Source organism: Symsagittifera roscoffensis, chromosome 6 (genome assembly GCF_963678635.1).
Source record: "Symsagittifera roscoffensis chromosome 6, txSymRosc1.1, whole genome shotgun sequence".
Classification (NCBI taxonomy): domain Eukaryota; kingdom Metazoa; phylum Xenacoelomorpha; order Acoela; family Convolutidae; genus Symsagittifera; species Symsagittifera roscoffensis.
In genome coordinates this window covers 40331365-40403453 of record NC_087067.1, presented here as the reverse complement: position 1 = coordinate 40403453, position 72089 = coordinate 40331365, and the positions used below count along the sequence as shown (strand labels likewise).

At 34.3% G+C, this 72089-nt stretch overlaps 1 protein-coding gene across 1 annotated transcript; it reads right to left on the bottom strand.

Annotated features, from left to right (window-relative positions):
- Positions 1 to 11710: 11710 nt before the first annotated feature.
- Positions 11711 to 58419, bottom strand: LOC134847955 (tachykinin-like peptides receptor 86C). The gene is made up of 4 exons (XM_063865256.1): positions 57054 to 58419; positions 36211 to 36349; positions 27308 to 27510; positions 11711 to 12272 (listed from the first exon to the last, which is right to left on the bottom strand). The coding sequence occupies exons 1-4, from the start codon at positions 57680 to 57682 to the stop codon at positions 11921 to 11923; spliced, it is 1323 nt and encodes a 440-aa protein (XP_063721326.1). The 5' UTR covers positions 57683 to 58419; the 3' UTR covers positions 11711 to 11920.
- Between the last annotated feature and the right edge of the window lie 13670 nt (positions 58420 to 72089).

Below are 72089 nucleotides of genomic sequence, written 5' to 3'. Positions count from 1 at the left end.
TAAATACGTTTTCTTCTTATAATGGTTGAACAAAAATACTAGTGGGTAAGTACTGCTTTTTTCGGAATAGTTTTCCAGCTCAGGCAGGGGCGAATCTAGGTTTTTCTCGAGGGGGTGGATTTTCAAAAAAAGTTTCGAAAATTTTATCGACCTTTTTTAGGGGTCGACCAAATTGATTTTTCGAGCTCTTCCAAAGCACTAAAAAGTCCCTGTTTTGGCCAAATTTCACGTTTTTTCGGCGCGCGCTCCGCCCTCAAAATTATTATATATTGGCGCCAAAGGCGCCTTTAGAAAATTGTTAGGATTCGTCACCAAACATGGATAACTCAAAACAGTACAAAAAAGCCCCCCCCCCCCTAAATCCGCCCTGAACTCAGGATATTTATCGCATATTGAGTATCATGTCCTTAAAGAGTAATATTTGAATAGAGTTTGCAGTCTCATAAACGTTAAACAGAAAAATACAGCACGCGTTTGACGAAAATTAGATACGGGCTGCATTATTAAGGAGGTATGTTAAGAAATACAAAACATTGAACTGCTATTGAATATTTCATGCACGCCATAAGACTTTTGAAAATTTTAAAATGGAATTATACGGCTTAATGATTTTGCGCTACATTAAGAGTCTACTTCAAATGCCAATTCTCTAATCAATATGTCTAAGGGTCTTTGTACGCCAGGGACTTTGACGAACGATTCTTTCGATCCTGTCTTGAATTCGTCTTTTGTGAAATTGAATTTTACAAAAGAATTTGACTATTTGAACGGTAAAGTTCAGCTCCTCTGAAGCGTGAAAAAGAATTCAATGAGAAAATAGCAGAATAACGAGTTCCATAATACTTAAAAACTCTTCGTAATTAAAAAAGTGTTTACTTTGATCCCTTTTTGGTAACAGATCATGACACTTATTTTTCACCAACGACCTCTTTTCCTCTTTTTGCCGACTGCTTTTTCGCAAGGCTGCTAACTTATGTTGAATTGCACTTTGCTTCGCAAATGACTTTCATTTCACGAATGTAGATGCTACATTCGCAACCCAGGAACTTTTCCCCAATTTTCGAAAGACAAAAATAAAACGACTTCTATGGTAGGGATAAAGTATCATATTTCAATAGTGGCTTGACTCCCAAACGTTTTTAAATTATGATTTTTCAGTAAGGAGGAAAATGGTCTCATTTTGCTATTGAGAAACTTTGCTATTGATTCATAACATTCAGATTAAAACTTCATAGTTTGTCAATATTTCATCAACCAACACTTTTTCGAGACAAGTTTATGGACAGTCAAAATATTCAGGAAGTTGACCTGATACGAGCAGTGTTTTTTGCGACATTACGAGGCCAAACTGTGCATTTTGTGCATTGTAAGCGGATTCCGCAACAAAGGCGCTCCCTTTGTTCTTATTTTGTTCTTTAGTTTCCTTTGATCGTTCCGACAAAATTTTAACATGTTTAAAGACTTGTCTCTGGAATCCAGCAACATACAGGCAAAAACTCTGCGCCTATCCTGTGCACAGTTTGGCCTCGTAATGGAATTTTTAAAGAGATCACATAGCTCGCTTAATTGTAATTTGGAATGGTTTCTAAGACGGATTAAATCTCCGCTTACGCGTTATTTTCAGAAAATATATAGCGCGTTAATTGTCCCAAATTGGCCAAATTGGCAATGTTTTAACCACCATAATTTCACAAAGATTGATCACACGTGATTGTTCGTTCAATTTGAGCTCTGGACAACAATACTCTTCGAAAGATATTCAAAAATTTCCGTCTAGAGTTGCTTGTTAAAAAATCAAACGTTGTTTGGAGAAAATATTACTCCGAGCACACACATTTGGTCATTTTCTTCGAAAATGCTCGGAACAACAAGATTGCTGGTAGTAAGTCAAAACTTGAATGAAAAGGCATTCCATTCAAAAAAACTTTTTTTTCGTTACTTTTGTAGTCCCTCATATGCAATATACTGAACATTGTGACAATTTTGTGTCGGTAAACTTGTTGAAAAGCGTGTTGATTCAATTTGGAATGTTTTAGTTTGCCGGTTACGCGTCAATAGGAAGAAAATAGTTGCGTGTAAGTTATCCTAAATTAGCCAAATTTTGCAGTTTTTTAAGCGTTTTTTTATATGAGAAAAATGATCGCAAGCAAATCATGTTTTTTGGTTTGACCTCAAGACATTTCTAGTTTTCAGAAAAGAAATTATCAACTATGGCTAGTTGAAAAGACGAAAAAAAATATCGCGAATTGCAACTTTTTAAAAATTGGAGCAAAAAAGATTCAATATATTGATAGTTCTTTTACTGATGCACTGAAGAAGTTTTGAAATTAAAAAAACTGGAAAATAATTTCTTTTGATTTCTGTAATCTGAGTGTGACGTTATACCCTGCTGCTACTAAGTGCAATTGATTTTAGCAATAAACACTCGCAGAGGCGGATCTAGGATTTTCTCGAGGGGGCGTTGTAAGTCGACGAAATGGATTTTCCGAGCTCTCCCCAAGCACTAAAAGAGCATAAAAGACCCTGTTTTGGACAAAACTTCTGCGCCGCACGCAAAATTAAAAAAAAAATTAGGCAGAAAAAGGCACTTTTTCGGCACTTTTTGGAAAACTTTGACCAAAAAAATTGCGTTTTTTTTGGCGCGCGCTTCCCCCTCAAAATTAATATAAATTGGCGCCACAGGCGCCTTAAGAAAAATTTTAATGACAATTACCAAAAATAGACATCTAAAAATAGTACAAAGGGGGACCCTTTATGTCGGCAGGGGGTCGAAATCCTGAAGGAGGCGGCGTCCAAAGCCCCTCCTAAATCCGCCCCTGAACATTCCGTACTTTTTTGTAAATGAAAATATTATCTATCAGAAAATTATGAAGAATAAAAAAACAAAAAGACTGCTCTTAAATCAGGGCAGAGCAAGAAATCAAATAAATTGGTTAAAAAAATTCTGATAAACTAAAAAAAATTTGAACAGTTTTTTCGACCCTAAAAATCAAAACAGAATAGTTAAGTATGAAATTTTGAGCCATATAAACCTTGTTTTTTAAATTCTTTGGGATTTATCATCCGACCCCTTAGAATCAATGAAATTCGTACTTGATTCTGCCAGGGATTTCTTTTTTTAAGTTTTTTTTAAATTATAACCTACCGAAGACAAATCTCCTCCCCACTTTCAGTGGTCTTAACAAAAACATCAACGACCAAACCCCGACACAAATTCAGCCAGGTGTTTTTGATACAAAAATCCAGGTGCCACAAATAAAATCGAGCGGGATATTTCAAAATGACCCATAGATCTATCAGAATTACATTTGATAGATATTTTTGCATGGAATTGTAGGATAAATTATTTTCTGTTGATGTCAATTTTTCTTTTTTAAAAAAAGACTGCATTTAGACCTTAATAGTTCATCGGGGACCGTCACCTGCAATTTAGTGCATTTATTACTTCTGTTTGCTTGGTCCAAATATGGTCCGCTAGTTGACACTAAAGGAGGGACTATTTTGTCAATATCAAACTGTTCTTGAACGTCCGTCCTGCGTATTGCATGCAATGTTAGCACGTTCGCATTGAAAAATAATAATCATTTTTGAAAAAAGATCCCTTAAAATCATTGAGGTTGAGCGCCAAGGTAGTAAAATACTGATTTTACTCAACTAAATCAGCTATTTGTTACACCTTCAAAGGATTAAATTCATTTCGAAATCTTGGTTCTTGTTGTAGCCTTTCCCATAATCTGCCTCTTGTCCTGATTAAAATTATCTATCAGCTGAGAGAGAAATATGTTGTAAAAAGTATCGATTAGTAAAAAAAAGTGCTTTTATGTCATCCCCGCCTTCTCTTGAGTTTTCTTCATCGGGAATAATTCTTTCAAAACATAGTTCGATCAAAGTAATTATAACGCCGAAAACCTTTTTTGAATCCATTTTTGATGACAAATGTACAAAAAAAATAAAGTCTAGTCGGTAAATTTTACAAAGACTTGATGCGATGAAAGTTCAGTCAACATTTTAGATGGTCGATGGAAGTGTCGCTAATTTTTCAGGGGCACAATTGTTTGCTGCAAAGAGCTAAGCAATCCTATGTTAGTCTTTCTTCCTAAATGAATAAAAAAATTACACTATCAAAGTAATAAACGTTCACATTTTTCAGTTAATTCCAAAGTTCTCATGCATGCTTTTCGGATTATTTTCTTACGGCTTATCAACTCATCTACCAATTGAACATCACTCTGGCTTTTGTTTAGAAGGCAGAGAAGTGGCACTAATTTTATCCGGATTAAAGCTGGACTGTAAAAGAGAGAACCAAAGGATGAGTTTGATTGGTGAAAAAGTGTCCAGACAGATCGGAGCTTCCGGCTACATCGAATGCTCCGCATTATCGACTGAAAATGTTTACAGTATGCCTGAAGTGATCATAAGTTCCTGGAAAAAATTTCAGAAAATATCAAATAAAAACTACAAAAGGAATTTCATTAGCTGTTCAGTTTTATGAATCGCAGAATATGAATGAATTTAAAAATACTTGTTTTTCAATTCAAAATCTAATTTTTAAATATTCTTTTTTACGTTTACGTTTGTTTTTTTTTGCTCAAAAATTTTTTATTTTTGAACACTCGGTGATGGTTTTAGGTCGATGATACTGAATTCTAATTCATTTTAGGAATGAAATTTTTGAACTAGTAGCAAACTTGGCGAATTAGTAGCTAAAAAATTGGCTCCACTCCAAAAAAAACGTCCTTTCCCTTCTTTCTCTTACCCTGTAACAGACTATTCATTTATTTTACAGCATGCATCGGTGATTCATAATTTAAAGAAGCATTCGAACTGTCAAAAACACTCATTTGACCTCTGATGAATCTACAAAACCCGTCAAATGTACTCTAAATCAATCATTGCATAGCTCCAAACTTCAACCGAACCATTTCCAAACCAGTCAATTCCTTAAAATAGGGGCTAGAAATTGTCCTGCCTTATTATGTCAACCTTTCGCAGAAAATGGTTCACTAAATTTATTTACTGAATTCGCCTGTTGCTTCAGGTTTTTTACACATCACTGGACGTCGCCATTTAAATGGCGTTTTATTTTAGCTGCATTGCCTGAAATTGGTTGAAGGCGAGAGTTCATTGTCTAGAGAGCGATTAGCTATCGGTCAACCAATAAATTTCAATAGCTTAGTAAAAGCATTATCTCAATGGAACATTTGATAGCCGGGAAGAAGGAGGGTTTTAAGCAAAATTCATTCGCCACAGGGTATAGCACTGCATCGTAGATTCTATTTGCAAATGCTCCCAGGTGTTAAGAGACCTCAGGGTCGTATAAATGATAACTACAATTTAAACAAGTATAAATTGTTGCTGTATGAAAAGCACATAATTCCCGTACTTCTCCAATCCAACCCCTGCATGCCCCCCTCTCCCCCCCCCCCCCCCAACACCAAGGTACGTAATTGTGTGACTCTGGAATGACAATTGGATCCGTTTAATTATACCCCCTATAGTACCTTGTAACGAATCTCCTCATGTAGAGATCAAAAATCCAAATAAATTTTAAAAAAAAATTGAAAAATACATAATTTATACAATAGTTACCTTCAGCGGACAAAAAACTGCTGCAACTGTTACTTATCAACGAAAGAAAATAAGGAAAACTTTCTTCACGTTTTTTGTCTTTTTCTCTATATACTTCAAATTCATGGCTGCATTTGACGAATGAAATTATTTGAAAGAATCTAATTAAGAGCAAGGATGGCCGGTTACTGTGCAAGTAGCACAGAATGTTCCGACCATAGTCTTAAGAAACTACAATTTTTTTTTCACAAACTCGATTTTGCAATTCGTTTTTTCTGCGTGGTGTCACAAAAAAGTCTATACGAAGAAATAGAAGCAAAGCAAATTAGACAGTCATAGTCAAATAAGCCAATTAGAAAACAGTTTTGATTGAAAAATTGCTAGAAAAACGAAAAAAAATCCTAAAATCAATTTAAAAAACTTCAATTTTTTTTTCTATTTTTTTGCACTTTTTTTATTTTTTGAGATTTTTGATTTCAAAAGTGGTGCTAAAACACTCCAAAACCCAACTTTACTTGAGCAGTTTTAAGTTTCATGGCTTGATTTAAATTTAAATAAGCTCTTGTAAGTCTGTACACTCACCATATGAACTCGAAATTAGACCAAAAATCAAAAATTTCAAACTGGTTTGTCTCGACACTGAGCAATCTTTTTCGTTTTTAAAACAATCATTTGAATTACGACTGAAAAGGCTTAATATAATATATCATTGGACCCATTCTAATGATTTTGTGTGTTACCTGATTTTGCGTGGAAAACAAAAAAAAGAAAAAAAAACTAAAAACACCCGAATGCAAAGTTCCTCCCAATTTTTCAAATGGTCGTTTTAAAATTTTTTTTAAAAACCTTTCAAGGCTTTTTTAACCTATTGATCGATGCTAATCAGAAGAGTGTTTTCGTGAACAGCCGAAGGAGTTTCATTAATTATTTGTCGTTACAAAAAAAATACGAGGATTAAAATGAATTAACTAATCAGGCAATAACACGACTGTTTTTTTTTAATAGCTCGCCTAACCTATTGTACGACCCATATTTTTGTCCACAACTTTTGAGAGTGATGGGATATTTGTGCTCGATGTGAAGTTTTTTTCAAACAAAATTTTTAAATTGACTTTTTTTCTGACTAAAACTTTTTAAACTGTTTAAATCGACTTATCAACTGGACTGGCCAATTTGAATGGAATTTCTTCATCACCTAAAAAATGATGTCTTGAGTTAACATTTCAAAGATTTTTGACCTCAGATCATTTTTATTTGAAGATTGAGGGTTGATTAATTACTTCAGAATAACACACATTTGACAAGCAGGGTAAAATGTAACGTTCCAGCGTACGCTAAAAAATGCTTCGAAGAGAGATGCTTTGAAAAATTAACTCAAAACTTTTAAAGTTTGTGTAAATTTTGTACAGCTCTGATGAAGCAATTAGAACAAAATAAAAATACCTATCTTACAAATTGGCATTTGAATCTCTGAAAAGCAGCAAATTTTTTTAAATTAATAAATAATCATTAAGGTTTGCGTGAATACTTTTTATCAAGAAGTTCACCCCAATACACATAACTAACTATTCAATTTTTTGAGCATCACGCAGACAAAAAATACAAAAAACATCAAGAAAACACTGGATTTTTTTTCATTGTGCAAACTGAACCGAATATTTTTTGACAATTTGGTCCAAAAAATTTTGATCCGATTTTTTTCATAACTTTGAAAACTATCTTTATGATCCTTTATGATTTTTTAAAACCTAACTTTTAAATCCTTTACTTTGAATTGCAAAAGCGAGTCAACCTTTCATGTTTTCTTGCTAATACAGTTAAACCAGTACTCGTTCTCTGTTATACTACATTTATTTGATTAGTTTGATTTTGCTTAGCCCTATATCATGAAATTGCCTATAAAATTATCCCAAATCGGACAGACAGTCAATCTTTTAAATACATTGGCGAAAAATAATCACATGTGAAATATCATTATAACTCTGACCTCAGCGCATTGGTTTTTGTTTCTGATGGTAGAAAATTTTAAATCAATCGCTAGTATTTCAAAAGTTGAAAGTTGTCTGAATAAACACGCTGGAGAAGTTTTTTCTGTCAGATTCTCCTAAAATCAAAATAACTAAATTTGGTTCTTTTTTTTCCCCACTTGCGAATAATTTTTTGTTCCATATTTTTTCAAAATTTGACATGATGAATAATTTGGCTATGACAAACTTGGTATGCTGTTTATTTGGTCCTCATACTGAACGTGTAAAACCCCTCATTACAGCATAAAATTGATGCATATGTGAGGTAGGGTAAAAGAAAAAAAGATTCTCTAAATTTAATGTTTCTCAGTAACCAGGAGATTTTTGCAAAATTTTCTATTGCATTTGTTCAAAACAACGGAAAAGGCTCCAACAATGAATGTGACCTACATACACAGCCATAACTTGAACCTAGACTGCAAAATCTAGTTTAAAAAACGAGCAAGGAAGATTTGAGTCATCAGTTTTAGCTTTTCTAAAGGAATTAGTGTCTAATTATAAAAAAGTCTCCAAGAAAAATCGCGATCTTTCATATTTTGTATACCTTTGTCGAAAATAGTTTAGCGCATATCTTGTCTCATGACTAGAAGGGTTTCAATGGGCGCATCACTCGTTTACCTTGGACGACTATTTGAGGATTTAAAATTTCCATGAAAGAAAACTGAGAGAATGTAAAGTTTCTCCCCACTAACTTTTTCAGGTCCTCGCCTTTAAGTTTTGTCTGATTTCAAATACTACTTGAAATGGTAGCCGCCCACGGATCACGAACCAAAAGACAAGCAAAAAATTTGAATTAATTTAACTTATCCACCATGGTGGCATACTTGATTGCTAACAACACTATCTCCACCCCCCCCCCCCCCCCCCCCCCACACACACACACACACGCACACACTCTTAACCAGCCCCAGCCTTCAATTCAAGTAGTCAACTATTTCATCGCCCAAGAGACCAATTCTATTTGTTCTATCTTTATGGCGTCTAAGTTTGATCGGAACACGTTTTGTGATTCGCCTCTTCATAACACCACACGAACGCTGCTTAAGTTTGAATCCTTGGAAATAACGTTGAAACGTTTGCTCGCGAAATCGAAGCGTTTTTCTATTGAGGAAACCGTTTTCTCCTGGTAACAAGGAAGCAATTCATTTTTTATGCCAATATTTTTTTCCAAACGTTTCTTGCTTTTGTTTTAAGTGAAATTTTCGTTATGGTCTGAATAGTCACTTTAATAACTGTCTCCGCATTTGATTTACTTTCAGAAAATCGAATAGCGAGGGAAATAAAGGTGATGTTGCGTTTTTTGAAAGCATCAATTTATTGGCCTCAGACTTGGTGACAGAATTATGAGCCATCTAATTGCTCCGCCTGCAACCGCTCGTGGTGACAAATTACTTACTGCCCATAATAGAGAAGAACTCGCCTTTTTGTCATCATGGTGCCTTGAAAGGGACTTCTGAAAATGCCAATTAAAAATTTAAAAACTGAAAAAGAACAAAAGTTTCCAATTGTACTGCAGCCATTCATAGTAATGGAGCCAATCTTTTTCTATATTGGAGTTATATAAAAAAACCAATAATTAAATTTTTAAAATGAATGAGAATTTTATTTTGAAATTTCGAAAAAACAAAAAATACAAAAAAAACAAAAGTTTTTTTTGCGCTAGCTTAAGTTTTGTTTGGCATAATGTGCAAGATAATGGGTATATCAGCTTATTGTTTATTTTACAACAAAAGACAGCTTCGAACAAATTTTTTTGCTAACCAACGAAAATCAGAATGGCCTGAGCGGTTTGATGACAAACATTTTTTAGCGGCAGCACCATTGAAAAAATCAGGCACAAATTTTTTCAGGAATTTGACTACTTCACAAGCCAAAGGGTTTTCTGCTATTAGTTTATGTCATCCATTTTTGGCCGACTAACCCTAAAACTTTTCCAAAGGCGAATTTGGCGCCAATATATACCAATTTTGAAGGGATTGCGCGCCGAAAAAAAACGCGACTTCTAGTCAAAATTAGATAGAAAACACACTCAACCCTTGAAATTTCAAATAAATTGCAAAAAAATTTCAGATCTAAGACGAATAGGAAAAAACATTATTCTTAAAAATACCACTTTTTAAAAAAAATTGAAAAAATATATGAAATGTTCATTCGATATTTGCACAAATTGTAGATCAAAACTTGACAGTACTGCTGAATAAACTGTTTTGGCTAATTTTGACTTGATTTTGTGCAAAATACTTTTTGCGAATAGAAACGCCTAACGAACATGATTTGTTGAAATTTTTTCATCATTCGGTCGTTACATCAAGATAATACCCGGATTGAACTTGCAGAGAAAGCAGTACTGTTGCAGTACTGTTATAGTAAAAAAAACCAGTATTGTTACATTACTGTACCAGCATCTTTTTATCTCTGATCAGAGATAAATCAGCGACAAAAAACAGCACTGTTACAGAGATATATCAGCACTGTAACAGCACTGACATTTGCAAAAATAGCACTAAAAAAGCAAAAGAAATTCTTAAAAACCCCAAAAATAGCGCTAAAAAATTTACCTTTTTCGGCAAATTTAGTTACCAAAGTTTTCTGTTTATTAAAATTTAGTCATTTCTTATTTATTTTGCAAAAAAAAACTGCGTTTTCAGGCGGTTTTCAGCTGGTTTTAGCTGTGGGGAGTAAATTAAAATTTTGAAGAAAAATATTTTCCGTTTTTGTAACAAAACACTGCGCCAGTGTCATATTAACTCTGAGCAAATTTAGTTGCTCAAGCCTTCTGATTATCAAAACTTTATCATTTCTATATTATTTTGCAAAAAACTGCGTTTTCAGGTGGTTTTCATCTGATTTTAGTTGTGGCGGCGAATAAAGGCAGGTAACAAAACGTTAACAAAAATTTACAGAACTGTTTCAGAACAAAAACAGTGTTACAAAAACAACATCTGCGACAGTACTGCTTTTTGTTGTTTCACAAGGTTTTTCCTGGAACAGTACTGAAAAAAAGATATCACTAGTTTTACTCTGAAACAGTACTGATTATTACTGACAGATCAATTCGGGTAGCCTCTTGCTATTACCTGAAACAACTCTCCTCAAGTGACGTAAACTCATTATAACTTTGAGGAATATTTCGATGGATACACTGAGGGATATAACAATGAGAGTACAGTTCTTGCTGAAAAATGTGAGCAAAAACAATAATCAAACAAGACCCGTATCAGAAAAAGTTTTTCTTCTTTTTTTTGTAAATTAGTTGCGCGTTTTTGCTTGTGCGTCGTTTGACAATAGAATATAAAAATGCGTTAAAATGTAGTGAATAAAACATAGATGGCTACATTTTGCTTGCAAAAAAACAAATCAACAAACAATGAAAAAAATTTTCCCAAAAAATTTTTGAGATTTTTGTGAAAGTTATTTCCACTAAAAATTTAAAAAGTTTTTGTGGTTTTTTGTTGCGAGAGAGGCGCTAAGTGAAGCTTCCAAAACCAGTTTTACTTCTTGTGATATCAATTTTTTTCTAATTTTGATTGCTAATCTACATATATAACGAACGTTTCTTGATTGCTTCACTCGCTCGAAATTTGACTAAAACTGAAAAATCAGATTTTCTCGACCCATTTTTTGAAAAATTTTCAAGGTTTTTGTAATCACGATTGGAAGGGTTCTAATATGATATATCACTCAATCTAGTCCGATAATTTTTTTAAAGTGGAAAAAGAGGATAAATTGGTGGATAAATGGATACTGACTGACATTTTACGCTTGAAGTATCCTGTTTGCTCAACATTGCCGAAGTACAACAGTACCGAAATAAAAAAGTGTTCAACCCTGCCGAAAATTGATGGTTTTTGGAACATTTGAACTTCGCACTGTTGAACGCCCTCTAAGGGCAGTAAAACAGATCCAAAATCATCAATTTTCGGCACTGTTGAACACTTTTTTCGGCACTTTTGTTCTTTGGCTCTGTTGTTTTGCCCCGTTTGCTCGCTTACCCGATGGAAACGTTGATAAAAATTTATCTGCAAAAAACATTGAATTAAGTTAATATAATTACTCAAAATTGTCACATTATGTCAAAAATCACCAAATTGTCTACATCTAGAATACATCTCTACATCAATTTTTTTCTAGCAATATTGTTCTCAAAAATATTTTGAAATTGTATATACAATTTCAGCATATTAAGGGTTTTTGGTTTTATCTTTTGATTTTTTGTTTGCAAGTTAGCTAAATGACATAAAAATTTAACATAGAAGAATTGCAGTATTGATGGTTCGTCATAGTTTGTCTGGAATGTACCTTGAATATAACCTGTTATCTGTCAGTCAGACATCTGACAGCTTAGGCTGGTTTTGACCTTGAAAAGAAACTTGACCATCTTTTCGTCGACTAATCGGTTGACCTCGTGAATTATATGACATGATTATGCTTGATTTTGTCGCACTTCCGTTGCTTGAATTCTCGCGCCCAATTTCCTTGGAGCCCCTTTTTCCAGATCTTGCAGACGGAACTTCCAGGTTGCTGACTGCGGTTTTGCTGAATTTGACAGCCAGTGATGATGTTCGGTTTCTGGAACTGTTCCGCTGGTTGCGGGTAGAGGTCATTTGAGCCACTGCATTATCTTGTGGTTGGCTTGTAACGGTTAAGCAGACTGCTCTTTTGAACGCGTTGGTAAACCTAAAATAACCACAAACTTTCAGAAATTAAACAGGACTCCTCGTATATTAGGGCGAAGACCTGAATGTTCTGATCGCACTTCAATGCCAATTTTAAAAGATTTTTGGTGAAGAATTAACAATTTAATCGAAACGTTTTTTTTTCAAAATTTTTCTTCAATTATTCTCCCACGCGCTAATATGAATTACGCAGGGATGCATTTAGAGCCTGACAAAATGAAAACACCAAATGGTTCGCCTCAATTCACTTTGGAACGTATGTTTATATAACGCGTGTTATATCACGTAAAATATTTCGTGTAATTATCGCAATTTGATCAAGTTAATAGTTTTCAAACTCCCATAATTTTACGTAATATAATCACCAGTAACTTTTTTTGAGCTCCGGATACCAAAAACTAAAAAATGGGATCAAAATTTTTCCTGTAAATTGCTTGGTCATAATGTCGAAAATTTACTTATCAAAGAAACCGGCTCACAAATAAATATTCTGTTTTCTTCGAAATCGGAACAATAATAACCACCCGGGTCGACCAAAAAATGCTTGTCATACATTTTTCATAAATGGAGAAATGCTTGTCATACATTTTTGTACAATTGCAAAGGTACAAAAAAATGTAATAAAATAGACTACGACAAGCGGTTTTCCATGAACCAAAAATATATTCCGAAAACGTTTTCCATGAACCAAAAATTCATGAACGAAAATTCTTTTGTTTTTACTGAAATACATTGACTGAAAGGAAGAAATCTCACAGAAACTTGCATATGAGTAATATTTGTCTGTAACAATTTTTCATAGTTCCCTCAGAATTATGAATAAAAACCCAAAAGTATTTAGCTACAAAAATTTTGTCAAAAAAATCACGTGTCGAAAATTTTGGCCTAAGCTTTTTTGAATGTATTGAGGTATATCTTAAAAAAATTCATTTTTGCTTTCTGAAAGATGCTTGTTTGAGTATGAGAATAATATTGCGACCAAAAATTTAGAAAAAAAATAATTTTCCGAAACTTAGACTTTCAGTTTTTCAAGAATAATCAGGTTCCACAGATAATTATTGAAACAATATACTATATTAAAGCCTTTTCATTCGTGTTCGGAACGACATAAAAAATTTTCAAACAATTTCCCGAAATGAAGAGAAAACCTGTCGGAATTTTGAAGTTTTTAGTTTGAATTCGAGCTTGTGAAGCGAGTAATAAGATCTCATAGCTGGGTAACAGTCTTGTTCTTTATTTTTCAAGTTATTTTTAAAATATTTTTGTAATAATGTTTTCGAGATGTTTTATTTTTTCGACACAAACTGTTTTTGCATACATCTCAATTTTTTACATTCAAATCTGTCTAAAATTTACGAGTTTGCTTAGCTCTTTCATCAAACAACAAATAAAAACAAATATTACAAAATTTGAAGCAAAAATGTTCTTAATTTTTTTTTTTAATATTGTGGTCGGAAGTTTCTGTGCTACTCGGACCGCAGCAGCTCATCCTTGTTCAAATTATTTATAGTTTGAAATTACAAAATTAGTTCAATTAGTTCTGTGGTGGTTATGTGGGGTGTTTAAATGAGTGGGACAACAACTCGTCACAAGCGATAATTGGTAGCACGCGACAATTGGCAGCATTTTAAAAAGCGATAGTTCGACACAGAGCAATATAATAAAACACTGAAAAACTAGTCTGTAAATTGATTTGGCAGTACAAATTAACCAAACGACAATGTGCTTGTGCAAGTATGCCTGAGCAGTACTTCATTAACTTCAGTTAAGATGCAAAATGTAAAAGAATCAATTTGAATTCAATACGGTTACGCCAGCCACTGGCTATACGACCACTTAATGACCATTTTGACGTTGCCATTGACGGTGATAGGACGTTACTTAATGAAAACATACAATGATATAACCATATAATACATACATAATTTGACCTCTACACGGAACAGTTCCCTCTTCAGAACAGTTCATTGCCAGTAATACTATCTAATATATAATACATCGAACTGACCACAACAACTCTAAACTATTTCAGTTTGATAGCTTGACTGTTTAACCGTCGGTTATAACTCCTCCACTCTTTCCCTTCTGCGCTAAGTTACAAGTTTTCGAGCTCCTCCAGAACTTGGCGTAGACCATCCTCGGTCATGCTAATTGCAGAGAGTTTGTGCGCGATGTCTAGGTTTTCTGTCGCAAAGGGAACGCTTGAATAGCGGCTCATGTTGATGATATCAGCTGTGCCGTGCAAGGCTGTCACCGGCTCTCTCTCTCCTTCGTAATGGCCGCTTCCTCTAACACTGGCATACATCGCGTATGCTTCTCCTGTTGAGCTCCAGTATGCTCCGGGTGAGTCGGCCTGGGATCCACTGCTGCTTTCGGCGTCTCCAATTGAGGCAGCTCTCCTCGATCATCCGAATTGATTGGTGTGCTAACTTTAACACGTCGAGTCGTCGGGATTGTTGGACTACTGTCAACCCTTCCAATGCGTAGTAATAAGTGTCTATCCAACTGCTCTATCGCAATACGTGTCCGATGTCATCTAATTTGCCTAAGTTAGGATTCTTTCGTTTTTTGCGGATACGGGCATCCAGTCCGTGTTATAATGACTGCAGCCGAAAGCCATCTATGGCGTTTTCAGCCGAATCCGTGAGTGATGGATTTCCCGACGTATGTTCAACAATCCGTCGCAACTTGTGCAACACTTCAATAAAGTGTCCAGATACATTTTTGTCGACACCGGTCACGTCCCGAATATAGTCCTGCCCCCAGTAAAATTGGCACATCTCTCGGTCAAAATAGGCGTCTTCCGCAGATCGTTGTTTCGGACTCGGGATCTTCTTTGGAGAAAACTGTGTTACGGGCTTTTTCATCCTGTCCCCGCACCCTTTGAAAGGTTAATATTACCTCCTCCTCTGGACTTGTTCACAGTCCTCGGCCTAGCGCTTGATGAAGCCGTTCGTTTCTTTCCCAGTTCTTCATCAGATGTATTCTGCGCCGCACCCATAACATTCACATGAGTCGATCCGCTAGTAATCGCACTTGTAAATAATCTGTCCCCCGAAAACTTTAGCGGCCTTCTGTCCCTCAGTGGCCGGGTTTTGTGGCGTGTAACTGTAGCCCATTTGATCTCAGTATCTTGAGATGATCCCAAACTCTTCTGGAGTGGTGTCCCCACTCCTTCATCTTCAATCTACGTTAGCGTGGCCCTCGTCGACGACAATTCGCCCCCAGTAGAATGCGGCCCCTGAGTGTTCACTTATTGCGAGTCGTTCTTTTACTTCTCCTCCGCATCGTTTCCCCCTTCCTCGGCTGAAGACAACTCTATCGGGCTAGCAGGATTAACTTGTTTCTATCCTGAGTGCGCTTCACTACTCTCAACTTGAATATGGGACGATCCCGCCTTTAGACACCCTATGATCCAGCAACAACGTCTGAGGCTCGTTCTTCGTCTTGTCGAGGTATCTATTATCCGCCGCCCGTTCCGATACTAAGGGTGTTGGTATTATCTGCACGTCTGAAGTTCCAGACCAGGATTTCAAAAGACATGAGTCCCTCCGACGAGATATCTATCGTTATCGGGTTATCTGCGGCACCGTTGTCATTTTCTTTTTTGTCCATCTCGAAGTAACCCCTGAGTGGTTCTTTCTACAGTCGGCAATAGGTTTAATGGCAACCTTTTCCCCTTAAACTGAATTGCACGGAGTGGCTCATGAAAATATCTTCTAGACTCGCAATTTTTCAACCCTCTTTTTCGTTCGAATAATTCTATGAACGCTTTCAGTATACGCTTAATCTACTACGTTGAATTGGGGAATATTCCCCAATAGATGTCAGGGTGCTGTCGGTCCCCACCTCTTGCACGTACCCTGCAACTTTATTTTGCCGAACTTCAATGCCTAGGGCAGGCAGAAATTTTATCCCGATGAGATCCCTTTGGCCTCCCTCCGTTATATGAAATTCGGCTTTCATAGTCACCCAATCTTCTGATTCGATGTCCACAAAAACTCGCTCAAAAGTTCTAATGAGGTCGTCTGTCACACTATAGAATAACTTCTTGATCTCGTCTGGTACCGCTTTAACACCCAGGAATCAATCCCGAATCTTCAGCTCATGTAGTTTTGTCTGTGACATAGACGATACTGGACTGGCACAATTGATCTAAAACTCTGTCCGCCAACGGTTTTGGCCCATGTTGATCTCAACCAGTGTTCTATTTTCCTTGCCTCCCTTGTCCAAGATCGTTTTGATAAAAAAACTCAAATTCTTCGTCATCGTGTTCTTGGAACTTGATAAAAACGTTCGTCTCGAATTGCGTAAATTCATATGAACCATCCAATTGATTAATCGACGATTACTTGCAAAACCTCGCAAAATACCCTCGGCCACTGCAATTATGGCAGACGATGATTCTTGCTTTCTTTTGATCCTTGCCCATAACCTCCTTGACTGGTTCCCGTTCGATATAACTTCTCCCTTGGCCCGCATTACTTGACCCTGAAGTGTTTGAGCGATTACCGTTAAATTAGTTTTTCCCAAGTCGTGGTGTTTTGCCGCTGACCATCCTAATCATGAATTCGCCTCTCTCTCGAACAACTGCAAAAGAAAGTGCCTCCCCGGGCTCATTGTTTCCATACATAACTGTTTCTTGATTTCTTCATTTTTCATATTAAATATGAAAACGTCACGGTCAATCGATGCTTCTGGATCCCCGAAATCACTGGCGCGAGTAAGGTCACTCAACGCCCTACAGAACTGCGCCATACCTTCATTATCGCATTTCTTTCGACCAAAGAGTTTGAAACTCTTGTTTGTAACCTTTGGTTCTTTTTGAAACGTATCAGTCGACGTTTTCCACATTTCGACAAAACTCATTTCAACAATTTTACGATCTGGATATTTCTGATTGAAATATTGCTGTCCTTGTTTTTCCAAGGTTAAAATTAACTTTGATTTCAACCATTTATCCGCGTCTCCACGGGTCGATCCTTTGAATAGTCTAAGCTCATCCTCCGCCCGCCGGTTTTCTTCCTCCCGCCATGCTGTTATAACCGTCGGATTCCGTGACTCTCGATCTGTTCTTGCCTGCTTATCCTCTGTACCTCTGTACCAGTCGGCTCTTCCAGTATCGGATAACGATTTGGGGCAATCCTTTATCTCGCAATAAATCCTCGATGTCGATCTATTCTTTTGCGATGACTATCAGTTGGAAGTTTTGACTCCATTCCTCCCACCAGACCGGAGGCTCCTGTGATGGACCGGCCGGACCAGTAGACGTCTTACCCGCGGTAGGCCGAATCCCTGTTTGACTGCGCCATGTGCAAGTATGCATGAGCAGTACTTCATAAACTTCAGTTAAGATGCAAAACGTAAAAGAATCAACTTGAATTCAATACGGTTACGCCATCCATTGGCTGTACGACCACTTAACAATCACTATAACATTGACCTTGACGGTCATAGGACGTTATTTAACATAAACATACAATAATATAACTACAAAATACGTACATACTTTGACCTCTACACCACAGTAGAGTGCCTTAGCCATGTGGGAATTATAATGTTTTGCGGATTAACTAAGTACGGAATTCTGATTAAATTGATTTGAGATGAATTTTCGCTATTCATAATTGTGACAAGTTGTCGCCTGCCACGATTTGTCGCCTGTGACGAAATGTCGATATACCGTTTGTGTGCTTTGAAACTATTTGGTATCACTCAGTTCTAATTAGCAATTTACAGATTATAAACCAGTTTACACAAAAACAATCTCTGATTGAACACTAAATCAGCGTCAAATGTCAGAGGACGAGAGGCGGGAGGGAGATTGACTATCCGGATAAAACTGGAGTCAGATATCTGAATACTAAATCTCATTACATGGAGAGCAGACTTGATAAACCTAAAGATTTGAAGGATAATTATTTTAACTTCCATGGAAACCAAAGATTTGCAGCTGATCAGTTAGATTGAAAGTTTCATTGAAAAATGATAGTTTTAGCCTGTGATGTCTTTTCGGACTTTTTCTCTATTTTTTGCAACTATTTTCTCTACACTTTTTTGCAGGAAAACCTTTTAGTAGTTTCTTTTTGAGTCGCTGTTTCTGGAAGGAGAAGCGAAAGCTTTCAGTGAAATAATGAGAAGAAAAAACTCCTCTATGAAATCCTAGATCGCCATGTGGTCTCAAAATTTTTGATAAAAAATCTGATTTTAATTTATCAATCTGAACATAGTTGCGGACACAGTTTTACCAAAGAAGATAACTTGATTTTAAAATGTAAAAAAAAAATCAACGCACAATCAAGTCGATCAGAAGGTTTTTCAGCTGTTCATACGATTTTATAATTTAGTTCAACAAAACATTAAATTAGATTTGGATGTTCTCAACTGCAATAAATCATGTCAGCTTAAACGACTGAACATATTTTTTCAACGTATTTGCCGTGTATGCATTATTCGAACATTTTTTTTATTTTGGAGGAGCTGGGACAACTGACAAAGGGCCCCATCATCTAAAGAATGATTACTCGCCAAAAATTGCAATCTAGTGGTCTCAAAAAATTACGGATTTCACGAAAAAAGACATATTTTTCAAAACGAAATTTTCCCACAGAAGAACAATTTGTTCACCCACCTCACTCATCTCATCCTAGGCAGAAATTTGATAAGATGGGTACAAAGAAACCCCAGGCAGAAGTTATTATCTCTTTCTCACTCTGCCCGATTGTTTTTCGGTAACAAAAATCTTTAAAATTGGCAAAAATTACGTAAAAGCCAACGTAAACGCCATCTTGAAAACAATCCTTGAATTTTTTCTTACTATATGATAAGCTTGTTCTTTCCATGTACGGAAACACATTATTTTTCTTCTCTGATAGTCAACTTGGGCAGTAGCATGGCCAACAATTTTTAAATCCTATAAAAGAAAAAGAACCATAAAAAACATAATCAAAAGAACCATAAAAAACATAATCAAAAACATAATCAACGACTTAATTTGTGTTCGCGTAAAAATCAAACTAATCATAATCAGACTGCTGTTATTTTGGCATCGCTCTGAATGTTTCAACTGTCAATAAACTGGTCTCGAAGAGTTTTTGGTTAACGAAATATTGACAAACTTTGATTTTTCAGCTGATTGTTTAACAAAGTGTATAGAACTCATCAGACCAATTAGGCTGCCTCAGTCGAAACTGGAATGATTTTGTGTTGAGGTATAATTCAGCACGCGTAAATCTTTAATCATCAAAGTATCACAGCGCTCATATAGTCACGTTAGTCTAGTAGTGAGCGTTCACAGCACTGTGTGTGCCAGAAAAGTATAGAAGTGAGCAAGCCCCTTCTGGGATATCCAAGATCCATGGATCCATCCCAGAGGTAAATGTTTTTAAAGATTTGGTCTGAATAAAAAAACCACCCGGAGCATATAATTTCTTACTTTTTTCGAAAGTCGGAACAATAGCTGTCGTAATTATGATAATAATGGTTCATAGTAGTAAGTTGTTATGGGCGTATGCAACGACTTAATTTGTGTTCATAGTAGCTGATACTAGCCAAGGAAAAACAACGGCTGATAAAATTTTGCCAAGGAAAAAATGATAATTTAAATTAAACAATAAATGAAAATTTAATCGAAAACATAAAAAAAACAGAAACCTAAACCTTTTTCTTATGTCCACATCTTATCTAAATCAAAATAAACGAGACTGTTTGTATCAGGGCGAAACTTTGAAATTCCCACTGCCGACTGCCTGTTAAGGTCAACGGTGTAGTGCACACTCTACAAAATGGATAAAACGTTCAAAATGAAAAAAAAAACTTTCAAAATTAATTTCATTTTTTTTTTGAAAATCGTTCCCCCACACGCTATGTAAAATATATATTGATATATTTCCCTATAGTAAAGTTTTGAATATACCAAATAGAATTCCTCAAATCAATTCAAATCTTTTTCTAGGACAAATTAAATATCCGCTTACGCGTAAATAGCACAAAATATATCGCGCGTTAAATGTTCCTCATTGATAATTCTAAGACCACATAATTTTACGGAAAATGATCACAGAAGAAATCATATTGTTTAAACTGAGCTCAGGACATTAATAACTTTCTAATGATATTACAAAAAACTCGTCAAAAATTGCTTGTTGAAAGTCAAAATTTGTCTGGAGAAAAAACCAGCCGAGCACGAATACTCCGTCGAAACAACAAGCAATTGTAAATTTGGCTGTAATCTTTGTTTCAGCCACTCTTAATCCAGCTTTTCACACCAAATTTTTTTAGATCACCTTTTGTTTGCGCAGTGAAAGGAAGAAACTATGAATTACGCAATGTTTTTTCGGCTAAATTTTTCAGTGCTCCAGTGTGATATCAAGTTGATCATTAACTGTTTAAAGTCGTCATTCGGATTGCAAAAAAAAAAAACAATAGTAAAAATATCATATTAAATAGAGGATAATTATGAGGATAACTTCCTAACTGCAAATATAAAGTTAATTTAACTTTCATCAACTCTCATTTTTTGCCGTTTTTGTTTCCTCTCATTTAGTCGCTTTTTACTTTTTGGATTTTAAATCAGCATAGTTATATTTTTTGTGCTTTTTGTACAACAATCGTCTATCCTTGCTTACATTAAAAAATTGTCGAGCACTATGCGAGGGGCCGTAATCGTACGCTTAATTATTTCACTTGATTTAATTTTTTTGAGCATAACAAGGGGAGAGGGAGCTCAAAGAGAAATTAGATACATCATATTAGATGGTAAAAAATGCAAAGTATAAACAGAGTGAATCAGGTTCAAGTAAAAACTCTACCAAATCAGTTGGCAAAGACAATTGAAGTCAAAACTATTTGCTGTAATGACTTGTTTTGCTATACTTCTTTTTTTAATAAAGTTAATTTAAAAAAACTTTTACAATCTCGCGGTGTTCTGTTCCCTTAAAAGGAAAGCATTGTTATTCAATATTAGAAAACATTACCGAGTTCAAAGCAAATATTCTTCAATTCACATTGATTGAAAAGAAAGCAAACAAAAAGGTCAAATATTCATTTTTGTCATAGTAACGATGGTTTAATAATTTCCGTTGCCCTCAAAACTTCAATTTTCAGCTTGAAAAAAAATTGCAATTCTGCGGATAATTTTTCAATAAAGGAAACATTCTAAACAAATTAGTGAAGTAGCAAATACAACATTGGTCAATTAGTGTCACAACCTACCCAAATTAGTTTCCGATTAGGACGGGCACAAACACAGGACAATCCGATGCAAGACATTTCTTGAAATAATTGACTATTTCTAATTTTTCCTGTGGAAAAAGAGTCATATATCAATTATCTTAGACTAAAAAATCATTGCTTTTTTATCGCCATATGGTGAAAACCACGGGCGGATCTAGGATTTTATTCAAGTGGGAGGAAGGTTTTCAAATATTAACGAAAAATTTGTCGACTTTTCTTAGGTCGACCAAATTGATTCTTCGAGCACTCCCAGAGCAGAAAAAAAACGAAATCGGACAAAATTTTTTGCGCTGCTGGTAAACTTTTTAAAAATCCGGTCAAACTGCCGCCCCCTCCTTAAATCATGCCTAGCGACCGCCCCTCCCCTCAATTCTGGTTGCCAAATTTTTCCAAAGGGTCCCCCTTTTGTATAACTTTACGACATCCATTTTTGGCTGACCAACCTCAAAATTTTTCTAATGGCCCCTTGAAAGGGGAGTACGCGCCGAAACACGCATGTTTTTTTGGCAACGTTTTTTGGCAACGTGACTTTTTGGCCTGTTTTTTTTTAAACTTGCCTACCGCGCAGAAATTGTTTTGACAAAATAGGGACTTTATAGTTTTTTGGCAGTGTTTTGAAAATCATACGCCACTCAGTATTTAAAGAACAAGAAGATATATTTTAAATTGATAGACCAATGAGCTTGCCTCAATCCAATTTGGAACCCTTTCTAAGACGGATTAAATCTCCACTTATGCGTTAATAGCACAAAATATATTGCTCGTTAACTGCCCCAAATTGGCCAAATTGGCAATCTCTAAACACCCAAATCTCTATAAAAAAAAATCACTGGTGAAATATCTTTTTAAATTTGATCCCGAGATAACAATAGTTTTCAGATGGTGTTGAAAAATCTGTCCAAAGTTGCCTGTTAAGAGGCAAAAATTGTCTGGAAAAGTTGTTATATTTGTTTTGAGCTCAAACTTAAAAAAAAAATTTAGCTGTGATCATCTTTTGTAAAGGTATGTGGGCTTAAAGATTGCTAATTTGGCCAATTTGGGATAATTAATGCGTGATATTTTAGTCCAATCAAAGCGTAAGCGGAAATTAAACCTGTCATACAAATCGTTCTAAATTGAATTGACGCACGTAATTTGATCTGTTTCAAATTTAGCTATATGCTTAATGTTTTGCTTTGATGGTTTTCGCAAAAAAATTCCAAAAAAGTTTCAATTTTCTTTTGAAAGTTTTTTCAATTATTTCTAACGTGAACACACTCAATGGACTATAAGGAGCAGTCGGTACATTCAGGGCTTTGCCCTGACACGAGCAGTCTTGTTTTATTTTGGGACGCGCAATTTTTCTGTTTTTCAATTACGCGCAGATAAAGATTTCTTTCGCATCTTAAATCATTAAGAACTGAAATTTTAAAAATATTTAAGATATAACAAGAGTGCTCTAAGATGAGAACGAAACCCTTAATGTTCCGTCTGAACTTTAAAGGTCAATTGAGAAATTTTTTGCTCGAAAAACTACCAGCAATGTGTTACAATTGTGTAGCAAAACTGGATTGCGATTATTGTCTCTGAACTATTTTAAGGTGGTCTATAATTTATTGATCAAAAGGATTTAAAGTTTTCGTCTAGCATTTCTGTAAGTCGAATGATAATCGCATTAAGTTAATTGTGTTCGCATTTATCCTATTTTAATGTTCAAATGTTACTGTTCAAATTTTAATGTTAATTTTTTGTTAGCAGTCAAATAATTGTAGTCAACCCGCGGCACTGACAAAAATATAAAAAAGGCTCTCTTACAAATCTATAAAATCTGTAATAATCATCATAAAATGAAATTACTTTTCATTACTCTGAAACCTTTGGACCGCAAAATCTTGAATAAATCTTCCTGAAATTAATGGTTCAAAGTGAACAATGCACCTTGAGTGACTTGACGTCACTTTAAAATTGACAAGCGTTTTTTCATTTTAAGTTTTTAGTAGAAATTTGGAGCAAAAGCAATGTACAAGCTATAGCCGACAGTTGTTGTTTGAGCATTTTGAACTAGTTTGACTTTTGAACTAGTATCAACCTAAAAATACTTCAGTCAAAATTTTGGGGAGCCCGCTTGGTCGAAACCTAAATTGATCCAATTAATCTGCATGACATTTTTGTTTAAATTTTTATAATCAGAATAAATGGCATAGATGATAGATGGATAAGCTTCCCTGCTAGATAAATTGTCTATAATAAAGATTCATTGTTTCATCCTATAACCTACCCTGCTAATCAATTATGTCGATTATGTATTTCTGATGGCCTACTCGATTTCTTAACCTACTCACATTTATACAAAACGATATCCCTCACATCGTTTATTATCCCTCTCGCTTTATAACCACACTTTTAGAAAACCCTTTCTCTAATTTTTAACACCCACATTTAAACGCCCCCATGCTTACTTGCCCCAAACCTATCTCCGCCCCAACTTCCTTCGCCCTCAAAATTACCCCTCCCCTTCAGCGCACACTCGCCTCAAACTACCAAAAATGTGACACTTAGCGTAGTGGTACGGCGTTCAATTTCAGAACTTCAGATTTAATTGAATCATGTTTCAAGAGAACACCGTCTTGATAATATGCCTTCTGGTTCAAAAACTTATTGATGGCCTTCTCAAGTGAAGTCTATTTCGCAAGAATTTTTGATTTAGCCTAATCACAAAATTCTTTAAGCCGTTCTATGTATGATGTCAAAGACCCTATGCAAAATAAGCAACAATGAAGTGATTTGTTAACATGTAAAATAGACCATCTGATGTGTGACTAAACAAGTTTAAGCTGAAAGGTCCTTTTCCTTTTTTTGTTTCCGCAATCTTGTCGGTCAATCAAAGGAAACATCATTAGAAACCTGTTAACCTCCTGTTGGGTCCAATTTCCTGCGGAAACTCCCACCTTTTTCCAAAAACAAAAATCTTTTTTTTTCAGGATGCTTTATGAAGAGCAATTTTTTTTTGATTTTTATTTTGATGGCTTGACAATTTTCCGTTCTTTTTAGTTTATATTATCTTAAGCAAAAAGAAAAAATAAAATTACTTCTTTTTCACCCCGAGCTAAGTTAAATATTTTAGAAGTCAGAAAACAAATAGAATCAGGAGCAGTAAAAGTTGAACTATTTATATATATAAATAAAAGTAAATATGTAAATATGTACTGTTTCACAGCTCAGCCTTTTTAGCTTAATTAACTCAAAATCTACAGCGGGACGGGAAATGAACTTAATTCTATCATTTTCGTTTTACCATAAAAAGAGCCTAAATCACCAACAAAACAAAGAAAATCTAAGTTATCCATTTTTACGAACTATGGTATAGAAGAATTTTTAAAGGTCAGCGGACATTGGTGATCGACAAAAAAACCAATTGAAGTTTCATTTCGTTTGGTTCTCATGATTATGGTATCAATGACTTTATTTGAAGTTCAAAGGAAATAAGTGACGTCAAACTGCTCAATATTTTATCCGCTCATTCTACCAAAACTATTCACTTTTCAAACATTTAAATGTAATTTTCCTAATAGGAAACTTCACCTAAAAAGAACTTTTTAATCTGTTAACTATTTTACACAAAAGAGAAAAATTTGTTGAAAGATACAAACTCGAATCTGCTTGACCGTTGAAATAGTTTCATTGTTGACAAGATTGTTTCAATAGTTTCATAGTTTCATAGACAATAATTTCATAGTTTCAAAGTTTCTTGCGTGCATGGTTTATCTTCTCAGAACTGCATGTTTCGCGCAGATGTTTATGAATGACATTCCAGAGCAAAACAAATTGAAAAATGACAAAGTTGGGATGCTTCGTAAGATATTGTAAAAATTTTTCAAGTTTCTTGCAAAACACAGGCAAAATTATTGCAAAGTGTCTCTTTTGAAGTTTTTCAAGTTTTGAACATGATTGTAACATCTTGTGAGGACATCGCAAAACTGATCAATTTTGAAAATAAAATTTAGAAAAATCTTTTGAATCTTGCGAGAATCTTCTCAGTCTTGCAAAATAGCCATTTAATTTATTTTTTCTCATTTTGGATTCTTCATAATTGTAAAAAACGGCGGAGTTTTTGTTTTTTCAATTTCATGGTCCTTGCATTTCTCTTGTTTGCATCTTTACAAATTTTCTCTACAGTTATTTTTTTGAATGAGCAGTTTTTTGTAAGCTTTTTCGGAGATAATTTTCTGTCAGTTTAAGCAAATGAATCATCTATACGCAATTATATAGCACACTTTGATATATCTGAATAAATTATCGAAAGTGGCTAATTAAACAAAAGGAAACAACAAATTTTAAGCAAAAAAAATCAAAAAAGTTTTTTTTATGGTTCCTAACTATGTAAAAGTATGCGTTCCAGTTTCGACTTTCGAAAAAAGTGATGGGCTATTTGAACTAAGTTCTCTCGGTCTTCAGGCTAATAATCGCCTTTAAACGAGCGGTTTTTCATGCAACTTTAATCATCTGAGATTTATTGACGTCTTGTTTTCTCTTGTTAATATAATTATTCGCTAACTGTATCATGTGTACTTTGCCCTAGAAAAAAAATTCATAAACCTAAAAAGGCATTCGGAATTTTCAGAGTTAGGCCCTGATACGAGAAGTCTTGTTTGATTTTTTATGCTATTTGTAAGAGCTATAGAAAGTTGAATGTTTGTATGCTTTCATAAATAACGCCCGTCTTATCTTTTTCAAATGAAGGCTATATCATGTTCATTTCAATGAAAGCTCGTCAGGTGCTATTCATTGTCCCAACTTTCGGAGAAAGTGACTGAATATTTGTGCTCGTGGTCTTTTTTTCTAATCAAGATAAATTTCGACTTTTTAACTTGCAAATCTCCTATCATTCGAAAGATATGCTTTCTTTGGGCTCAAATTCAAAAAAACTTAAATATTTGTACTGCGGTTTTATTTCGTAAAATTATACACTTATGGCGGTTTATAAACTGCCAGTTTTGCCAACGTGGGACAATTAATGCGCGATATATGTTGTGCTATTAACGCTAAGCGGAGATTTAATCCGTATTAGAAATGGTTCCAAGTTGAATTGAGGCATGCTCTTTGTTCCATTTAAAAATTTGCTGCACGCAAACTATATCAATCTGCTTTTTCATTGCATGTAGGGGAATGTTTTTTGAAAAAAAAACTTTAAAAAAATAAATTAAATTTTTTTCTTCTTTTTTTGCTTAAAGTTTTATGCATTTTTCGTTAAAAAACACTACTCCATAGTTTTCAAAAGGGATTTGGTACTTTCAGGGCTTCACCCTCCTGATACAAGCCGTTTTGTATCAATGGATCAATGAAATATTTATCAGCACACAAGTTAAAAAAAGGCATTATTCCTGGACAAACGTTTCGTGAGCATTTGAAAAGATTACAATGGTAGATATTTTTGACATGTATTTGTAGACAACAATTCTGAGTCAAAAAATCTAAATAAAAAGTTACTTGTGACAATTACTTGCGATAGGTTTCGTAAACAACAAATGCAAAAGTAAGCCTCAGATGCAAATCAATTGAAGCTAGCCGAAATTTACCTAAGGCTTTCAGACAACTTCCATTAACATCATAAGAAATAGAAAAACGCATTCGCGTTTTTTTTTCATGAAAAGATTGTGGGTGTCCTAACAATATTTGAGTGCGATGAAACTAGTGAAGTTTCTAAAAATCTTAGTGGCTGATACAACTATGCCACAAAGAAGTTGCAATTTCTTATTTCTCAACTTTTTTTCTCAATCTCAAGGTTGCATAGTCTAAAATAAGCGTGAAGAAAGGGTGACTCACTTTTCGTTCATGAGACAGTAGATGACGGGGTTGACTGCAGCTGAAGTGTTATAGAGTATGTTGGCGAATGTGAGCAGGTGGTCACACAGAATCTCGTGACGCTCGTAGAAGGCGTCGTTGAACGCCAGGAATGTGTACACTGCGAACACGGGCAGTCGGGTTACCAGGAACATACTCACCACCGCAACGAACATCCGAACAGCCTAAATCACAAACAATATTCATAATCATCCCGGGTGACCGAAAATGATTGGCCTACAACTTTCATATAGGGAAAAAGTTAATTTAAACAGTTCGTACATTCCATACGTACAGAAAATTGCGAGAAAACTTAACGATGAGAATTGTTTCATATATGAAATTTTTATGACAAGCAATCTTCCATTAATCAAAAATTTAATATTTTTCGAGTTGTGCTAATTACGTTTGTGTTCGTCCGAATACTCTCTAACCAAAGATTTCCCAGCACAAATATCCCATGGTTGAGAGAAAGAAATCTCACAGATACTTGAGTAGTACATTTGAGTAGTAATTGAATGAGCAAACATGTAATAGTTCACTCAGAACTATGAATGAAAACCTTCAATTTTTGCATTTGGCTAGAAAGATTTAGTCTTACTTCTTACTTGTCGAAAATCAGGGCCTGATTTTGTTGACAAAGTGAAGTAATCTGACAATATAAAAGCATTACAAACTTCAAGTTTGGATTCGCATAAAAATCCTCAGTCAATTCGGTTTCTTTTTTATGAAATATTCAGCCTGCAACGAGTATGAAGTTGTATGATAAATACTTTTCTTCTATGGAATTGTAGGATAAACATTTTTCGTGAGTAGAGGTCAACCCGGGATACTAGTCAAAATCATAATCATATTAATCACAGTAATCAAGAATAATCATAAAAATGATATTCTTGATTCTTGAAAATGAGCCACAAAAAATAATATAATTGAAAAAGATGAATTTCCCGAGTCAGTGAGTAAAATAAATGCCACCATTAACTTCAAAAAAAAACAACAAACAGTTAGCGATTTTTTTTCAGGTCCCTAATCTTCCTTAGGTTTCCCATAGTTGAAAAAGTATACCACCTCTCTATCATTTTTTATTGCAAACGGACATTTTTTCTTTCATTCAATCTTTCACACAATCTTTCAAAACAAAAAAGCCGCAAAATTAGGAGCAGTGGGGTGTTCTTTTCTTATATATCTTATTGCACTGACGCATTTTTTTGTTTTCCTCTTCATTTGTTTGTCTAAATATTCATCTATTTGATTAACGTGCATTAATTTTTACCCGTTTGAATGTTTTAATGATGTACGGAATCATTTTTGGCGCTTTTTCTCAAAAACTTACAAAAGTTACTCAAATTCTGATAAAATATTGGAGTTTTGGCGCTTTATGGGAACTTGGATGTAGTCAATTGGTCCAACTCTTACAAAAACTGTTTTCAAAAAATCAGCACCTCTCAAAACAAGACTGCGTCATTTTAAACTAAATCGCATGACTTTAGACAATTCAGAAAAAGCATAAGCTTGTTAATGATAGAAGAACCTGCATTAAATAAAAAAAAATTGATAATTGATAAAATATAAATTTTTTGCTCTGTCTTTATAATATATTATAAAAAATAAAAAGCTTTTAAAATTGAACAAGGATTTTTTAAATTTAAAATGAAATAATCCATTTTTGTTCAATCATATGGGATTATGATTGATTTTATTTCATTTTTTCTTCAGTAGGTTTTTGATTTTAAAATTGAACTACGATTTTTTTATCTTAAAATGAAATAGTCCACTTTTGTTCAATTATATGGTATTATAATTGATTCTATTTCATTTTTTCTTCAATGAGTTTTTGAACTTTTTGTAATTGAAATCGATTACAATATATTTTATATCACACTTCTACATTTTGCATAAGGATTGCTTATAAATTAGACTTTTCATAGACGTTGATTTATATAGAAAGTTGGAAAACCGTTTCATTAGTTTTAAAACGAATTAAAACCTATAAATTCAAAATATTTTAGTAAATATATTTAATAATTGTTTTAATTTTGTACTCATGAAATTTTGCTCATGATGCAATTTTTTTTCTTTCAGCAAAATAGTAGCACATTGTTTTGTATTGATGATTAGCTCGGCTCATTTTTTTCATTTAACGTGGAAACCTTTCAATTACTATAAAGAGACATCTATGAAAAGTTCGTATCCTGGTAAAGTTTTGTGTTCCAATGCGCCTAAATGTGAAAAGGCATCTCAAAATTGGAGATTTTTTGACAGCAATTTTATAATCCATCATAAGATACTTTTGTTGTGTGATAACAAGTTCGCAAAGTAACAAGTTTTAATTTACTATAACTGAATTTAGGAGATTTTCTACATATAATACTAACGATTAAAATTTTTCAAATTCTCCTTTAAGTTCTTGAAAAATGTTGTTTTTACAATGAATTTTAAACTGTATTATCTTCATTATAAAATGTCTCATGTAAATAGTTATAACTTTTATAAAAATTTGTTTATAATTGTAGTTTATTCGAATATTTTCTCTTTTTACTGAGTGCGAGAAGTCTATGGAAACTAAATTTGTTGTCGTGCATCTCGGGACTATGAAATTCGACAAGCCTATTTGACGACCTTAAAATACCAAAATTACGACGGTAGTCCATAGAAAACTTAGACAATAAAAACTGGGCCAATAAATTTTTTTGTTTGAAATGAAGTTACACAAAAACAAAAACAGTATAGCATCACAGAACTGATCGAAGTTATTTATTAAAGAAAATTTATCATATAAAATTAAATAGAAAAATTATGGTACTTTTTTGAAATGCATAAATTTTTAAATTGTGGTCAATCTAGGTATTCGAACCTATGCCGACCCAAAAGGTCCCCCTTTGTACTATTTTGAGGTATCCCTTTTTGTGACTGACCCTAAAATGTTTTTACAGGCGCCTTTGGCGCCAATATGCACTAATATCGACGGGGGAGCGCGCGCCGATAAACGCAATTTTTTTGGTCAAAATTTTCAAGAAAGTGGCCCAAAACCCCTTTTTGACCTGTTATTTCAAAGTTCCGCCTGCGGCCCAGAAAATGTGCCCGAAACAAATGTCTTTTTAGTGCTTTGAAAGAGCTTGGAAAATCAATTTGATCGATCTAAAAAAATGTCGACAAACTTTTTGCGCGCAAGAAGTTATATTGTCTAATTACAGTGACTTACGGGTCGTCTAATTTGCTTGTCGTCTAATTTCCTAACGTCCCGTGTATCTATATAAAGCAAAGTAATTTGGTTCAAAATCAAGTTAACCTCCTACTACGTTTTATGTTACGGTGATAATATTGTTTTAATTTTCTTTTCAATTTTATTACAGGTTATTTATTTAGCTGTCTTCAAATCCATAGGGGCTGTTTCATGGTTTACTAAAGTGATTACAGGAAATACTTTTTTTTCAGGAAACAATTTGGTTGCAATTTATGCTCCCTTGAGAAAACTGCGAATCTTAATCTGCTAGAGTTAATAAATGAACCAAACAAATCGAAAAACGGATGAGTATTGACGTAAACAACCTAATTAGGGAAGTCATTCGATTATACCTGATCTGTTGTCATATAGAGTTCAAATAGGAAAATTAGTTCAGGTTTGAATGAGCCTTAAATTGTGAAACAATCGAAGCATCATGATAACCATAATGATGTATTAGGCCTTGCAGATACGAAATGAACAGAAAGAATACGATGAATTATCAAGAGAAAACTTTACGCGAGAATCTGGCGCATTTTTAACGGTTGGCAGCCATTTTTGTCAGATGAAAGCATTTGGTTGAATGGGCTTTAATTTATCCACTTTAGCTTGTTTACACTCCAGGTTGAATTTGTGGTCGAATTTGTATCAACTTTATGGGTTGACCGAATCTCCGCTTTTCAACCCAAATTAAATATGTCGATGTAACCAAGAATAGTCCACAGGGTCAATTCTTGCGTCGAGCAAGAACGATCGCAGTTGACAGTGATGATCGATATACGAGTGAACCAGATTAAAAAACTATTGAAATTTTTATGAATTTTTGAATATTACCCGCGCAAAAATGTCTGGTGACAAAGATCTACTACAAAAAAAGTTTTTGAATTGCGTCAATTTACATGAAGGGTTTTAATTTCAGCGATAATGAAAACATTTAATTTTTGTGTCATCTTGGGTTGAGTTTAAATTCAATAAGATTTTGAATAGCCAAAAATTAGTTTAGGTATTAAATATAAGAGGTTGAATACTTTAAACGGTTCGCTTTATGTGCACTTTAAATCCATCACAAATGCCGAGCGAACAAGACTGCTCATATCAGGGCGACGCCCTGAACTCCCCGACTGCTTTTTAACGTCTATGGAGCAGTGTTCATTTTATAGAATTTTTTGAAAAGCATCGAACCACACTCCATATAAAGAACAGTGATCGATTTTGCTTCTAGTACTAAAACTATTATGGCAAATAGCCTGCTTCAACTAATTTGGAACGATTTCTCAGAAGGATTAAACCTCCGCTTACGCGTTAATAGCGCGAATTATATCGCTCGCTGATTGTCCCAAACTAGCCAAAATAACAATACTTAAAACCCCATTACTTTTCGAAAAATGATCAGAGGTGAAGTACCTTTTTGAATTTGAGCTGAAGACAACAATATCTTTTAGATGATATCAAAATGCCGTCAAAAAAGTTTGAAGTCGGAATTTGTCTGGAGAAAGAAATCAGCCCGAGTACAATATTCCGTCACTTTCTTCAAAAGTCAGAATAAACTGCGCTAAAAACATTCAAATTTGAATCTAGATGAAAACATGGATCTATTCAATTCCTATTAGCCTGTGAGTTTTTAAGAGCAACCAGAAGCGTTTTGTTTTGTTTTGGAAAAGTTTCATAACTCAACAACAACCTTAGGTTAAAAAAGCTATAACAAACTAACATGAGAAAACCAAAACTTTTGAATTTTTTAGTTAATCGCTTTTAAAATTTTTTCATCTGTAGTTTTGCATTATATACAAAAAAAATAAAATTTATACTTGTGTAGCTTTCTGAAGATTAATGTTGAGTCAAAAAAATTGGATAGCTAATTTAGGCAAAAATCATTAAGTGAAAAAATAACAGTACTAGGTAGAAACCGGATTCTTTTAATAAAGTCAATACTTGTTCAGAAAAAGTTGTCCTACACCAGAGTTTTAGTTATAAAATCATTGTATTGGAAAAATAATTTGTCTTAAATTTTCATAAGACACTACTTTTACAAATTTCGACAAAAAACTGATTACTTTTCATTGTATATTTTTTTCTGTGAAGCCACAATCCATTTAAGTTCAATTCAGTCGCTAATATTCTATGTGAACTTCAGTATGATTGATTGTAATTGATTATTATCTCCAAATAGTTTCGCAACATTTTTCACTGAACTTACAAAAATTTCAGCCTTAACAACCCCTATTCGAATTCCAAACTTACTCAAACATACATTTTTAGCATAAGCGCTACTGCCATTTCATTCTAATCGATTAACATTGATTGCTTCTGATTTTTACTCGTATAAGAAAAGAAAGGGTATAATCTTTTTTTAATTTTTTATTTTTCACTGGTTTCTGTTTTTTGAGACAAAACAAAGAAAATTGAAAGCTTACATATAAAACAAAAAGCAACGAGAACAAAGAAAACCGAGTGAGCAAGTTTATGTTCCAAAGTTTTTTTTTCCAAAAATTTCGCGTTTTGCTTCTTTAGGAAATCGTTATTTACACTATGATTTTTTGAAATTTTTTTGGCAAGTAACATAAAAGTGAGCACCTTCTCATATGTCTAAACGAGAATAAAAATTTTACAAGAAACAAAATTTAATCTCCAAAAAAACCTGGGTCTCAACAAGAATATAAAAAGTATATATCTCCAAAAAAAGTCACAAGAGATATGCATCTGTAGGATAACAAGTCTCTGGAGATTTAAACTATGTTGAGTTATATAAAAGGCACATATTGACAAGGAGACTCGGCAATTTACCATGTAGTTTGGCATAAATTTCTGTTGGTTAAAATGAACCAAAATGAGCCATTTTAGAGTTCAATTTTGAACCATGTTTTCCCAAACAAATTGCATCATATTATTTCCGGTATAATTCTTGGCAAATTTTGTTCACATTAATTTTTCAACAACTCAGTTTCAAGAAAACAGCGTTTGAATCTTCTTTTTTGAAAAATTCTTGATGATTTAAATCAGCATTGCATTTGAATAGAACATTTCAAGCAAAGCCATGAATCAAATTGATCGCAGCATTGAAAAATAAATTAATGCCCACCTTCAAAACATTCTGGGTTCATCACAGTTATAAGTATTGTACTGCAGGCGACTATAGAAAAAAGTTCAGACAAAAAATGTAAGAATTTTGCAAAACACAAATGGAAACTTAGATTCAAACACTCACTTTTCGAAATATCTTATCACACGCAAAGTCTAACAGAAAATGTAAAAGTAATTTTTTTCTTGTTTCTAAATAGTTAAAAGATTATCTGTAAAAATTTTAACATGAATTTCATCTTCTATTTTGTTTCTAACATCCAAAAAAAGAAAAAACTGTCCTCCATTTTTGATTAAAAGCATACTTTTGAGTAGCATATATATATTTATATATATAACATTGCAAGTGCTTGCAGTGAAAAATTTTGCTCTAATTCGATGGTCATAAAAAGAATTGCAGATTTAAAGAAATACAACTGATATGTTAATTTTAAAAAATGTGCCGTTAAGATTTCCAAAAAAAAAACAACATCTGCTGTTTTTCAATGAACATCTACCTTATTTTCCGCCAAAGAGAAATCAGAATTTTTTAGATTAACATTTGGAGAAAACAGACAAGTGATGGCTCAAATTGACCATTTTTGTTCCAAAGAAAGTAGAAAACTCTTCTCTTCAAGCAATTATTGATAACTTAGCAGAGCTTTTGAGATGTCTTGTTAAAATGTTATCGTAACAGAGAAGCTTACGTGCGATCAGTTTTTTCAAACATAAGGAAAATTTCGAGAGCAATTTGATTTCTGACGGCCAAAAAACCTCAGCGTCAATTGTTTTTCCACTCAACGCTATTTAAGTGAATTAGGGCCTGGTACCGTTCAAACAGGCCATATGTGAAACATCCGAAAATCCAAAAAGGGTCGCAAACTCCATATAAAAGTTAGGGCCGGTTATTATCGCCACGACCTTGTACTGAGACTAGGCTAATTGAAACTTAAATCGTGTTTAAGTTCTAAGGTCGTTGGGGAGTTAGGGTATTTGAAAGGTTCCGTTTTTTCCCAGAATTAAATTTTATATCTGGTTTGCTTTTTTATTCAAACTAATTTCGTCAATTGAAATTTTAGCGTTCATTAACAAACTGGGGTTTGAAAATAGTGAGTGGCCGACTTTTTATGCATCGAACAATTTATTTACAGTAATTATCCTAAAAATTGATTTAAGTCGAGCTATTTGATCATAAAAATTTCCTATTCGAATCGAATCATGTTTCTAACTAATTGATATGGACCGAATTCAAGTTTTCTAGATTATTGAACATTTTTTAATCAAAACTGTTCCATTCAAACGGCAGTCGGAACCAATTTGATCCAAAAAAACTAGAACAATATCTTAGAATAGAAAAACTTAAAGGCCAAAAATCGAGCAAAGTTCGGGCGGAAAAAACTATCTGAGTTGATTTCCAAAATCTGATTTCCAAAATGCAATGACTCTATGATCAAGATTTTCATATTCAAAATCTATGGAAAAAGCTCATCTTATCAAATTACATTATGTCCAAATTGTATGACTAGCATTTTTTCCATAAAAAATATTGCGCAAATAAATCACAAACCATATACACTATGCACACGTAGCCTGCATGATTTCCTAATTAGTAAAACCTTTCGCTATCGTTTCTAGCGCAAAACACAAAATTGTAAATTTAAAGACCTAATTGTTTTCACTTATGAAAAAGGGCTAGTCATAGAATTCTAATGATAAAAAATTGATACGCATGTTATTTTCACAGAAATTTCGGGTCTATGCATTTTTATAAGTTTTTAAGGTTCTAGGGTTGCGTAATAAAAATCTTTTTCATCATCAGAAATTAAACAATAAATTTTTTTTCAGAACATAGAAATATAAGTTGTTTTCTATAAAAAGAAATTGTATGATAATCTTTTTTCCATCAGTGTAAAGTTTCTGATAAACGTTTTTATGAATGAAAAGTACATGATAACTATTTTGGTCAAGTCTGTCACTTCTTGACTTAGAGTATAATACAGTAAAATGTTTTCAGTTTAGGTCCTCATTCATCAAATTATTTTTTATAAATAGTCATCCTGAAAAAACTAATTGTCATTAGATAAATTATTTCTGTTTTCAGAGACGTCATGTCAACATCATTTGATAGTGTTTGAGTCATGGAAAAGCTAGGCTAAATAAATGATGGAAAAATTTGCTTCCTTATAAGGAGGGTGGCGTGTTGCTCTAACAATTGCCAGGAAAGCTATGGTTTTTGAAACCAGGCACGGGTTTTTGTAGTCGAAAGCGACTTATTTCCCTTTAAGATAAAGCAATCAGTTGATGTTTTAGTTTACTCAGAAACTAAATAGATACATTTTCTCTTTCAGAGTGATTAAAGCGTTTTAAAGATCAGGGAAAGGAACTCGACGATCTCTTTCTTCTTAATTTGAGTGTTAGAAAATGAAATGCGTTTTGAAGTGTTCCTTCTCTAAAGATGCTTCACTCAATTAAGTTCTGAGTTAGAGCAACATTCTTTACAACCGATATTAATTTTGTAAAATTAAAGACCCTACTTGAAGCCTTTTTGGTACCCTTTTTGCTGGAATACCCGTAGGATTTGAACCCTGGAGTGAACTTTGCTGACCTTTCGTTTGGATCGCATGTGTCTGTCATCTGCGGCACCAACGCTGTCTCTCATGAGAATGCATGCAGTCCTCGCATAGGCCACACTTATGACCACACAGGGAACTATGAACACAAGAGCCAAGTAGGCAGCCAACGATCTAAACACACCATATAAACATTATTATAATCAAAGAAGAGAATGGGCCATGAATCAATTATGGCTACACTTATGACCACACACAGCACTATGGTACAATGAACCCAGAGGCCAAATAGCCAGCCAACCAAATTAACACGCCATAAAATTACTTCATGATTTTTAGCAATGGCGAGTTTTGAATTTCGAATTTTGAAGAAACCAAAATGTTTAAGCTTGGAGTGGTTTTTTTATTCAGTCAGTTTTTGGCGATCGAAATACCGTGCTGATTTAAATTATCCGGACAAAACGAACAAAACTTGAATTTTCAAACAGGCTTTTCTCAATTTGGGTTAAGATTAGACAAAAAGTGAAGAGAACAAAAGTTGCTTAGATATTCACCAGAGTTAATGAAATTCCGAAATTTCTAAAATTCTCAACCTGAATTTTACCCCAAAAATGGATCATTTTGTTTTTTTTTCTAATTAATCAAGCATTACGCTGAAATTACCTTGTTAATTAGATAAGAAATTTATATCACAAGAAGCCTCCTACACATCCCAACAATGTCCTAGAAGGATTGAATCTCCAAAAACTTGCGCAAAATTTTTTAAGCAAAAATTTTCGGTTTTATGTAAAAATCACATTTCTTGACTATCAAGCAAACATATTTTCTCTTCTACAGGTTTTTGGAAATTTAATCCTTCAAGAACTTTGTTGGGATGTGTAAGAGGTTTCTTGCAATATAACTTTCTCATCTATTAATAATATATTTTCAGTCTAATTCTTAATTAATTAAAAAAGCCAAAATGATCCAATAATTTTGGGGTAAAATTTAGGTTGAGAATTTTGAAAAAAAAAAATACCCCATATCAATTCTGGTGAAATTCTAAGCAGCTTTTGTTCTCTTCATTTTTGCCTAATTTTAACCCAGCTTGAGAAAAACGCGTTTGAAATTTCAAAATTTGTTTGTTTTGTCCAGTTAATTTAAATCAGCACTGTAAAAATTTTTAACAAAAATTTCATGCTTCATTAAAGATATTTACTCACTGAAATCAAAATAAAAAATATATATTTTACCTCCGATATTTTTGCAAAACTTTAGGAGTTAAGCTTTTGTAAATAAGTTCAGAGCCAGGGGGCCATGCTCAGGACTAATTTATGCGAACTGTGAAGATTTTTTCAGAATCCTGAAAGCGTATAGCGAATTGTTTAGGCGTGGTGAATTGTCTCGCACAAAAAAAAACGTTCCAAAACTTATCATTTTCAATATTTTATTTTCCCAAATCTATTCGAAATAGATTAAGGGGCAATGAGAACATTCAGGGCTTTGCTAGTCTTGTTGGTCATTTAGTTAAGGTCTCCTTCTACTTTTACTGGGCGTCGGAGCAACAATTTTTTAAACAATTTTTTGGCAGGCATTTAAAATAAAGCAATACAAAAAATATAAATTATTCTGATCTAAGTGAACCTATTAGTATGAAATTTGATCAATTTCAGAACACCTGAAAACGGAAAAGGTTTTTTTTCTCAATTGTATCAGTTTTCCCACCTCAATTAGATAATATTTCATCAAGACAACCATACCATGTCTCGAATTTAAAGTAGAAAAATAAGTTGGACGCAAACAAGGGTATCCTGTTGCTCTGCATGATTAGCCCCGAACGCTCCGCCCACCTAATTTTTGTTCCGACTTTAAATAATCGGTTCAGTTTTCATATATGCTAATCCATATTAGAAAACGTTTTATGATATTGGATACTTGTTACTTGATGTCAAGAAATGAAATTGTGAACGACAAAAAAACAAGATATTAAACGGTTGAAGGATGTCCGCAAATAAATTCAAGAGCAAAACAAATCCTTGGAAATTTTCGGAACAAAAAATCCATCCCGAGCACAAATTTTCCGTCATTTATTCGAAAATGGTGGGAACAATAACGGAAGCATGTTGAACTAATTTGCTCTCAGTCTTTTTTCAGATACATTTCATTTTGGACTAAAACGAAATATAACTGGAAAAAAATTAAGTGCCTCCTTTGTACTATTTTGAGATATCCATTTCTGGCTGACTAACTCTAAAGGTGCCTTCGGCTCCAAAATATACTAATTTTGAGATGGAGGCGAGCGCTGAAAAAACGCGATCTTTTGTTTAAATTTTTTCAAAAATTGTCTATAAACGCCTTTTTTGGCCTGTTTTTTTTCAAAATTTTGCCTACGGCACAGAAAATTTGGCCAAAACAAGGTCTTTTTAGTGATGTGGGGCTATCAGAAAAACAATTTGGTCGACCTAAAAAAACGTTCGACAAAATTCTTGAACATATTTAGTTTTAAACTTGAAAAAGGAAATTTATCCGAACTTAGAGCGGAACAAACCAGCTTAAGTTTAATCACTTTCAAAAAGTGGAAAATTAAGACATTTTAAATTTGTAGAAAATTAAATTTGATTTTAGCAACCAATAAACTGGTTCATCAAGCTCTTGAATTAATTTTGGTCGAGGGGGCGCGAGTGGTGAAGATAACCAGCCGAAAGAACTCATAGGATAGAACTCAGAGACGAAGGTTATAAAATTCTGTCAACAGTTGCCTAAAATCAGTAAATATATTTGAAGAGCTTGGTTGATTCATTACAGTGGTTAAGAGTTTTTAAGCCGAAACTCCTTGTAAACCTTCAAAAAAAGTGTTGAGAAAAGCATTAAAAAACAGACATAAAAAGAAAGATTCAAGTTTTGCTGAAACTAAGAAACATAATTTTTTGTCAAATAGAAATATAAAAAACGAACCATGTGTTATAACCAAAATATGGTCCCAAATTCATGGTGCAGAGCAAGTTTTGAGTAGTAGTACAGTATTAGTATTAAAACAGTATTTAGTATAGGCGATTTAAAATCAATCAGACACATTGCTAATTTGATTTTAATCTTACATTCATCATTCATTATTACTGATTTTTTTGTTCCGACTTTCGAAGAAAAGGGCGATACACTTGTCCTCAGGTGTTTTTTTCTCCAGACAAAATTCGACTTTTTAAGATGCCATTTTTGACGGATTTTTTATATCATCTGAAAAGTATTGTTGTCTTGATGTCGAATTTTAAAAAGCTCGAATATTTCATCTGTGATGTCTTTCGTGCTATTTAAAAGGTAACCGGAGTTTTAATCCGTATTAGAAATCATTCCAAATTGGATTGAGGCATGCTTTTTTTCCTATTTAATACTTTGCTATATGCAAAAAAAGATCACTTCGTACTTTAAATAGCGTGTGGGGGGCTGATTTAAGGGAAAAAAACATTTGAAAAATGATTTTTTTTTCTCTTTTTTTGAAAATGTCATCAATTATTTCATTTTAATTTCTTCCAGAGTAATTATATCGCATCGAAATTTTCAGGGCGTTGCCTTGATATGAGCAGTCTTATTAAGTTAATAGATTCAAAATTCACATATGATAAGAAATCACAATTTTAGATTGTCTGATTGAGAACTAAGACGTTAACTTTTTTATATTAGGCTTTTTTCATGTTTTAATTGATGAAACTCATAATGCGCCGAGAAAAATTCTTTTAATAATTGTAGCTTTTTATACAGCTCGGTTTTTCCACTAGGTCTTGGGTTTTATTGATACAAAAATATATTCAGATACACAAATATCTGAGATATTTTATTGATACACAAATATCTCAGGAAAAAACACAAATATCTCAGAAAAAACTTGCTTGATAAAAACTTGAAATCAAAAGAGAATAAGTTTTCTAAAAAGATTGAAAAAAGACTGCTCGTGTCAATGCAATGTCTCGAACATTCCGGCTGCTCTTCAGCGTTGATGAAAAACTTAAGCTTAAAACAATTGATGAAACAACCGAGAAAAAAGTTGGTTTTTCTTCGTTAAATCCCTTTGTTGTTATCTTAAGTACAAAAATTTAGTTTTTGCGTAAGGTAAGTTATGATTAATTATACAAATTGTTTGATTGAAAATTGTTTTGAGTGATTTCATTACCGCATAGATTTTATAAGACAAAAATGTCGTAAGTTGATTTTCCTAATCAGTCAAATTGACAGTTTTCAAACCCCGGAACTTAACAAAATGATTATTAAGTCGGAAGTTGTCTAAGTAAAAACCACACCGAGCACAAACTCCAAAGTTAAAAAATTTGCTGCTTGGTGTTTAAATTAACAGACAGAAATAATGTTGCAGATCCAATCAGCAGATATGAATCAGACTGTAGCATAGATTAAGTTCAATTGATATAGATCAAGGGTGTGTATGGATTCAAATAAAATCAAAAAGTAGCAGAATTAAGTAATCTAGTTGAATAGATCAAATTAAATTGAAAAATTTAACATTAACTTTGAAAAAATGCGTTTGATTTGAAAAAAAACCTTGTTATATGATCTGATAGCCATGACACTGCAATTTGAGATAGATTGTGGTCCTAAAATTGGCGGTGTATTGACTAGCATAAAACTCGACTACAATAAAAATTTTAAAATTGGAAAATGTATGAACTAGCAAAAAATTTTTGACTAACCATTATACGCAAAATATGGATCAGCCCCCTAGTGACGGACCGTAGAATATCCCCCTTAACTAAGTTGTAATTTGTAATTTTGAAAAAATTTTCTCTATAAAATATGCATTTCGAACGAACTCTCTAATTAAGTTTGACCAAGTTAACATCCTCCCAAAGACGTTTAGGGGGCAGGATGTTAACTTTGCCTTGAGTTTAAGTTTTCGGCCAATCAGAATAGAGCATTTTACATGCAGCGCAAATTTACATGAATAGAGCAAATTTACATTGATAGCTGGGGGTGGAGGATCTTAATGGTCTTTTTGGGGAGGGGATTTTTTTGGGCAGAGGGGGGCGGAGAATGTTGATTTGATTGATCAGTATGATTGTCAAGTTGATCGAATTAAGTTGATTGCTTAATTGCTAGTTAATTGCTTAATTTCTCATTTGCTTAATTTTCTTTTTCTCAGAAATGCAAATTTGGTTCAATTTGAACAGATTGTGATTGTTGTTTTGTATTTCTGAGAAATAAAGCTATCAATTTTATGCTAGTCGATACATTTTCATGTTATCCAACTTTTATGCTAGTCGACCTTTCTGCTAGTCCAGCGATCGCCCTAAAACCCAGCAATTCAGAAGTAAAAAAAATGGAGAGCCACAAGTTATGCGTATATTTTTTGGTAAAATCTTTTGGCATGTTTTAGATGCTACTTTTATGTCTTACTTTGCGTTGATTTCATGCCTGACCTAGTGAATCATTGTGTTGTTACAATCATAAATGCAACTGCACTGATGTTGACAGAAACAAATAGAGCAAAATATGGAAAATGTATGAACTGATGAATTGAAAACTGCACTGTATTTCTGTACAGCGCAATATTTTTCGTGATATTAAAGCGTGAGTGCCAATTAAATTTGTCTCATAAATCATCCAGACTGATTTCAGGTTAGTTATTTGTAATACTAAAACGACTATACATGCTAAATTCATCATTTTATACTTACCTTAGCGTGTGGAAAAATATTTTATCAATTTTCTATATAAAGTTTGTTTCAGATATTAAAATGCTGTCGGCACATTCAGAACTTCGCCGCAATACGAGCAGTTGTATGTAATCTGTATAAATTACCCGGGTTGACCTCCACAAACCGAAAACGCTTATCATAGAATTCCATACATGAAATGTATGGAAAAATGCTCGTCATACAGTTTTCATATATGGAAAAACGCTTATCATAACATACAATGTTATACAATTTTCTGTACGTATGGAATTGTATGGAACTGTATGGCAAGAAGTTTTTCATATATGAAAATCATTACGAGGCCAAACTGTGTGTTTTGTGAATTGTAAGCGGATTCCGCAACAAGGACACTCTTTTTCGTTCTTCTTTTGTTCTTTTGTTCTCTTTGATCGTTCCGACAAAATTTTAACATGCTTAAAGACTTGTCTCTGAAGTCCAGAAACATAGAGACACAAAACTGTGCTCCTATTCAGTGCACAGTTTGGCCTCGTAATGATTGTATGATAAGAGGTTTTGGTCAACCCTGGTATCCAAGTGCCATTTTTTTAAACTAATTTTGACTCTTCTTCATATCGATAGATCATCTGCGAATCGCAGAAACAACAGTTTTATGATAATATTCATGTACCAACCACTTTTCTGGTAAAAGCAAAAAAAAATTGTCTCTCTTAAGATAAATAGTCAGAAGGAAATTGTAGAAAAAATTATAAGCACAAAATGTTTCGTTGCATCAAATTGCATTACTTCTATTCGTATTTCAAAATTTTGACGCAATAGTTTTTTGAAAACTTTTCTTGATATCAGAAGATGATTGAAGATACCTGAAACTGTTACTAGCTTTCAGTACAAAAAAATTCTCTCTGCCTATAGCCTTTCACTAATTAAAATGAGTTACGAAAGTAAAATGTGTTAACACGATCTCTAAATTTTATTTTTTATTTCCCAATTGGGAGCTAAATATTTAAAAGAAGCAAAGATAAAAATAGTTTTTGTTAACCGGAATAGCGTTCCGTATATAAAAATAAAAATTAGTGCAACTATCAAAAACCCCTAAAAACAAAAATTTGAACTAAATAAAATAAGTATCCGATGTACAATATACTGTTTCTGCAATTGACTGATTAAGTTAAAATCTTGCAAAGCGCCTAAAATGAGCGAGAGAGAAGCAGTTTCAGACAAATTGACAATGTCTCATCAAAAGAGTAAATGAAAACTGCAGACTAAGATCCGCTCAAATGACGAGCAATCAAAGAATTTATTTTTGATAAGGAAGATTTTTAATAGATTTCAATAAACTTCATTAAAAAATGAAAACGAGTTTGAATTTTTTTTGATAAATTTCATAATTTAGGTTAGACCCTTTAATCAGATAAAGTCGTTAGTCGTTATTTGACGTTTTGAATGCTTATGATATAAAATTATCATTCATGCGATTTTTTTGTAGCGAACTCTTTAGGAAACATTTCAGGTCGGGTCAGTCAAAATCGAACGATTAAATAATTTCTTTCGATCTTTTGGAACTTTTTATAATGAAAAAATTTGATTCCTGAGAAGAAAGAGTGCCCTCTGCATCAGCTGCGCTGAATACCAAACTTGGTAAAAATGTCTGGCGCTCACCACTTTTATATAAAACTTAACTTATTCGAAGATTATCGTCTGAAGCTTTGATTCAAAACCTAATATTTCATGCGCCCCGCAGTTTCAAATTGTTTTCTTCTTTTGCCCTCATTTTTGCCCAGATTGAATCGAAATCTTAGAACATTTCTCTAAATTGTTTTGAAAACAACACAAAATGGACACGAAAAATAGAACGCTAGTCTGCTGTGTTCTCAAAGACATAAGGCCGATACTTTAGAAATACGGGAAAGATTTGAAATATTTTAAGTAATCAGCAACAGTATTCTTGAAACTACGCCATATTTTGAGAAGACGCCCTGCAGAGTAAAGAGGAAACAAGACTAGGTCGGCTTACAGAATTTACAAAACGGGTAGAGTAGTTAAACTGAGCAGAGGTGTGACCGAGCTCTTATCCCCGCCTTTCAGTTTTCTGGACAGCGGCTTCTTCAAAGAATTTTTCTTCGGTAGATTCTTAGATAATTTTTAACTGTTGGCAAAACTTTTTTCGGTCAACGAATTTGACGGAAGTTCGATAACTCGTAACTGCTGTTTAGAATCAATTTTTGAATCAAACTTGTGGAAATTTGAACAAGTCAGTAGGGTGTATAATAATCTTTTTATCATTTGAGCACTGGGTAGTTTTAATTAAACGGCCCGGATTTCTTTAACTATCGCACTTTAGTACCTACTAACGAATTGCCATTTCTGATAGAGAACTAATTCAACGATTCAGCATCTGTGAATATTGAACCTGGTAACGAATCTCCCCCCATTTTTGCAAAGAGGGATAGTTAAAGAGATCCAATGACCCACAATATTGTAAGCCTTCACGCAACTATAAAAAAAAAGAATTTAAAATTTCTTTGGCACTAGTTCTATTTCTATCTTGAATTAGAAATGTTTCGATTAATTAAAAATTGGGCCACTTAAGAAAAAAAAAACAGCACCCTTTCTGACACATTATTCAAAAAAGTCATTATTGTGGACACAAAAATTTAAAATATTAACTATAATAAAATTTTTGGTTAACAAATGCTTAAGTTTTCCGTACCCACAGAAGAAAAAAAAACAAAAAAATGGTTTCTCACAAGCGCCCACTCATAAGCACTCTATAAAGCGCTCCCAGCACACTTTATAGAGTCTATTTTAACAAAACTTTTAAAAATGCCAATTTTGAGCTTTTTAAAAAATAATTTGACAAAAAAGATTTTTGACCAAAAATTGCTGTTTTTGAGGAATTTTTGAAAGTTTTTGACCCAAGAATTGCTCTTTATTTTCCCTGCTCTCCCCTCCAAAATAAGTATATATTGGCGCTAAAAACGCCTTCAGAAAAATTTTAGGGTTTGGGGGGAGGTTGTTTGTCCCTCCTTCCCTCTTAATTTGCCCTGACTGAGTGGTACGGGTTGTGCCGTACCTCAAGGTGGGAGTGCGATCTGCAACTAGAAAACCGCGTGTTCATACTCGTCAGTAAGTAGGCAATTAGAATTTTAACCAATCTGAATCAATAAAACAATGCATACGTTCAAAATAATCAATTACTGATTATTTAATTCGTAGGTTTGTTTTTCAAATCTTGATTCTAATTAGTTAATATAGTGTTTGTCTACTTATTCACGAATGTAATTACCTGATTGTCTCTTATTTTTACGTAACCCTTAAGGGTGCGAAGGGTGCGTACCCACAGAGCCGCATTCCCGGATAACCAAAAAACTACAAAATTCTTATTAAGGTAATAAGCAACAAAACAAAATATGACTAAACAGGCAAATTCATCACAAAATTTGAACTAAACTTTATCAAACGATTAAACTATCTTTTTCGGAGCTAAGCTAACAATAAATCCAATAAATTAAGCATTTTTTATGGTAAAAGTTTAGTTTTCTTTAAATTAGATAGCAATAAAAGTGTGACTACTTATATACGCAAGGTTTGCTTGGGCTATCCGGGAACAAAAGTTTTTTTTTCGGCTAACTGGCAACAATTTTTTTTCGGCTATCCAAAAATAATTATTTTTTGCCTATCCGGAAAGCAACATTTTCTTAGCTTTCCAGGATATAACTAAAAAAAAGGAAACATTAAAAAAGTGTCTTGAGATAAAACCCGGCGACAACGCGCATAAAAAAGATTCAAAATCACAAAATTGTTCTTCAATTATTTGCTTCTGTCGCCAAAGTTTTTGTCAAAAATAATGTCTTTACAGCGTTTTGAGATAGCTTAGAATGGATAGTTCATTCGATTGGTAAATTGGTAAAACAAAATTTTGCTCATTCGTTAGTTTTCGCACGAGAGATTTCCCCGTTAGTTTTTCTTTAGTGTACAGGTCGGTACCTTTGTCGACCATGATTGTTTTACGCCCGTATGAACGGCTATTTTATCTCAATCTACAATCGACTAACATTGAATTATCTTCTGTAATTAAGCAATATAATTGAATCCAATTCATATCTTTTAATTTTTTGTCAATTGAAAACTCAAGAAGAGAAAGGAAGAAAGAAAATATTTTATATGATACAAAATGTTCTTATATTAATCAAATTGCTCTTGTAGGAAATTTCAGTTTCTACTTCCTGAGTACCAAAATGTCATTTAATGAATCTAAAAGTACAAACGAAGTTGCGGAGCTTATCAAAACTTTTTTCTCAGACACTCGACGGAGCATTTGAAAGAGGATTAAGAAATAGTCTGAGTTTTTGTCTTGTTCTTAAACGATTTTCCTTTCAAAAATGCCTTTGTTTTTGACAATCAATAAGCTTTCATTAGAAAACGCATCAAAAAGGAAGTAATAGCATCTTCATTTATAATCTAAAAGAATGCGTAAACGAATTTGTAAAATCTATTTCAAAAAAATCAGTTTTGTCTAAGTTTTAGAGAATAATATTCAATTATTTTGCTAAGGCTGAAGCTGGTTTTAAATTTTAATTACCTATATCGAAGAAAATATTGAGCTATTTTTTTCATTATTTTTTTTTCCCGAAAATAATCGTTATGATGAAATTTTAAAAACTGAAGTTGTCTTAGAATTTAATTTAAGTCCTCATTTCTGAGATAGATTTTCGAAGAGTTATGGGCGTATGAAAACGGCAAGCAAAAGCGACCGAGAACGGCGCTGTATAACAGCTCCGAGGTAACACAGCGTGAAAAAAATGCTGAACAATTCCAAAAACAAAAGTTTTGTTCAATTGTTTGGAATTCTTTTTTTTGCCCAATTGTGCAAACATGAAAAACTGTATTCGAGAGTTTGAATTGTTAGTTATAATAGGTACAATCAAAGTTCTAATTTTTTTTATTTTTTTTGTTTTCTTTGCAAAAGAAGATTCCAAACTAAATAAAAACGGTTGCAGAAATTATTGACAGAAATAAAAAAGACGACCCAAAAGTTTTGAAGAATAAAATAGTTGGCAGAAATGAAAACGACCACTTAACAATTTCTTAAGTTTTGATTGAGGTAGTTTTTAGAAAACAACTACTATAAAGTAGCAGAAGATGGTTCGCGATAACGATGCGCTCAAAAACACAAAAAAGAAAGTTATCGAAGTCTTAATTTGCATAATGAATAACGCAACTCCTAGCTTCGTAAAAATCCTGATTCAAGTCTCACAGACGCTCAGGCACGGAATTGTGGTAGACGAGATTTGGCGAGGCCAAAAAAACCATATCTTGTTTCAATTATGTCGTTTCTCTTATTTGGTCATTACTTTTGTCTGTTGCAGGCTATCTGAATTCAATTTGGCTTCTCAAATTTAAGAACAACTTATCTACTAAAAAAGTAAAAAAGTAAAATTCTTTCATTAAGAAATTGTTACCCGGGTTGACAAAAAGTGCTAGTCATATAAACTTCACCAAACTTCACCATTTCTTAAACTTCACCAAATATTTAACAGATTTAAAATCTTCTCAAGTTCCGACTCATTCAGTTCCAAACGCAGTAATCCTGGATCATCAAAAACCATGGAGCAAAACGATAGTTAGAATCTTATAGAAATTTTCAATCTGATCAATGGGTGATATCTAGCTCTTTGCGGTAAATTGGGAAACTAACTCATTTTCGTACCAATGGTCAAAAAAATAGCTGGAGTTTTTTTGCGTGATTTCAGATTTAAGCGTAAGTTTAAACAGAGCAAAGCGTCTGGTTCTAATCAAAAAGAACTTAGGTTGACGCGGAATGCCAAATACAAAACCTGAATTACCTTACAAACAAAAAGTTATAGTTTTGCAGGAAAAAAAATGAAAGAAACTATGAGTATTCAGGCTTTTTTGCTACTGAACTGGCATTGATAGAAAAAAAATTTCAAAAAAAAAACATTTTTTGAAAAACAAATTCGAAAACAAATTTTGAACAAACATTAAGAAAAATAATTATTTAATATGTGTGATTCCTTTTCGAATCGCGTCACTATCACTTTTTTCAGAGTCAATTTAAATGGAACTATATTAAAAACCTTTCTGTATATTGAGGTCTGAACAGGTCTGATATAGAGTGTGAAGATTTGATCTCTAGCTTCAGTACCTTCGGGTCTGCCACAGCCTGGGCGAATTTGGCTGCAGCAGTGGAACTATTTGAAAATAAACTAGATTCAAAAAACGGCCTTGAGTCCCAAAAAAAGAGCTTCCGTTGATAAAATAAATCAGTCTGGAATGTGGTTCACAAGTTCCATTAGGGGAAAAATTGTCAACAAGTTCCTATTTCTTCTTTTTGCAAGCTATCTGTCGTACTCATTTATTGGCGGTGAAATGCGATAATTGTTTGATATGCAGTTACAAATGTCAAGGCGTTTTGCAAAAATTAACCGGTTTAAATTTGTATTTTGAACCAATTCTTTACTTGGATCTTTTTTTCTTAGACAGGACTCCAATTTAAATTGCGTTGGTCACAAAAAAACGCAAAAAACGCGAAAGGGAATAATAACTCCGTAGTGAACTGAGATAACAAAATGCTGCCCGCATTGGAGTTCTATGAATAAAATTGATTATATTTGAGTTTCACTGTCAGTGTCCACAAAAAGGAAAAAAATGATTATAGTCAATTAAAAATTTATTACATTATTACTATTTTTCAAGGAAACAAAATCCATTCTTAATCCATTATAATCGTTTTTTTTAAATTTTTTTTTGTGGACGCTGACAATAAAACTCAATTATAATCGCTTTTTCTCACTTTTTTGAGATTCGAATTCCAATACACATAAAGTCTTTTCTACGATTTAAACTAAAGTTGGTTATTTTTGATTATTTAAAAAATTTGACAGTTTGCTTCTTTTTATGTTACTCAATAGCTGAACTTTGTTCCCTCCAATGTTTGCCCCTTTGCCCCCTTTGTACACTTACACCCCCCACATCCCACCTGAACCAATACCAACCCTGCCCCCACCTGAACCAACCCCCCCCCCCCTCCCCGCACTCACCATACTTGAACCGGATCAGAGGGTGGGGGTCAAGTGGTTGGGAGGGGGGGGGGGGGGGGGGGGAGGGGGGGGTCGTTAGTTCAGGTGCGGATGTCGGGTGATTCAGGTGAGGCGGGGATGGCTCAGCGTGGGGGTCTCAGAAGGCCAGGTGGGGGGGGGGGGTTGTTCAAGCGTGGGAAGGGGGCAAAGAGTCAAACGTTGGACTGGGGGTTGTAAGGGAGCAAAGGGCCGAATGTTAGGGGGAGAGGTCAACAAAATCTTTTTGCAATTTTAGGTTTAGAAAAGGAGTAGGACAAACACTCACTTTGCAAAGATTTTGCATTACTCATAGAAAAAAATCCATTTTAATATGATTTTGTACTTGTTTTGTAATCCATTATAATGTATTTCAAATGAATTATAATGCATTATAATTTTGCCAGAAAAAATGGATTTAAATCCAATTTTTTGTCTAATTTTGTTGTCTAAGCCTAACATGGGAATCGATTAAACTGAAAATGTTTTAGACCACAAAAATCCATTATAATCATTTTTTTTCCACTTTTCATAGAGGTGAGGACATCGAATCAATCAATTTTTTGGCAAGTTACTCAATTTTTTTGCTTGAACTAGTTGAGACGTTAAGAGTAGAAGCCTCTTTTGAGACTAATTCACCCGAACAAGTGCAATCTACTATTTGTAACTAATGTAATTACTGCTTTCTATGATATAAATCCTAAATGCGCTCTTTAATTGTTGAAGCAAGCAAGAGGAAACACAGAAAAGGAAGGATCAGAAAAAATTACATGTAGAGGTCTATCAAGTGTGCAACAAGCAGTGTTGAATAACTCTTATAACGCCAGATAAAAACTATCCGCACATGAGTTGCTCTCCTAATTGCTCTTATGTTGATTACTCAAGTTCCAGAATGAACTTGCCAAGATCTTCTTTGCTGAATCAGTGTTGTTTTCGATACTTTTTCAGCGATCAATTAGTGATATTATTACGAAGGTTTAGCTCTGATAGTACAATTTTTGCCATCAAGGAATCAGAGAAAACTCAGTGATAAAGCTTTCAGTAGTTATTATAAAATTAATCTGGTTGATTCAGCGACAGTAACGCGATGAATAAACGTGTGGTTTGAGATCTGTGATAGGTTGTGAATTCAATACAGCCAAGAAATTATAGCCAGGAAATTATAGGAAATCAATTCTTTTACACTTATTTTTGGTGAGAGTGTCGTTGCAGAGACACGGCAGCAATCAATTAGACGAAAAACGTACTGGGGTAACTTGTAAAATTCATGGAAAACTGGAAGTAAAATTTGGTATACAACCTGACTGGAAGACTAGAAGAACATTACGTAATTCAAGTTATATTTCAGCGAAAAGCCAGAAAAACGCAAAAAAAATCTTAAACCGGTTTGAAGTTATACCAAATAAAAAAATCAGGAAAATTTTTTTTTTCAAATATGTCATCATCGAATTATCTTCTAGCCTAGGGTCATCAAATGTTTCCTTGCGTAGCACTTTCTATCAAATAATTTTTTCTTCTAGCAACGACTAGAAAATATCGTTTTGAGATATTTTCGGATGAAGTTCGCCACGGATGAAAAACAATATTTTTGTTCCGCATTTCGAAGAAAACGGAATATTTATGCTCGGTGTGGTTTTTTTTATTCAGTCAGTTTTCACTGCTCGAAATAATAATTTTCAACAAAATTTTTTATAACCCATTGGAGTTAGCGACTTCCTGAGTTCAAATATAAAATGATAGTTCATCTCCGATTACTTATTGTAAAGTTCTGGGGGTTTGAAATTTGCCAAATTTGTCATGCTCTTGACTAATTCATGCGCGCTTTGAAGAGTTTATTTATACTGCTGAGAACGTAATGCGAATTAGTTATGCGTATTAAATTATTCCCGCACAACAAAATTGTTCCAATTTGATATGAGGCTAGCTAATTGGTCGTATTAATTTAGTATGACTCAAAATTTTACACTTTGATATTGTCCTGTATAAGTTTTCAATGTTTTTCCCAAAAACTATTCGATATGAATTAAGGGACAGTCGGAACATCCAAGACTTTGCCTTGTAATACAAGCAGTCTTTTTCATCTCAAAGATGAAAATTCCAAGCTCAGTGATTTGTGTATTGGCTCAATGCGTAAATATGCCATTCAAGTTTTTTTTTCGAAAAAGCTTATTACAATAAGTGCCCGAGAACCAAATTTTTAAACTTTATAAGTCTTTATCACTAATTTTTTACCCTCATCGTCACCATGAGAATAAATTTGTAACGTAAGCAGAACTGTTTGCAGAAGTAGTTTATCCAAATTACTTTTTGAATGGGCACGTAAACGCAGATTAAATCCCATTCAGAACAGATTTCTGTGGCAGTATCAAATTAAAATTATTCTAATTGCATTGCACCAGATTAATGAAACTTTTTGGTACCACTGATAACCACACTAATTGAAACTAAAAGAAAACGAAAAAAAAATAGAATAGGTGTAAATTATTTTTCTTCTGTTTGAATAAAAAAAGTCGTTTCTCGATACTATAGAAGTCTAATCAAAGTATGACAGGCCAACTTAATTTTAAAATTGAATAGTTAAAACATGCAATCGGAAGACACCTCAAAACAGAATAAGTTTTAGCTGCAAAAGGTAACTATAGAAAAACACAAACAGTCTTTTCCCTTAAGGTTAAGACCATTACTCCACGGGGGAAAGGACTAATACAAGAGCTTTTACAGCTCATCACGGCGAACCGCTGTTGTGCCCCTGTTTAAGAACTACATGCAATTTTTTTGGTTATTTTTCTGGGTTGGGTAATGTTGCTTCACCTTCAAGCAACGAGCGCGGATCATCGTGGGCCTCGAACATCCGACCTTTCGATTGAGAGGCGGAGACGTAACTACTTCACCACTGCTCACTAAAAGGACAAATAACTGCCAAAAAGAAGTTCGGTGGAAAAAAATTTTGTGGTTTGGCACCAACCAAAGGATGAATGAATGAAACACAAAATGTATTGAATACTAAAAACGCCTTTGTCCAAAAATGCTAATCAATTTAATTCATCAAGAAAGTTATTTTGCGTCCAAGATGAGAAAAATGCATTGGGTCTTGTTTGGGGAAAATACGAAAACTTTTAAAAAGAGTACAATTAAAACTAATTTTTTTAAGGAGCATTAGTTGTTTTTGTCTTCTGCACGTCTGTTCGTTTTTTAAGAAAATTATGTCTTCAGCAGCAGGCTTTATGATGTATGCAAATATTTTACAACCATTTTCCCGAGTGTTTATCGGTTACTCTTTTTCAGGCTGATCCGTTTTAATATAAATAGATTGAAAGCACCTGCCTTTTTTGATTCTTTACTTAAAGGAAATTAAGGTCAAATTTGTTTAAATATAGTATCTCAATAGTTGCCAAAGACTGGAGCTTCCCTTGGTTTCTTTGAGGAAAAATTTTCTAGGAAAAATTACGAAGTAAAATTAAAATTTTTAGCCGATTAATTAGTCCTCTACGGGGAAAATATTTTCTAGGTACTAAGCGGGAATGGATGTCTTTTTTTGAATCTCTGCTCAGATAAGCAGAAAACTTGGAGAATTAAAAGGGGGAGAATAGTTCAAAAAAATTGTTCCACCAAAGACTTGCTTTATTTGATCGCAAATCTTTTTAAGGCAGATTCCAGGGTAAAAAAATTAATCCCATTGCGCACTTTTAACCTGATTGTTTTCCAAATCAGGTGTGTTATGGGGTGTAGCGTAATTGAAAGTGAAAATTTAATCTAAATTTAACAATTCTCTCTCGTTTCTCCCTTCCTGCACAAGCGCAGAACGCTACTATTTTTAATTAATTTTTAGTTGAATAAGGTATCCTTTGCATCTGGATTAATCCTCTGGTCCCAAAGGTCCGAAAAATAGCAGAAAAAGAACTCATCGGATGAAATAACACCAAGCCCGGTCAAGGTCATTTTTTTCTCAGCAATTTGAGATATATTATGATGTTTTGAGAGTTTGACAATGAATTGTACTGTCCAAACAAATAAATAATTTGGACATTTTGCATAAATTTCGCCAGTTTGAAAGTATACAAAATAGATGGCATACACTGAAACTATTTTAACAGCAGTCTCATAAAAATACGATATGATTTCCATAAATGAACATAATTGGTGGTGAAATTTTTTTAATGCGTTTTGCACTGGCAAACTGTACAAAGCATGAGAAACTTCGGCCTCAATCCCAATATCTTTTCTTTTTTTTTGTAGTCACATTCGTAACTTCCAAAAAATATACTAATTTTAAGGAAAATGAAAATGTCGGATGGGGGCGCCAAAAACTTTGTGTCAAAACCATTTGAAAAAGCTACAAAACTATGTTTGTTTTTTTTTTCTTATAAAATGACCCGCAGCGCAGCTCAGATTTATTCATTTACCAGTTTTGGTCAATCTGGGATTTGCGCAGAGCTCAAAAAGTCATAACTGTTGATTGCTCATCATTGAAATTTCAACAAAAGTTTTCAACCGTCGGCAAAAAAATTCTTGAAAATCCGCCCCTCCTCTCATTCCAGAAAATTTTAGGTTTGACAGGCGTTCGTTTATTAGAAGCTGATTTAGGTTTTTTGCTTATGCGGCTACAGAGTTTTACAAAATTTTAAGTACTAGCCAACCATTAAAATTAATATAGATAATATTGTAAATTTTCGCCCACAGCAGTGACTTTTATTTGAATAATCTTTCAGAAAGGATGCTGAAAAATAATATTAATGTCAATGAATGTTTAGATTCTCTTATTTAAAATATAAATGCGTAAACACCTAAAATATTTTGGGCCAATGGATCTCTTAAATTATTACTTTTTTGCAAAAAGATAGGGACATTTGTTGCCAGGCTCAAAATTCTCATATACTGAACAGTTGATTTAGCTCTTAAAAGGGGTGGAAATTCGTTGCTATTTACCAAAAGGGAGTAGTTGAAGATATCCGACTCATTAAATTAAACATACCACGAGTGCTCGAATGATAAAAATAGTATTATTGTTCCGGTTTTCCCAGAAAGTGCGGATTACTTATGCTTTGTGAGGTTGTTTTTTATTCAGTCATTTTTCGAACTTTTAATAAAGCATTTTTGGTAAATTTTTTACTTCGTCTGAAAAGTATTGCTTTCATGAGCTCAAATTCATTTTTATTTGTCAAATATGATCGTTTTTTGTAAAGGTATGGGGGTTTGAAAATTGCTAAATTGGTCAATTTGGGATAATTATCGCACGATTTATTGCCTTCTAATGGCTTGCGTAAGCGGCGGAATAACGCGTTCCAAATTGAATTGAGGCAATTCATTTGGACGTATTATCAACATACAAGGCGCTAAAAAAAAGCTCTGTAGCTTTGTAACGTACAGTAACATATGGGGGGATGAATTGAAGAAAAAATGAAAAGAAAAAAGTTTTTTTTATAGATATTTTTCAACCGAGAAAAATTAAATTGGTTTTAAAATGCAGTCAACAAATTCAGATGTTCGCCCCGTGATATGCGAGCAGTTTTGTAGGGAATTTTGTTCAAATGTATATCAAGCCATATCCTAAGGGAGAGGTGGCGAAGTGGTAACTTCTTCGTCTCTCAATCAAAAGGTCGGATGTTCGAGGCCCATCATAAACCGCGTTCGTTGCTTGAGTGTAAGGCAAAACTACCCAGCCCCGAAAATAACCAAAACAATTGCATGTAGATCCTAGCCTGGGGTACAAAAGCGGCTCTACGTGAAGAGCTGAACAGCTCGTATGTTGGTCATCCCCCATGTATTAAATCGCTTTAAAATCCTAGAATCTAAGGATCGAAAATGGAAACAATTAAAAATTGCCTTAGAATCTTAGTTTCTAAAAATCGAAATTGGAAAAAATAAAAAAATATAAAAAAATATTAAAAAATGATTACCTATCTCCAATTACGGGCAAAGGTTATTATCGATCGTATCACAAAATGTTTGATTTTTTTTTTCAAAAAAGTCTTCGGAGGAAAAGGTAAGACGCTCCTCCTCATCCACTTTTAGTAGTTCAATCCTCAGACCTCAAAAATCCCAAAAAATCACACGAGCTTCACTATATTAGTGTAACGAGTGGTTTTACGAGGTAGAGTATGAAGACCAAATATGTTTGTCGTGGCCTTATTAGTCTGTATGTGAGTTTTCATAACAATCGGACAATGTGGTCAACAAATTTACATAGAAAAATTAGCAGGTGGGGGAAAAGGAAAAAGAGCCTAATCCAATTTTAGTCAATCAGCTCCAAAAGTTTTCTGATGGCGCTTTCAAACACCTTCCAAGAAGTGTGCTAGCGTCATTTCTGACCATTATTTCAAATTTTGTAGCAGCGTAGACTCATTTTCTGCAGAACAAGATTTTTAAATCGTCTTAGAACAAAACAGAAATTATGTATATTTGACCTAAAAAAAGACGACTGAAATTTCGATTTTTTAAAAACTCGCTATCTCGAGAAAAACTACATCCATCACTGTGTCCGAGCAATTGTTGGTGAGATCCATTATTGTCAATAGAATCCCCGGATGAGAAAGCACATCAATAACTATTGCTTAGACATTCTGCACTAAAATCTGCATGCGTTGAAATAACTTTCATTAAAATCGACACTAGTCAAATATAAACATTATTAAAGCCTAGATTTCTAGCTTGCGGAATCCACTATTTCAATTTTACCAATTTTTTTTTCAATAGAACTTTCAGGTTTGAAAGCTCATCGCTCGAAAAATAGCTATGTGCGCAACTAAGCTCAGTGTTATCTTATAAAATAATTTGTTAATTTTATCAAAATTGTGCGCAATCTTTTCAGCAATGGATACTTTAGATTTTTTAATTCACAATTTTTCTTTTTCAGGTCATACAACAAACATACATCTAAACTTCACAAGATGAATTCAAAACAACTTGTTTGAAGTTTATATAAGTTATACTAATAATTTATAATTGATCTGATACGATCCTAGCAACCCAGTTTGACATTATTGGTTTTAATTTCAGTCTGACGTTTAATTTCTATAAGGCCGTTTCTATGAATGAGCTCTATTTTTAGAAAAAGGGATTGAAAGATCCCAATTTTTATCAAATAGGTTTCACTTATTGATACTGAATTTTTTATGGGTCGGGTTGATATGTTCTTCACAATTCTCCTAAGTTTTCACGGAAAAGGATAAAAGCGCCCAAAAGTTCCAAAACACGAGGAGGGCTCCTCTGTAGTTCCGTGCATAAAAATTGATTACATTTGAGTTTCCTTGTCAGTGTCTATGAAAGTTAAAAATAGTCGAATTTAATAAATTTGAAATAAATAATAGTGATATTTCTTAATAAAACCATAAGAATCGTTTATTTTTTCAATTCGTTTCAAAGCCTTTACTATGAAACTGAATTTTAAACGATTTTGTATTTCAAGTTTGAAAAACTATTTGAACGTTAACATAGCAAAATAAAATTTTGCGAGGGGAACAATTTAACTATTTTAAACACATTTGGTGCACAAATTTTGCATCGGAACATCACGCGTTTTGCAATTATAACGGGTAAAGGAATTATAACACGCTTAAAGTTCAAAATAGAAAATTTGAGCTGTTGAGGGAATGGAAAAGACCTGGTCGAACAAATTGATTTTGGGAGACCACATTTTCACTATTTTTTGCGCTGCAAGCAAGTTTTTGAAATAATAAGTAAAAAATGCCCATTGTTAATAAAGTTGGGCAATGTGTTTGCTTATGTGTTTGGGCAACTTTTGGAAGTTTTTGAAAGTGGAGTAAGAAGCGGGTTCAATCATCTACTTTACATATGGAAAAACTATGGGCAGAAAACTTGACCCCGGTTATTATCAAGGACTCGCATACCACTTCTACTAAAGCCCTAACTTGACTCCAGCCAACTAAGTTTGATTCGTTTTACCCCGCAAAAATCAAATATCAGTGGGTTGTTTAAATATCCTCACTACAATTTGAACGTGGTATGTTAGTTTAAATGTATATGAGGCCCGGTTATGAAGGATTATTATGACGTAAAGTTATGGTAATGCATACTCAAAAAGTTTATTGTATAGACTTAACTGACAAGCTAGTGTGATGCAAAAAATTATGTTATATTCACTATTTTTCAACATATTGAATGATTTCACACTATAAAAAATAGATCCAGTTCCCCTGCACTCACCCCAAAAATCTGGACACAGGGGTCAAGTTGTTGATGCAGGTTCGCTTGCGACACCCACTCCAGCAGTTATCCACCACTTCCGGCTGACAGAACAATTCTGTGCAGAACACCGCCGACACCACCCATGTGAACCCCATGATTAAACAGGCTGTCAGTTTCGTTATTCTTTTCCGAAACGGATACACGAAAGCCACGAATCGGTCCACAGCTATAATTGTGTTTGTGTAGCAAGTCACAGCTGGACATAATTGGTTAAGAAATTTGGAAACGGTACACATAATGTCGTTTCCAAGAATGGGCGGGAATATATACGAGTCCCCCAAGACTGCGGTTGTCCCAAAAATAGGAAGCATCAAACCTGCCTGAGCTATGTCACAAAGAGCTAAGTTGACCAGGAAAATGTTGGAATACGATTTGGACATTTCAGGGTCTTGTTTCACCGTTTTTATTACGATAATATTGCCAAAGAGCGAGAAAAATATAACAATTATGTAAAATAAACCTTGAGGAATGCCGCTCAATTTCCAAAGTGCTTCTGAAATTTGACAATCTTCGACCATTGAGCAAGAATTGAGTTCTTCTAGAGCTGAATCGTTCATTAGAGAAAAATTGAGATCGTTTGTTGCCATTTTAAGACTGAGATGGTTTCTGCGAATTATTTAAAGAAACTAATTTTTGATTAAAACCAATTTTTAAAAACGAAATTGTACATTTTTTTGTCTTTTCTTTCTAAATGAGGAACAATAAAGCAATGCTCACAAGTCAAAAATTTTATTCAATAATGAAATAACTAAAGCAATAAATTTATCCAATAATGAAATACAATTAGTTAAGTTAGTCAAGTCAATAAATTATTCAATAATGAAGTAGAGACAAAATAAAAAACTAATTTTTTTTGTGGATAATTTGACGCCATCAGTTAGAAGTCTTTTTTTCTGACTTTCTAAGAAAACGTAATATTTATTTAAGCTTTAACGAATGTTCTTGATAACTGTCGATTTTTAATGAGGTACTTTTGAAAAACTCTGCTTCTAGGAACACAAAAGAGCAACGGATATTAAAAAGAGGCTACTATGAATGACAAAAGCAGTTTCTGCTTGAAAAAACTCGTTTTTCTGAAATATCATCAATTTTCCCCAAATGACATATGCCAGGGAAAAAATTCAAAATAATTGTGCAAAAAGAGAAAAATGATAAATCAAGACCAGCAACTGAGAAAAGTTTGAAAGGTAAAAGCAAATGAAAACGTGAATAAATTCTATTGGGCAAAAAGAAGTGAAATAATCCGCCTGAAAATAAAGAATAAAAAAGGCACGCAAGTTACAGGCCGTTTTGGGCAGAAAACTCAATCCGCGAAACGCCCTAAATTAAAAAAAAAACCGGTCAAATAAAAATAAAAGAAGAACTATTTCTAGTGATTTTAATCCGTCGGAAATTTTTGAAGTGATCAAAGCAAAATAAGAACAAAAACTATAGTCAAATTAAAGAAGAGAGAAAGAAAAGGTACAAAGTAAAATCAATTTTGATACGACCTTTTATAAATGCCCTCAAAGATTACAGTTCAGACAAGTATAGGAGATGAAGATTTGAGATTTGAAACTACAAAAGCATCCAAAGATATCACTTCTTTCATATTATTATACTATCTTGCATACTTTCAGGGTTTTGCAATAAAAAAAAATGGCAAAAAAAATAATAAAGAAATTTCAGTGTTGGTTCTTTTCTTCTTCAGATATCTTGGACTTTTGCAATAGTAGCATGAAAACTTAAAAAAAAACAATTGAATTTATTTCAAACAATTAGAACAAAATGAGTGTCAACAAAAAAGTGACGGAAATTTCTTTTAGTAAAGTCTTTTGAGACCCTAAACTGAAAGTTGAGACCCTAAACTGAAAGTTGAACATCTGCTGTGCTGGTGAAAATGATAGGCTTTAAAAATTTGAATTTTTGTTCTGAACTTCACAAAATCTAGACTACCAGTGGTTATTTTTTCTAAAGGGCTTAGCTATGGCATAATTCGGCATTTCGCAACAAAAGAGAAATCGCAATAAAATCAACTCACATTACAAAACATCTCGCAATATACTCACCGCCGCAATTGCTCCAACATGTTGCGGTCTTGCCAACAGATCGTAGGGCTTTATACGAAATTTAGAGCCGGTTATCGCCTGTGTAGCGCCCCCATCACTTAATGCAAAATTAACGTTTTCCATTAATTTTAAAACCTTGCGTTACGCCACTTTCCTTGACTTTTGTGAGTTGTCTTTTATTTCGAGTTGTCGCGGTACCTTGTTATGGGGGTTTGAAATTTGTCATTTTCACCAATTTGGGACAAATAATGTGAATTATGTTTTTGACTATTAAAGCATAAACAGCAATTAATTCGGCTCGTAAATTGTTTCAAAGTCATAAAAAAAAGCTTTTAGTTATGTTATATGTTTTATGAGACAGTAAACTCATCATACTTGGCGTGTGGAAGAACTTTTTCAAAAAAGTCTGAAAAGACTAAATCAGGTTTTTTATTTCTTTTTCTGACAGTTTCGTTAAATTTTGAAAAAAGCTTCAAAGACGTTAAAACCACCCGTTTCATTAAAAGTCTCATTCTAGCTTTCATTCCTCAAACCCCAAATTTAAAACGAGATATTTTCATTGTAATTTTGCGTAGTGGATATTACGCTGTAAAGTAAAAAAAAAACGAATACAGAATAGTTAATTAGTCAACTGCTCAATTTTTTTTTACGTTCAAGGAAGGTTCGAATTATTTTTTTTGAATTTATTTCAACTTTTTCCTTGGATGTTTCCCCAAAGACTTAATCAAACTATACCAATTATGTTCTCATTGATCTTTTTTTATTTGTCCAAAAGATTTTTTATTGTTCTGACTTTCGATACGAAAGTAACGGAATATTTGTGCTCGGGGTGGGTTTTTTTTTCTTCAGACAAAATTCGACTTTTTAACTAGCCATTTTTGACGGAATTTTTTTTTATATCATTCGAAAGCTATTGTTGTCCTGAGCTCAAATTTGAAAAGATATTTCACCTGTGATCATTTTCGTAAAGTTATGGGGGTTTAAAGATAGCCATTTTGGCCAATTTGGGACAATTAACGCGCGATATAATTCGATATAAAACGCGTAAGCGGAGATTTAATCCGTCTCATAAATCGTTCCAAATTGGTTGAACGAAGCTTATTTGCCATAATGATTTGTTACAAGGAAGGAAATCTATCTTTTTGTACTTTATATGGCGTGCGGGGGGATAATTTTCATTATAAAATTTCAAATTTTAGAAAAAAAAAGTTTCATTTTATTTTATTTCATTTAATTTTTTATGTTATTAGTGCTGCTCCATAAACCTTAAAAGGCAGTCGGAACATTCAGGGCTTTGCCCTGATACGAGCAGTCTTGTTAATATTTGTTGTCTATGGCAATACGCTGTTTCACTGTTTGTCTCCGGGAATGTCTAAGCTGTCCGACATTATTAATTAAATTTACTAATAAAGTTCAAAATAATTCATGGATTTTTCAGAGGAGTTTTTTCCCCTCAAATTCAAATGTAATATCAATAAAATTAAATCACAAAGGAAAAAACGCAAATATAAAGCCGTCATTTTTTGCTAAAGAAGTTTAATCAATCGAGACTGACAATGACTGCTCGTAGTTGGCCGCCGAGTGGGCAAAAATTTTCATTAGAAAATTGGATGCTTATCTACTAGTCAATCTATTAATCATATGAACTGTTCTGTTTGTCACTAATATAGTAGCAAGTCATGTATATCGACCTTGTAAAAAGAAAAAGGTTAAATAAATGTCAACTTGGCACCGCTTGACATTGCTTAGACTACTACTTTAAAAAATCAAGGCCCAATTACTAAAAGTTTTGGGAAAAAAGGAAAAATGTACTTTTATGCGGGAAAATCTAACGAAAGTCATACAATTTCTAGCCATCTTATTAGAAATATTTCAATTTTGACGCAATATTTAGTGAATTTTGAAATGAACATTGTTGAGAAATAAATTTCTAGAAAGGGGACGGTTTGGGTTGGGTATAAACTGTCATCGTCTGTGATAGTGGTGAGATATGTTTAAAGAACATTAATTATGAACTTATTCTTCTAAATTTCCCCTTTTACAGAAGAGGAGTTTATAAATGCATTAAGTTTCTAATGAACTTGACATTATAATCTTGTCTATTGGCTATCTTTTGCAAACAAACGACTTCGTGAAACAACCATAATTCAGTTCAGTCATCTGACTAACGCATTCAAAAGAATTATTTGTAAAAAAAAAAAAACGGATTGACACCTAGCCAAGCGTGTGAGTTATTAATTCCAAAGTATTCTTCGCTTCCTGTTACTTAACTGCTAAACAAATATTAAATTTCCAATTCATCAAACTGAAAATGCAAAGGAAAATAATAAGAATTAGGATTTGTGCAACAAAAAAAACGTGTAGAAGTTTGCTTTGGAGGCATCAAAGAGGGCTGACTTCCGATGACAGATTTTTTTTGAAAAAAAACCGTTGGTTACACTAGCGCATTTATAGGGGCGGGGTATGGGTGGGGAGCGCCTTTTTTTTCAGGGTTTCGACCCCCTGCCGACCCAAAGGGTTCCCATCTAGTACTGTTTTGAGATATCCATTTTTGGCGACGGACACTAAAATTTTTCTAAAGGCTCCATTATTTACTAGTATTTTTGAGTAGAAACCGCTCCAAAAAAACTCGATTTTAGGTCAAATTTTCCCAGAGTCCGATAAAATGCTCTTTTAGCCTGTTTTAAAAAATTTTGTTTATTTATATTTTAAACGCAATTTTGTCGACTTTTAATCTCATATAAATTAGAAAAATTAAGAATTTTGGTAACAAGAAGACATCAACGAAAGCCTTAATATAAACGAAAAAATTTTGAACGGGCTTTCTCAACACCCAAAAACTTGACTATAAGCAGAGCAAGGCTGCTCGTGTTTGGTCCAAAGATTGATTGTTCCGACTTCCCCTTCAGCGTTGATGAAATAGTTTTTGACTTCAAAAAATTTGTCGAATAAAAAGTGCGAAAAAAATGGAAAATTGTTGATTTCTTTTCTCAATTCTTTTTTCAGTTTTGTCATCTAATTTAATCCTCAAACACATTTTGAACAACTAAAAAATGGAAAAAAATATTCGACGCACGGCAAGGTTTTTTATAAAAACAAGTTGTTTTGAATGATCTAATTTGCCGCCTACTCTTGAATATCATGAACCAAGTCGAGCGTTAATTGTCCCGATTTGTTTTGTTTTCTGTGATAAAGATATTCCTAAACTCGAATCTTTGTGTATACAGAGAAAATGGTTGCATTTAATTTATTCATTTAATTTCGAGATTTGCAGCAGAAAAGACTTGGAGACAAATTTGGATGAATTATCAAAATTGGATGGAGAGAAAAAATCACATAAATTCCGTCTCTTTCTTCGAAAGTCAAAACAGCAAGACCCCAACAAGATTAGGACTTGAACAATTCGATTTCTCGATAGGTCAACAAAAATATAATGAGTTGACAGAAGTCTTCCGTAACAAGCAAAGTCAAGTTCAAACACAAAGGTTTTGCGTTTGGTGTTTTAATTTTTGTATCAATTAACTTGTCCCCCTTTTTGCATCTTGGAATGTTTTCTAAGCATGATTAATACTTCAGCTACGTGTTATGAAGAAACAGTAAGATAAAGCGCGTCACCTAAGTCAATTAATTTTATTGCCAAATTTGAAATCAGATAATTCTACTTATATTCTTCTAATGCTAAAAAAAATTTACCGTGCTGTAAAAAAAACAAAACCTTGCAGTTTTTTTACTTTTTATCTTGCTAAAAATTGACATGGATTATTTTGATTAATCATGGATTATTAATTTTAGAGCAGGTCTCAGACTATTAGAAGGTTTTATTTTGACGCATATGCTGACCGACTAACGCGTTTTTCAGTAGCACCTTAGCTTCCTAGAAAAAAAAAATCTTTTTTTTTATTGAATGAACCAATAATCGAGCACCGGATATTCAAAAAATTATCTATATCTTACCAAGTTTATTTGATTTTAGAGTTTTTTTGGTAATTAAAATAAAAATTCCCTTCTATTTAAATCTTGGTATCATTTTCAAAGCATGAATAATACATCACTTACGCATTATGAGGTAACAATAAAATATCGCGCATTGTGTTAGTCAATAAGTTTTTTTGTCAAATCTAAAACTAGATAATTCTATAATAGTTCTCTAATTCGCTCTAAATTTTTAATGCTTTGTAAAAACCCCAAGCATTGCATTCTTGAACGTTTTTATTTTGTCAGTTAAAACTTAAAATGGATGTTGAAGGCTGAATAAAAGAAGATTTTCTGGAAAAGTTAAAAAGATGAAGCCCAACTATTACGTTCAGTATTAGAGCAAAAATCAACTATACTCAGGGGCGGATTTAGGGAAGGGGGCGGGGGGGCGGACGCCCCCCCTCAGGGATTCGACCCCCTGCCGACCCAAAGGGTCCCCCTTTGATACTTTTTCAGAAATCCATTTTTGGCCGACCGACCCTAAAATTTTTCTAAAGGCGCCTTTGGCGCCAATATATACTAACTTTGAGGGGGAGCGCGCGCCAAAAAAACGCGATTTTTTGTCAAAAATTTTCAAAAATTGCCCAAAAACGGCTTTTTGACTGTTTTTTCAAAAATTTGCCTGCGGCGCAGAAAATTTAGCCAAAGTAGGGCAAAACAGTGCTTTGGGAGAGCTCGAAAAATCAATTTGGTCGACCTAAAAAAAAAGGTCGTCAGAATTTTGGAAAATTCTTTGAAAATCCGCCCCCCCCTCGAGAGAAAATCCTAGATCCGCCCCTGACTATACTGGCAATAAATTAAAACAGAAGCCGTGTTACCCGATCGATTTGAACTCCTCGCAGAGGATATCATAGATTTGAAATTCAGAATTGTTTTCCAAATTTTAAGGCTAATTTTTGTTGTGATTTTGAGCTTAGACCCAAAAGTTTAAGACCTAAAATTTTTTCTCTCGCCACAAGAAAAGAGAGCACGTTTGGTTTTGATATGCGATTAGCCAACATACTTTTTGACTACAAAAATTTGAAGGTAAAGCTAACATTTTCCATAGCAAAGGAAGTGAAAATAGAAATACCCTTGAAATCCTAAATTTAATTATCTCATGTACATCATGCATATTACCAAATTCAAAACCTACAAAAAATAGTAATTATGATCGCTATAAATTTAAGTAACTCATGTACATCATGCATAATACCAAATTCAAAACCTACAAAATATATTAATTATGATCGCTAAAGAATATCCAATGCTTTGATTTTTCTAATTTTTAAGCTAACATTTTCATCAGTTTCAATCGAAAGCCTAAAATTGTGTCAGGTATTTCATTGTTGCCAGGAAGTGTACTGAAAGTTCATGAGCAACTGGTTTAACTTTGAGAGGAATATATTTTTTAGAGGTCTATAGAATTTTATATAAGTCTTTACTTCATTTAATTGTGTTTTTATAAGAATTTTATTAGGTTTAGAAAAATCAAACCTTACGAGCGGCAATTTTCGTAGCAGTAGATGAGGGCAAGTCTTCTTCGATGAAAGTCTTACCTTAATGAGATTGTTTTTATCCGTTGGCCAACTAAGATATATTTTTTTGAAAAACCACAGCTTCCTTGAGAACAAACTTATCCAACAACAACAATTTTTTTCTATTGAGTCGACCAAACAGTTATTCGAGCACTTGAGAGTTGAAATTTTCAGTATATTAACCAGATCAATTGGTCTTAGATCTATTTTAGATAATTTTTGAAGAAACAAATTTTCCCCTCTAATCAAAACTTGGGACCAATTTTGAAGGTGGTCTCAAATGCGTAATTAGAACACGCAAGCGCCGGTTGCGTTTTTGGAAAATTCAACTAATGAAAGCAGCTGTTTGAATGGAAATGCTAATTCTGGAAGACACAAATTGACAAAAAAATAGTTAACAATTATAAGCATTTTTAATTTTGATTTTGGAAAATCTGCTCGCTAAATCTCCGTAGAATGAAGTTAAAACCGAAAAATCAATAATGAATTCGTATTCTCGGCAATACAGAATTTATCGGATATATTGATAATTTTCATTCAAGTTTTTGCTGTTAAGCAAGTTCATAACTTTTTACCAATATTCAGCTCCAATAAACAAATTGGTGCAAGCTAGCCACAAGAACCGGTCGGTAATGTCCTTGAGACAAATTGCTCTTTTTGGCGGTCAGCCATAATCAAGGCTGAACCGAATTAGAACCAAAAAACAGTTAAAATAGGATAAAACCCCCGTTTTTAGTATAGTAAAACATGAGCAGTTGGGGGACTCGAACCTACGTCGACTGTTATGTTACGTTACTTTGTCTTAGTTCGCTCGGCCAACTGTGCTTATTTTATATGCATTTATACTTTTGCTTTATGTGCATCTATACTCTACATTTGCATTGCAACATCCTCCCCCCTGAAGAAGGAAGAACCGGAGCGAGCTTAACGATCGGCCGCGTGACTTCACGGGTTGCGGTCCTGACAAGGGCGGATCGGGCGCAACCGTCCTGTCCGTAGTTTAGCTTGACGATTCGGGCGAGAGGGTAGTACCCACGCGGACTATCGGGCTCAATCACCCACACGAGATCGCCTGTTTTAAGAGTGAAGTCAGAATGAGTGTGCCACTTGACACACTTATTCAGCGAGGGAACATATTGTCGAAGCCAACGAGACCAAATCGCGTTAGCATATGACTGCCCTCGCACGTACCTTTTCTTGTGATTGAAGTGCTCCCGGGTAAAAGCGAAGGAAAGCTTGTGGCATGTTGTCCAAGCAAAGAATGTTTTGGGGTTAACGCTTCTAACTCACGTGAATCAGTACTAACGGGAGTGATTGGCCTCGAATTCAAAGCCTGCTCAACTAAGCAGAGTGTTGTTCCTAACACCTCTTCAGTGACTCGCCTACTGCCTAGGATATCGTACAGCACGCTCTTCACGCTTCGGACGAGGCGTTCCCAGGAGCCGCCATGATGGGGTGCGCCTGGCGGGTTAAATTTCCAAGTAACACCTTTGTGTGCAAAAATGGTCGGAGCCATGCCATTCCAGCTCTTGATGCAGGCAAGTAATTCCTTTTCCGCACCAACGAAGTTCGTGCCGTTATCCGACCAGATTGTGGTTGGCGTACCACGACGCGCAACGAACCGTTCAATGCCCATGACACAAGAACTGGTGTCCAGAGATGGTACAATCTCAAGGTGTACAGCCCTGGTGGTGAGGCAAGTAAAAAGAAATCCCCATCTTTTTTCAGTGCTTCTGCGAAACGGAATATAAAGCGGTCCAAAGTAATCCACACCCGTATGATTGAAGGGTGGTTGCTTATATCCGAGACGTTCGATAGGGAAATCGGACATAATAGGCTGGATGGTACTTGCTTTGCGTTTATGGCATGTTACACATTGATTTTCGATAGACCAAAGTAGTCGACGCAACCCAAGTATTGCATATTTCATATTTAAAACGGTGCGCATGTAATCTAAACCTTGATGAAAATGCTTGTGGTGGAGGCTGCGGGCCAACAAACGAACTAGGGTATGTCGGGCGTCGAGTATTATTGGGTGCCTAGTATCAAACTCGGTATTCAGTAAGCGCACAATCCGTCCGGTGGAACGAATGATTCCAGCGGAGCCGATAAAAGGCGAGTATGTGCCAATTTTACTACTATTCTTAATAGGTTTGCCAGCGGTGAGTGTTTTTAACTCAACGGGGAAGGATTCCATCTGAGCAAGATGAATCAGTTTGCTTTCTGCAATTTCAAGTTCAGTGGGGTCGGTGATTCGTAAGTCCTTACCACGAAAATGCTTATGTGAAGGCAACATCCTCAACATAAAAGCGACTGCTCGTTTATATCTTGTAAAGGAACTGAACATTTCCCAATTGAACCCGTGTTCGGGATGTTTGATGGCTGTGACATCGGTGACGAAGGAAGATGATGTCTCCAAGCAATTATCAATATCACAAGAAGGACCCTTCAAACTAATTTTATTGATTACACGTTCGTCGGGTATAAACGGTCAATCAGTAGTCCTGAGAATGCTCGGACCAATAACCCAGCTGCTATCCTTGAGGGCTTCCGAAGAAATCCCCCGCGTACCGGTATCAGCTGGATTATCGCGGTTCAGAACATGGTGCCCTTCATCAATAGTGGTCGATTTGAGGATTTCGCCGACACGATTAGCGACGAATACAGGTAATTTTTCAGTCGAGTTTAGCCACTGCAAAACAGTTGTACTATCTGTCCACATGTAGACATGATTCATAGAGACGGTAAGGGCGGCCAGTATATCATCTTTCAGTCGTGTGGCGAGCAGAGCAGCTTGAAGCTCTAGCTTCGGTATAGATAGCGCTTTCATGGGCGCAACGCGAGCTTTACCAAAAATGAAGAATACTCGAGTTTTGTGCGAGCTCGAGAGTCACGCACGCAAAAATCCAACCGCACAGAAAACGTCCTGCGAGCTATCACCGAACAGGTGGAGCTCAATTTGATCAACAGGCTCTGTGAAGTAACAACGGGGAATATTCAATTGCTCTAAGAGAGGGAGGCCGGAGTGCCACTCGAGAAACTTATCATTTATGTCTTCTGGCAATTCGTCGTCCCAACTTTGACCACTGATTTTCCAAATATCTGTAAAAAAAAAGACGGGCCCTAACTGTGTATGGAGCTACTAACCCAACAGGGTCAAACACAGAAGAGACGAAACTCAAGACGGTTCGTTGAGTTATTGCTTTATCGAGAGGACGATCCACGCCTCTGCTGACAATCAATGTGTCTTTCACATGGCCCACTTAAGACCTAAGACGTGTGATGATTGTTCAGCACCGTTACATATTTCCTTGATGGGTGAAGACGAGGTTTTGGATTCCTCGGGGTTCATTGCTGAGGTGATTTCATCAGCATTACTGACAAATTTAGTCAAATTAAATCCTCCCAATTTTAGTAAGGAAACCAAATCGCGACTAATTTTAATTGCATGTGTAACGTTCTCGAATGAATCCAAGTAATCGTCCCTGTAAAATTTTTCATTAACGACTGAGGCGGCCTCAGGGTGTGTGGACATATTATAAGTTGCTGTTTTTCGCAACGCGAAATTGGCGCACGTAGGTGAATCGCGTGCGCCGAATATATGGCGAGTGTACTGACGAACTACCACATCGGAAGTGGTATCCTCCCGCCACAAAAAACGGAGCGAAACTTGATCGCGGGCAAGGACTCCTAAAAGGCCAAATCAAAATATCTGCGAAAAAATTCACTGGCTGGCGCGTTTGCGGTCAAAATTAATTTCTAGAAAAAATTACAAAAAAACATGACAAGAAATTGTGGTTACTCAATAGTTCCGCCGTCTAAACTATCAGCTGGAGATGCTGCCGGAGTTATTGGTCAATTTTTTACACGTTTTCCAATTATATTTGATTGTATTATTTTTTTTTACAATAGCAACTTGGCGGTAACTCGCAGGGGGTGAACCCAAAAATAAACAAAATTAATACAAGATGTCACGGCACCCTAAAGACATGCAAGCATACCTCCAGACAAAAATGCTATCAATAACATAGTTGTTAAAATGTTGCCAGAAGAGCCTCAGGAGTTTGGTTTTTAGTCCGTTGTTGTTGAAAACATCCATTTTATCAATCAAATGTTGACAAGTCTTTCAGTTCGATACAAAACATTTTTACGACAGACGTAGAGTTTAAAAGCCGGGAAGAAGAAGACCTGTGTCGATGAGGGTATCTCGAAAGCCGGAGAAAACAAAAATAAGTAAAATCGCAAGGCAGCTCGTATTTATTGTTGAGTATCTTAGAAATTGTAAGAATCTCATGAATCTGCATGTTGACAAAAAAACTTAATATATTAAGAGTCTTCAAAAGCTGCATTTAGGTAGCACTAGGAAAACCCAGTATCCAATCAGTTGCTCCTCGCTGAAAATGCTCATTTGCTTCCAAGTCTGTTGTTGATTGATAACACATATTGCTGCAATGCAACGCGATCGGATCTAAGAAGGACTTCTTTTATTTAATTTTTGCAAATGTTGCCGGCGAGATGGCGAAATGAAGTTTTGCGTTTGACAAGAGAGAGAATAGGATCAGCCTTGTTACATGCTTTTTGAACATGAATGCGCCTTTTAGGTCCTGATTTAGAATAAGACCCAAGTCTTTCTCCTCGTGCGAATGCGAAAAAAATTCACCCAAAAACTGAGCGAAGCCTTTGTTTTGTTTCTGCCAAAAAAAGAATTGATAGCACTTGTCGAAGTTGAAAATCAAGGTTTGAACTGTACTTTTTGTTGCGAATGTAAGGATAAGCTTGTTGTGAATCATACCATTCTATTCTTAGTCATTTTATTAATCTGTAAATTACTTTAGCTGGTTAGTTTAGCTTGACATTGATAGCGGAGAGCATGAGCATATTTAATGTTTTAACTTTCCGATTAATTCACTTTTTAAACACATTTTAACTGTAAATAAGTAGAATTAGCTGTAACAAAGAAACATTTTACCATGACGCAGACAAACAGTAACGAATCAAACATGAGAGGTATACCTTCATTCTGGCAAAACCACACAGTGGACCCACCAACTCCCTGGGAGGAGTGGAGCGACTTATTTCAACTAGCAATAATCGCAAAGGAAAATATCGATATGGAAAATCTCCTAAAGCCGACGGAACGATATCACCCACAACGACCAGTACTAGAAAATCCACCGGAAAAGGAATCCGATCCTCAAAAAACATTTCGTTTGGAAAGGAACATCCGCGAAAAAAAGAGGTACGATGATGAAGAAATGGCTTCGATAAAGTCAGAAACTAAGAAATTAAACGGCATGAGATTAGAAGAGGCGGACAGAAAACTCAGGTCCATACTCTACTTAGCCCTTGGAAACGAAGGAATGAGAAAATTTGGACAACAATTCACGAGAGTTAAAGTCCTCCAAATTTCCTCCAAAGACTTTTGGGAAAATTTGTCCTTAGCACTCGTGAGGAAAACAAATGTAACCTTCGAAAGACATAAACTTTTGAATAGAAAACAGAGAGACAGAGAATCATTGGAACAATTTTGGGCAGCACTTGCAGAAATGGCAGAAAGATGTAATAAATCCGCAGGAGAAGATGAGTGGATTTGAGATGTTTTTATCAATAGTATGAAGAACTCAGACATCCAACGTATACTTCTCACGGAAACCTTACCCCCCCCCCCCCCTAGAAGCATTAAATGTGGCCCTGATCGACTAAGAAGGAATAACGAACCACATGAAAACGACGAGTACTTTTAAAACCAACGGATATTCTTCCAACAAATCTTTTAATCATTTTAATGTAAAAACCGAACCCATGTTAAACATAGAAAGAAGCTACACTTGCATGAAATGTGGCGGACCTTTTTCCAAAAGACATCTGGCAGTATGCCCCGGGAAAGATACAACGTGTAAATCTTGTAAATATCGCGGCATTTTTCACCAGACTTTGTAAATCACGCCGTAAAAATGTAAACATTGTGGATAGTCAAATTGTACATAATACAGCTTCTAATTATCCTTCGGAACAACCGGATGTAAATAACGACCATGTAAATAGAGAATGCTGTAGAGTAATCAACGCATGATCGGAGTCCGATTAGAGCGATAACGATGATTACTCTGTAATAAATATGACAACTATCCACGACAACCAAGGAAAAAAATTAAAGAAATTACTAAACATCGGCCTAGGAAAAGAAAACCCAAGTAATTCTTGATATCCAAGTGGTTTCAACTAGTCCTGTGAGTTTTCTTAAACAAAATGTTTTACATGAATTGAAGTTACGAGACCCTTATTTGAAGATCTATCCATTGGATCAGACGACTAAAGAACTCTAATGTGGATTTACAGAATGCGCAATCAATATCACTGTAAAGGTAATCCTACCTATTTTCTCAATTGGATGGTCTCACAGGTAATGTCATTTCTTCTTATCAAAAAGGCACGAAAGAAACATCCTGGGAAATGAAAATTTGCAAAAAGTGGGAATCGAAGTATCCCAAAAACATTTTCTCACTACACCAACAAGAATACTTGTAAAAATTCAATTTCATCACCTGACAAAGAGAAAGAACTAGACATGATATCAAAAACTTTCAAACAATTATTCCTTCGGATCCAAAAAATAAAAAATCAAACAAAAATAACGCATTTCCTCGAACCACTATAACCGATTTAAATAAAGAGCAGACCCGTTCCATTACACTTACTGGACTCAGTAAAAACATAACTAAACAGAATCAAATCCAAAAAATTAGAAAATAATGACTAGGACAGATTTATTAGTCCGATAGTTATCATTTCCAAAAAGGACAAATCGATAAAATTAGCCCTAGATTCAAAATTCATTATTAAACAAATTTACGAGAACAAATACCCGATGCCCAACATTCACGAATTAGTCGATAACTTAGCATCACAAATTTCAAACAATTCCGCCGGAGAAGTGTGGCTTACCAACTTAATTTTCAAGAATGCTTATAGTCAACTCTCTCTAGACAATTTTACTAGCAGCCAATGCAATTTTAGCCTGGTTATTATAACCGGAACTTATCAATTGTTAACTGGTTTTTATGGACTCGGCGATATGCCGAATGAATTTCAAAGAGTCATGGACTCAACACTCGGAAATATTGCTTTTACTAATGGTTACCTCGATGACATTTTAGTCGCTTCCGAAGGAAGCTGTAATTACCACAAGAAAACTGTTTATAAAATTTTATCTACTCTAGATAGTTACAACGTTGCAGTTAAATAGTCAAAATTCAAATTCTTTCAAAAAAAAAACTGAACGGCTTGGTTTTAAAATATCGAAGTAAGGAATTGCTCCCTTAATTGACAAAACTAAAGCGATCAAAGATATCCGAATTTCAAAAAACTTGAAAGAATTAAGATCATTCTTCGGGTCAGCGAACCAATACATCAAATTCGTACCAAATTTAGCATCCCTCGGAATACCTCTAAGG

Bases quoted from the DNA above. Each gene is read 5' to 3' on its own strand.
- LOC134847955 (XM_063865256.1), bottom strand. From the start codon at position 57,682: ATGGCAACAAACGATCTCAATTTTTCTCTAATGAACGATTCAGCTCTA. The intron at 27,511-36,210 runs GTCAGCAAAGTT...TTTGTGATTTAG, and splicing joins ACATGCGATCCAAACGAAAG to GCTGTTCGGATGTTCGTTGC. The intron at 12,273-27,307 runs GTGAGTCACCCT...TGGTTATTTTAG, and splicing joins TACTGTCTCATGAACGAAAA to GTTTACCAACGCGTTCAAAA.